The sequence below is a fragment of the Schistocerca serialis genome, chromosome 4 (genome assembly GCF_023864345.2).
Source record: "Schistocerca serialis cubense isolate TAMUIC-IGC-003099 chromosome 4, iqSchSeri2.2, whole genome shotgun sequence".
Taxonomy (NCBI): Eukaryota; Metazoa; Arthropoda; class Insecta; order Orthoptera; family Acrididae; genus Schistocerca; species Schistocerca serialis.
The window spans coordinates 577,348,725-577,420,813 of record NC_064641.1 but is presented as its reverse complement, the minus strand read 5'-3'; positions in this window follow the sequence as shown (position 1 = coordinate 577,420,813).

Sequence of the window (72,089 nt, the reverse complement as noted above, 5' to 3'; positions counted from 1 at the left end):
CCGTTAGCTTGACGTCAAGTGGTCCGCCCTTACTTGTGTGTCCATAGGTTTTGACTGCACAGTATGAATGAGTAATCTGCATAAAACTATACAGTCGAACCCAATTCATTGTTAGCTACAACTTTCAAGAGCGTAGTCGTCTGCCGCGTTTACGCCTGCCAGATGGCTTCCATTCAAAAATTTCCTTTTCCTTTGCCCACCGGAGATCTGGTATTTTCAACAAAATGTCCACTCCATTTTAATTATTATCTTTCAGCTTTATCTATAGCTGTTTCTTTTGCCCTCATTCTAGCTCTGACTTGACTAGCTTTTTTTTTCAAATTTGATGTTCTAGAGCTCTTTCGTTAATAGTCCATTTCCAAAGCTGTTATCCTTCTTTTGAGGTTATCATTTATAATCCATAGCTTTGATAGAACGGATTCAACCATTAGCCTATCCACTCGTCTGTTAGTGCTGATAGAAATGATCTTGTCCTACCTTATAGATTTCATACACCCTACTACTTTCGTGTTTCTTCCTGCCCGTGTTGTACTTCTGTATTACCCAATCCACTTTTGTCAATATATGCCCTTATATATTTCAGGTTTTCTTCCTGTCCCGTAGCTTCTCTATCAGAGATGTTTATTTCCAATCTATTGTCACTGTTCACGCCCAAAGATCCGTTTTTATTTAGACTCATAGACAACATCTATTTGTCATATTCCTGAAATAAACGTTGTATAATGAATTCATGGTCGGTTTCATCTTGTACTACAATGGCTTGTTTATCATAAAAACTTAATGAAAATACCCGTATATCATTACAATGATTCTCATACCTCCACAGTTCTTCTTCCATCTTCGTAGAGCCATTTCATGTGTAAATTGAACAAGATGGATGACATACTGCAACCTTGTCTCAGAGCTTTCGTGAAAGTAATAATTTTCACTCCCTTTTAATCTGTACATAATAATCTCTGTGCATTTCAATAATAACATCTAGAAACCGTGTCATAAGCTTTAGATAAATATACATAGACAATGTGTAACCCCTCTACTGCCATTAATTTCTTCATTAGCTGTTCTAGAAGGAAAGAGATTATCTGTACAGGATCTGTTATGTCTGAATTCAGTATGCCCGGTGTATGCAAGGAGGAGGACGTCCCGAATAAAGAGGCTTGGCGGAACAAAACAGGAATACGGCAAAATGTTGTTATTGATCTTTGTGTTAATTAATCCTGTAATAACAAATAATAAAAAATACTAATAATAGTAGCTAGAACTTCTAGACATAACACATTAGCAGTGTCTCCATAGCAAAAATTAGATCAGTTTCAGAGAAATGAGTTATCCCGGTGGGTATCACCATTGTTTGCACTGTTCGCATCGAGTGTTTGTGGAATTCCGTGGAATACGTTGTTCATCAGACTCTTCGTTGTTTGTAGCGGTTTATTCTTTCGGCAATTTTAATAAAGAACGGTACGATTCATTCCTATGTCGCTTACTCCTGCTATAGTGTTATTACCTGATTATTGTTCTACTCGGTTTATATTTCCGTATTGCAACATTTCTATAAGAGTTCATTACATGCACTAAGGTGTATCATATACCTAATATTCCATTTAAATATTTCTTATTAGATACCCAACAAATTCGCTACACTGTCGATCGCTACTACTAACGCAGTCGATTGCGGCTTTGTTAACTAGATAATTCCCGAGACAGTCCATACATCACACCGGATTTCCCATAAGGTCATGCATGATAATATGTAGGTGAAAAGCTAGCGTAGGAAACACATTTAAATGAATCTTGGAACCAGAGTCTGCTAAGTGATTACGTTTGAGGTATTTAGTTAAGATTGTTTCTAACATGAAAAAATACTGTTCTCTTTCTGTAGTAACGTGAAAGTGTAGCGTTATAATCAGCTTCATTTATACCTCTGTCGTATAACGTGGAATACAGGTTTTGTTTTTTAATTCCTGATGTAGTGAATTTGGTGGCTAATGAATAGCCGTTATGGTGACTTCAGTGTCATATTTTTGGGCACAAATGGAACTGCGTAATACACCTCTGCGGAAATATGGGGCTCTGTGTTGCAACGTTAATATAACAAAAAAACACAAGCGTAAGTAGCATAACATTAATTGCCATATTATGTAGCTAATTTTCGGGACACCTGCGGAATTTGGAGTTCTCGTGTGGGAACAGACCTTTCAAGATACGTTTCCTACAGTAGATGAAACAATTTTTATTGCGAGAAATTCGTGCATGACAAAAAGCTTTAGTTATGTAGGCCTAGTTAAAATTACTACAGTCAAATTTGTAAAGACAAATTAGGTAAAAAATATATAAACGGTCGTAAAAAAGCTCTACAGCTCAAGTGGAGATGTTGATACGCAAAACGAACAAACAAAATTGTAAACAATCTGAGCATGTATCGCAACATAAACTTCCGTGAATGCTGCTATTCACAGTTGTGAACTAAAAATACTGCACAATTAAACCCACACCAGCCTTTCTAACAAAAAAGACCAGAAGTAACACTACAATATAGGTGCAACAAAAAGTACTGTTCCTACAACTACACATCTAATGTGTCATCTTTACTTAGCAGAGTGTAAATGTGCTGAAGGACTCACACTGCGCGGCTTTCCGCCCCGATCGTGCAGCGGGAGGAACGATCCAGGCGTGAGGTAAGCTGCCAACTCTGTGGTTTCCGTGGAAACCACGTAGGGAGGGACAACAATAGCCAGCGCTCGTATGTTAGCAAACGTGCCCTCCTCTTTTAATCTCTGTAAAATAAAAGTCGGTACATATCTCTGCCTCCAGGCCTCCCTCCAATCCCCTAACCCTCCCTCTTTCATCCTCCCCAACCTCCTCCCCCTCCCCTTCGCCAACACACACACACACAAAGACACAAAATAATGAATCGTAAACGATGGAATACGTATACTCCCAGTGGATACAATAACATTACCTCGGGTAAAGTGTTTCATACCTACAAACCGTCTCTAGTCGTTACATGTTTCCGTATTTCACATTCTTCCCTTTTTGCGGTTCAGCTTCCTGTTCCAGGGCTGCACTGTAATTCTTAGTTGCACATGCGTATAAACTGTTTTTTTTTTTCGGCCATTCAGTAACCGAGTAATAGCTGTCTCCACATAAGCACAAATATTTTACGAATGCGACATTTCGTACAATGACTGCTAAGATGTGTAAGAATAATTGAGGATTTTTTGTGATACGGGCTACAGATATACAACGGATTCAAAAATGCATAAAATGTAAGCAAATGAACCGCTAAAGACGTGAATGTAAACCTTGGAAACTGAATTTTCTGCTCGGAAAACGTCGAATGTCGACTGAAAGTAATAAACATGTAGTAATTGACTTTGGTTAGGGAGTATCAAATGCTTTAGTCACGGTATATTCACACCTTAAAAAGTAAGCAAGTAATGTGTGTGACAGTTTGGTTCGAAATGCTTCAACTTTAGTATAATTTTATTGAATCAGTTCACCACTATGCTTGTATGAAGTACGTCATATGAACTACTGCAGTAATAAGGTGAATTAGGTTTAGATATCTCAAAACAATGAAAAATCAAAGCGTACAACACACTTTTTTCATTAGTCAAATACACAAAGAAAATGTCGAATACGTTACCAAGATATCCCGTGGATTTAGGAACACGATAATGGAAAGCATACAAAACAGATCAAATGCGTGTAAATACAGACGTTTAGCTAGTGGTATTCCTAGGAAAACATCTGAGACTACCACCAATTCTCTCTCTCTCTCTCTCTCTCTCACGCACACACACACACACACACACACACACACACACACACACACACACACACATACACATACAAACAATGTGTCTTCTTTACTTGACCTTAATAGATGTGAGATTTCACAGAATTATGATACAACGAGATAAAATCCAGCAAACAAAAGAACATTGAGAAACGAGCTGCAGTGCCAGTGGATTGCACTACTTCACAGATTTCTAGACATTAGTGACTGTTAGTCCCAAAGAGATTAGCCACGAAACTCTTAAGATCACGAGAGACCTTACCACATTGTTACAGCTTCTGCTCCTAAATAATTTAGCGTTGGCCCTGATGAATGGTGACCACTTCAGTTCTTACTGAAGTTGGGATGCAGTTCGGAGCTCCTAAGTTGCCTGTCAAGCAAACACATATTGTCTCTTCTTGTTGTCAGTTACTTCTGGGTGGCAGTGGGACGATTAAAATTGCCGTGCCACTATATACGAAGTGCAATAGCAAACGTCTGAAATATTTTATGTCTGATGTTTCCGAACACAAAACAGTTTAAAATTTAAAAATCCTTATCCTTCAGTTTGCTATATTTAGGAGAGCGATGCGTGCGGTTATCAGTTTCCTGGCCTTTCCTGCCCTCCTGGGCACTCGAAAGTAATCCAACTCCAGAAAACATTTTTCGAGTGAAAAAAAGCGTGGAACAAAGTCCGGCGAAATCTTAAAGCTATTTATCTGCATAGCGGGAATAAAGAGAGCGTCATGTCGAAACACTTTTGGACGTGCATCTTTATCCTTACAAATTCATTGTATTGTATGATTTACAGCGCCCAGATGAACTAGCGCGTGTTGAGTTCTACTAGCACTTTATGAGTGAAGTGGAATCGAGACTGTTGGACCATTATGCATTAGAACTTTGAAGAGACGCTGTGAGAATCATTAAATTATTATGTAGCAAAGTGAGCAGGGGTTGTGTCCATGTGCAGGTGAGGGAGAGCTGGCGCAGCGAGAAGAATGCTACAGCCTTCAGGCATGTAAAGTGTACTGTTTTCCTAGTAACTACAACGAAATTTTTATAAACTTCTGGGTAGTATGGTTGTGTTGCTGCGCTGCGCAAAGAATTCATAATAAATATAAGGTAGGATAGAGAATCTTTTCAGAGCGGATTCAACGCAAAATACACACATCAATAAAAGTTTTGCGTCACCTCGGTTCCGAGAGTTCCGGAACATGTATTTTTTATTGCTCATGAAAACCACACATTGCATGTTGCACCACCATACAGCGAGACCTTCAGAGGTGGTGGTCCAGATTGCTGTACACTGTGGTACCTCTAATACCCAGTAGCACGTTCTCTTGCATTGATGCATGCCTGTATTCGTCGTGGCATACTATCCACAAGTTCATCAAGGCACTATTGGTCCAGATTGTCCCACTCCTCAACGGCGATTCGGCGTAGATCCCTCAGAGTGGTTGGTGGGTCACGTCGTCCATAAACAGCTCTTTTCAATCCGTACCCGGCATAATCGATAGGGTTCATGTCTAGATAACATGCTGGCCTCTCTTGTCGAGCGATGTCGTTATCATTCACAAGATGTTCACGATGGGGCACGAACTGTCGTCCATGAAGACGAATGCCTCGTCAATATGCTGCCGATATGGTTGCACTATCGGTCTGAGGATGGCATCCACGTATCGTACAGCTGTTACGGCGCCTTCCGTGACCACCAGCTGCGTACGTCGGCCCCACATAATTACACCTCAAAACAGGAGGGAATCTTCACCTTGCTGCACTCGCTGGACTGTGTGTCTAAGGCGTTCAGCCTGACCGGGTTGCTTCCAAACACGTCCCCGACGATTGTCTGGTTGAAGGCATTCGCGACACATATGCGACACTCTTCGGTGAAGAGGACGTGATGCCAATCCTGGGCGGTCCATTCGGCATGTTATTGGGCCCATTTGTACCGTGCTGCATGGTGTTTTGGGTGCAAAGATAGACCTTGCCATGGACGTCAGGAGTGAAGTTTCCCATCATGCAGCCTACTGTGCACAGTTTGAGTCGTAACACGACGTCCTGTGGCTGCATGAAAAGCGTTATTCAACATGGTGGCGTTGCTATCAAGGTTTCTCCGAGCCGTAATCCGTAGGTAGCGGTCATCCACTGCTGTAGTAGCCCTAGGGCGGCCTCAGCGAGGCATGTCATCGACAGTTCCTGTCTCTCTGTATCTCCTCCATGCCCGAACTACATCGCTTTGTTTCCCTCCGAGACGCCTGGACACTTCCCTTGCTGAGAGCCCTTTCTGGCACAAAGTAACAATGCGGACGCGATCGAACCGCGGTATTGACCGTCTAGGCATGGTTGAACAATTGACAACACGACCCGTGTACCTCCTTCCTGGTGGAATGACGAACTGATCGGCTGTCGGACGACCTCTCTAATAGGCGCTGCTCATGCATGGTTGTTATCATTTTTGGGCGAGTCTAATGACATCTCTGAACTATCAAAGGGACAGTGTCTATGATACAATATCCACAGTCAACATCTATCTTCAGGAGTTCTGGGAACCGGGGTGATACAAAACTTTTTTTGATGTGCGTATAACTGGAATTCAGTCACAGCCTGGTACTTTACTCAGTTTGAGTAGTCTTAATTGTTTCTCCACACCGGAGGTGTCAACATCTATATTGTTCATTTGCGAGTTTGATCCTAACAGAACTCAGTTGCGTGAATACATTTTCAACTGCGGTATTTACTATTTTTCTCTTTCTGCTAGCCTTCACTTTCAACACCACGGGACTGAACTGAAGATTTCTTAGCTGTCGTGGAAGGGCCATGGACACAAACCTAGGGATAAACACGTAAGTTATATAGATTTATTAAAAATAAATTACCAGCAAATAACACTCTAATAGTTTACAAAAATTTCAAATGACTGTGATGACGAACGGCATAGTTTCCAAACAAACAGTACGTCCGGCCTTGCTACAGCTGCTTTCAAAGAATATACTAACACATGTCGCGAAGAAGTAACATCTAAATCACACTTATATTCAAAAAATTACGAGACGTAGACTGGCAAGTTATCATTCAACATCATTAAAGGGAAAGCTGCTTGACACGTACGTAACTAATGCGGGGGTGAAAGTCAATTAAATTAGGTGAGATTGTAAGCCTGCAATAAATCTCAGTATTCACTAAAAGGGCTACGCCCAGGGGTATCACAAAAATATGTCAATAGAAAGTACACTTTTCCTCAGGTAAGAATTTTAATGCTTGCAACTTACTTAAACTCAGTTTCGGCTCAGTATAATCAGCTGATAAAAAGCCAAAAGTTTACAAGCCAGCTGTAATTTTCCGTAACTTGCTTCAAGCGTCATAACGATTTAAATTCAAAAAGAACTACAGAGAGTTCAACGGCACTGAAACAAATGGCCCAGTGGATTAAAAACGTTTAAAAGGTGTTGAGTCAACAAACACAAGATAAAGTTTACCCAGTTTAGCCTCTATTACTGAAACAACAAATTCTTTAACAGGCTTACTCAAAATTCAGAAAACCAGATCCGTACGCAAACGTTCAGTGCACAAATAATACTCTTGTCCTAATGCTAATGAAAAATTATTTGCATGCAAACGTGACGCTTACCTTGCGTTGAAGAGTTGCATGTTCTTCATCAGCAAACTTTTCTCGGGAATCATCCATAGCGGGCGACTAATATGGGGAGTGGCTGACAACTCCGCCTGGTGTTTCTGATCTCCGACCTGTGGTAAGTTCCTATGGGACCAAACTGCTGAGGTCATGGGCCACTAGGTTTACACACTACTTAATCCAACTTAAACTAACTTACGCTAAGGACAACACACACATCCATGCCCGAGGGACGACTCGAACCTCCGACAGGGGGAGCCGCTCGAGTCGTGGCAAGGAGCCCTAGACCGCGGAGCTACCCCGCGCTGCTGATCTCCGACATGTATACCTCTTTTAATAGGCCGTATCCGGCAACTATTCACTATGGCTACCACAGTTACTCCAATGTAATGTACACAACGTCGGCCAGGGAACGACACCACGCATCCAACTGGCAGAGCGCCATCGCACTACTCCCACAGAATCCTCACTCAGCTCACAACAACCACTGCTACTACTACTACAAGAGACTCAGCGGTGCAGACACTATTGTGACTGCTCGTACGGCGTCGCATAGAGCACTGATTGCAGACGGGACCCAGAGTGCACTTAGCCGGGCCGTGCGTGCTCCTGCATTTCGTAGAGGCGCGACTGTATCAAATGGTTCAAATGGCTCTGAGCACTATGCGACTCAACTTCTGAGGTCATCAGTCGCCTAGAACTTAGAACTAATTGAACCAAACTAACCTAAGGACATCACACACATCCATGCACGAGGCAGGATTCGAACCTGCGACCGTAGCGGTCGCTCGGCTCCAGGCTGTAGCGCCTAGAACCGCACGGCCACTCCGGCCGGCCACGACTGTATCGCCTCCCAATGAGGCGGTCGAGTAGCGCGGCTTGGAGTGCGCCCGAATCGTTCATCCCTAGAAGTTCATAGTATTTTCTGATACATCTTCCGCCAGGATTTGGCTGGAAGTTGTTCTTGGCACCACACATTGCTCTTTTTATGGTTGAAGAAGTCGCTATCATTGTTCTTACAATCGCTCTTATTGTGAAATTGCGGTGGTCTCTATATTAGCAACATTCTCTGGATGGCACTGTCAAACCCAGGTGGGTCTTTGCTGTGTTTTACTACCTTTCTTGGAACACATTTTATGTGGACTTTCTGTTACAAAGCCTTTCAGCTTATGGCATTGCTTTTTTGTCCACTTGAGGACAATTGTGTGTAATGGTCTCACTTCAGTTTCTCTAACAAGACTGTCGGCAGCCAGATAACGCAGTGGCTGGACAAAAATAGGAAAACATCAAAAACACAGCACATTGCCATGCCTAATACGGCGTAGGAAAACCGTTGACATTCAAAACAGCTTCCAACTGGCACAGAATGGATAAATACAGGTCTTGTATGGTTTCCAATGGAATCTTGACAAGGGCCTGTAGATACACTCCTGGAAATTGAAATAAGAACACCGTGAATTCATTGTCCCAGGAAGGGGAAACTTTATTGACACATTCCTGGGGTCAGATACATCACATGATCACACTGACAGAACCACAGGCACATAGACACAGGCAACAGAGCATGCACAATGTCGGCACTAGTACAGTGTATATCCACCTTTCGCAGCAATGCAGGCTGCTATTCTCCCATGGAGACGATCGTAGAGATGCTGGATGTAGTCCTGTGGAACGGCTTGCCATGCCGTTTCCACCTGGCGCCTCAGTTGGACCAGCGTTCGTGCTGGACGTGCAGACCGCGTGAGACGACGCTTCATCCAGTCCCAAACATGCTCAATGGGGGACAGATCCGGAGATCTTGCTGGCCAGGGTAGTTGACTTACACCTTCTAGAGCACGTTGGGTGGCACGGGATACATGCGGATGTGCATTGTCCTGTTGGAACAGCAAGTTCCCTTGCCAGTCTAGGAATGGCAGAGCGATGGGTTCGATGACGGTTTGGATGTACCGTGCACTATTCAGTGTCCCCTCGACGATCACCAGTGGTGTACGGCCAGTGTAGGAGATCGCTCCCCACACCATGATGCCGGGTGTTGGCACTGTGTGCCTCGGTCGTATGCAGTCCTGATTGTGGCGCTCACCTGCACGGCGCCAAACACGCATACGACCATCATTGGCACCAAGGCAGAAGCGACTCTCATCGCTGAAGATGACACGTCTCCATTCGTCCCTCCATTCACGCCTGTCGCGACACCACTGGAGGCGGGCTGCACGATGTTGGGGCGTTAGCGGAAGACGGCCTAACGGTGTGCGGGACCGTTGCCCAGCTTCGTGGAGACGGTTGCGAATGGTCCTCGCCGATACTCCAGGAGCAACAGTGTCCCTAATTTGCTGGGAAGTGGCGGTGCGGTCCCCTACGGCACTGCGTAGGATCCTACGGTCTTGGCGTGCATCCGTGCGTCGCTGCGGTCCGGTCCCAGGTCGACAGGCACGTGCACCTTCCGCCGACCACTGGCGACAACATCGATGTACTGTGGAGACCTCACGCCCCACGTGTTGAGCAATTTGGCGGTACGTCCACCCGGCCTCCCGCATGCCCACTATATGCCCTCGCTCAAAGTCCGTCAACTGCACATACGGTTCACGTCCACGCTGTCGCAGCATGCTACCAGTGTTAAAGACTGCGATGGAGCTCCGTATGCCACGGCAAACTGGCTGACACTGACGGCGGCGGTGCACAAATGCAGCGCAGCTAGCGCCATTCGACGGCCAACACCGCGGTTCCTGGTGTGTCCGCTGTGCCGTGCGTGTGATCATTGCTTGTACAGCCCTCTCGCAGTGTCCGGAGCAGGTATGGTGGGTCTGACACACCGGTGTCAATGTGTTCTTTTTTCCATTTCCAGGAGTGTACTTTCATAGGCATTCCTCTAGTGTTTGGATGTCATGAGCGCCTAAGCGCCTTTGTACTGTTTGAAAAAACAAGCGCGCTGCCTTATCAGAGGTGCTGTATCGCCTGGAGGCTTGCGTGGACCATTTCGGCTTTGCAAGTTGTGCGGGAGACGATCAGCACCGCTAATCGTGAGATGAAGGAACACAGTACTCTGCAGCGGTTTGTTTGTCATGAGTAGCAGTACTGCGTAGTCCGGGTGGTACGGCTGCAGTTATATTCTGAGGCAGTGGAACGTGTTGATTTACTGGTTAATTATTTGAGATGTGGAAAGACATTGAAGCATCGTGGGAAGAACGTTTTACTATGATTATTTCGAGGAGCAATAGAAGAGGATTTAATTTAAGGTAATTGGTTTCAGATTTTGTACTTTATTGTGGCAGCTTGTAGTTAAGCATTCTTCTTTCGGACGCCCGGAGACTTGACTATAGGGAAAGATAAGCAGCCATGCATAATTCTCAATTTGAATTCCTGGGTATGGATAACTGTTGAACATATAATATCATTTTTACGTGATGCATTATTTAAAAGATCACATTTGATCTAGAAGACTACTTACGTTTGTCCACTCGAGATCTTTATTTTTTTGTGCATTAATGTTTGTAAAGCAAAGAGAGATATAAAATTCAATATATAACATTTCTAATCAGAAAACTAAAAACATCTGATGTTATAATTTATCCCAAGTCGTTGTTCGCATCCAAAGTCCATGCCAAAATATGAATTATCATTGTTAATTATTCAGATTTAATGTGAACCAAGTATGTTTTCCACTTTTTTTTTAAAAAAAAAAAGAAAGAAAAAGAGAGAGAGAATGCATTGCACTACGCGCATCTCTACAGTTAATTGTAGCTCAGCAAATGCGACGCGCTTTTCAAGACAAGAGCAGTGTCACGGAGTGTTACGGTGTTCCCATTGTACAGCCAGTAAGCCAAAATTAAATAATAAAAAAAGTCAACACTGGGTTTTTCTAGGGCCAATTGAAGAGTTTAAAAGTTTAACGATTCTGAGTGTTGAACTCAGACAGTTGCCATTACGAATCTTTAAGCAGAGAACCGGATAAATACTAACCAATTACTTCCTCGCAGTCAGACTTTGCAATACGTTCTCGCAGTCAAATTCTTATGTATAATGTTGATGAGTTACAGTGTTGGGTGTTCATTATGTATTTAATCTTCAACCTTACTCTGTTCTTTCTCCAACGTAGTTTGTTTGCTCACAACCAAGCCAAGGCATTGGAATATCAAACAACATTCCGTGAAATTCTGACGTTTTGAGAGAAACATTTAATACAAGAAACACATACGAAAACCAGCCATCAACTTTATTATCCATAATGGCCAGATCAATAATCATCAACCTCGCATTAGCCATGTCGAAAATAAAAGTCATTCGTATTTTTCGCCGAAACAGAATGTAAGATTCAACGATTTTCTTTGGTGATTCTACACTATCACCCGATTGGCTACGACCAACAGAAAAGAAATGCCGTAACAGAAGCAGCAGCAGCACACAACAGAAGAACCGCCGAGACCAAGCGGGGTAGCGCAATGGTTAGCACACGGGAGTCACATTCGGGAGGATGAGGTTCAAACCTGCGTCCGGTGCTGGTTTAGGTTTTCCATCATTCCACTAAATCGCTTAAGGCAAACGCCAGGATGGTTCCTTCGGAAGAGCACGGCCACCTTTCTTCTTCATCCTTCCCTAATCCGAGCTTGTGCTCCGTCACTAATGATCTCGTTGTCGATTGGACGTTAAACACTAATGTCCTCTCTCCAAGAGCCGCCAACACTGTATGTGCACTTTAACGGTTCTTCGTACCACGACTTGGACAGATTTAGTCACGTTCCCGTGAACGTGAATCAGGATGTTCATATCAACATTCTCGACGACCAGCAATTGCCCTATCTTCTACGCCTTCATGATGAGTATGGGATCCTGTGGATAGCTCCCGTCTTCCAATATGGCCACACTCGTATTCACAGGGCAGCATGAACACGTTCCTGGTCTTACGAACTTCATGCACCCATTACACTTCCACTGGCCCCTCTGAATCAGCCTATCGTAATCCCACAGAAAATGTCTTGGAGTATTTGGAACAGGTGGTAAAGCATAGCAATCAACATCCCTGAAATTTGGTAGCTCTACGAGTTGTTATCGTCCATTTGTGGAATCAATTGCATCAGATGTACATAGCACACTCGAAAAAACTCGTAGACGCTCTTCCTCGCCGAACTGTGGCCGTTGCCGAGACTAGAGACGTCGTTCACGATGTTAGGGAGACGGAGTTCAGAGGCGACTGATTTTTTTTTATCCTGTGTGCCTATGAGCGACAGTAATCTGCGTGTAACTTTCAGAGACGACTACATGATGTTTTATTTTGTTTTGTTTTTGGGTGCTAAAACAACTGAGATACGACGGCATGATGGAGGGAGCCTTTGCTGACGTACAACCACTGACAATTGTCGTCTTCTAATTGTGGTTTCCACGGAAACGACAAAGCTTGCAGAATTCCTCGGGCGCAGCCGTCCCCCTGCCATACTACAGCGATGCAGCGTGAGTACTTTAGAACACTCATTTTCTGGTAAGTAGAGCTGACACTCTGGTCGTGTATTTGCAGCAACAGCAGTTTTTTGGTGCGCCTGTATTTCTAGCGTTAGTTTTGTTCCTTCTTGTTAGAAAGGCTGGCGCGTGTTTTAATGATGATGCCAGTTCCGAATGTTGCTTTGGATTCGCCAGTGCTAAAAGTCAAAACTGCTCTGCAGTTCGCAGCGGCTATAATCATGCAAACTGTGATTGACAGTCTTAGATGGATCTTTTTTTCAATTTTCCTTCTAAGACTGTTAATTATGTTTTGCATGGTTACAGCCGCTGCGAACTGCAGAATGTACTGTTTAGTGCAGAGAATACATTTTTTTTACTAACGAATTTGTGTAGCAGGAATGTTTGTCTAAACCTAGTCCTCAGTCACTAACGAATATTATCAGTCTTGGCTTGCTTATCCTCTTCTTTCCTTCTGGATTCGTGACAATGCCAGTGTTCATTTTTTCATTGTACTGTCTTATAAACGCGTCTTCGTTTTTGTATTACGAAAAAAACGGTATGGATCGCGTTTCGCGATCGCGCTCTGCAATGGTCGATTTCACTCGCGTTATGACGTCGTCGTCTTTTTCTGTCCAAAAGTCTACTGAAGACTGAAAATCGCTGTCTGGGTAAGAGTACCAATTACTGCAAGCATACTCACAAGCCTTGCATTGATTGCGTGTCCGTATTTTTAATTTAAGTCGAAAGTACAAACCTTGTTACGCTATTATGTAAGCCTTCTTGTCTTCTAGTGTAGGGACCATTGCAAATATTTGCGTATATACAGTCAGATGAAAAAGAGGGATAAAATAAGCCTGTCCAAAACGCAGACCAGACGGAAAAATATACAAATGGAACAAGTGATAAGTCGTCTAGCTATAATTCCCGCATTGCACAGGATGATGAAAATGTGTAGCAAATATAGCGATTTTAGTTAGTTACACACATTAGCAACGATGCAGCATACAGATGGCAGGTGGAAGTGAAGAACTCAGTAGCAGGGACACAGGAATGAGACTGCGCGCAGCTTCCGTTCCGTCGCACGCCATCGATTAAGGCTAGAAACGTTATGGAGGCTGTTTACGATATTCCTCAAAACTCCTCACACATTTTACTGTAGTGAATACTAACTCATGCTGATGGGGGTTTGATGACCACGTATAACAGCTGTAGCTGTAAAAGCAATAATAAATACAGGGTGTTTATTTTAAATTGAGACAACTAAACTATCTTGAAAACGTTGAATCGTACAAAACAAAACGTTCTAGGTGAAAAGCTAATATTAGTAGACGGATCAACTGTCTGTCCTTCAACTCGCCACCTCATAACTATCCTTCGTGTGTAGGCGGGTTCAACTTGGTATATTCAAGTCGGTACCCCCTATTTTATTGCATATTCGGATTCTACTCGAAAAAATTCGTACGATTTACTCAAACCATTGTTTCCTATTCCTGTGGTGCAATCAACAAATCTCAAGTGTGTGTATATTTGCGATGAAGAACCGACACATTTGATTTTACATTTCATTTAATGTAAATGTAAACTTTTGTGTTCTAACGGTTGATACTGACGTTCAAACGTTACTAGAGTGCTGCCAATGTACAGTACAAATAATATTGCTACACATTGATATTTCTGACAAATAAGCTACTTGTATGTTAACGTAGTTTTTTGTTCCTTACGGGGTTGATTGTGGTGGGTCCGCAAACCATTGAAATGCTAAACTTCGGTGGCAGTTCTCGTACTCAGCCATCAGTGACTGATTTCGGTGTGTGTTTCCATACAACCGTCGTAAGTCTCGCTCTGCCCTCTACGCGGCTACCGGGGGAGTACGAACCGCAGCCATTGTAATAAGGTAAAAGTGCATAAAGTTATGGTGATAGATGCACCTGCCTTGAAAACTCACCGAAATCGTGCACCCCAGTGGTGAGAGAAAAGGAGACGTACCGAAATCAGACACCCCAATGGTGAGAGGCAAGATGGGTTAAGATATCATACAAGTATCGAGCATCCTGATGGGAACAGAAAACTATTACATCCAAGTTGTTGTTCCTGAGTCATGCTAAACGTATTTTATAAATACACTTTGAAATGGCTATCCAAATTGTGCTTTAGATTCAAATTTGCAACACTAAATTAAATTTCGAACGTAAATACCAACCGTTAGAGCACAATGGTTTCGATTGTAAATAGTAGGTAGAAACAAATGCTTCGGCTCTTAACTGCAGAAACAGGCATAGATGGTATTTGTCGATTACTGTGATATCTACCAGGAATGGAAGATAATGATATGAGTAAACGGTAGAATCCGAATATGCTATAAAAATTGTGGAAGTGATTCTATCTGAATATACAAAGTTGACGTCTACATCTACAGCTACATGGATACTCTCCAAACCACATTTAAGTGCCTGGTAGAGGGTTCATCGAACCACCTTCACCATTCTCTATTATTCCAATCTCCTATAGCGCGCGGAAAAAATGAACACCTATATCATTCCGTACGAGTTCTGATTTGCCTTATTGTATCGTGGTGATCGTTCCTCCCTGTGTAGGTCGGTGTCAACAAAATATTTTCGCATTCGGAGGAGAAAGTCGGTGATTGGAATTTCGTGAGAAGATTCCGTCGCAACGAAAAATACCTATCTTTTAATGATTTCCAGCCCAAATCCTGTATCATTTCTGTGACACTCTATCCCATATTTCGTGATAATACGTAACGTGCTGCCTTTCTTTGAACTTTTTCGATGTACTCCGTCAGTCCTACCTGGTAAGGATCCCACACCGCACAGCAGTATTCTAAAAGAGGACGGACAAGCGTAGTGTCGGCAGTCTCCTTAGTACATCTGTTACATTTTCAAAGTGTCCTGCCAATAAAACGCAGTCTTTGGTTAGCCTTCCCCACAACATTTTCTATGTGTTCTTTCCAATTTAAGTTGTTCGTAATTGTAATCCCTAGGTATTTAGTTGAATTTACGGCTTTTAGATTAGACTGATTTATCGTGTAGCCGAAGCTTAACGAGTTCCTTTTAGCACTCATGTGAATGACCTCACATTTTTCGTTATTTAGGGTCAACTGCCACTTTTCGCACCATTCAGACATTTTTTCTAATTCGTTTTGCAGTTTGTTTTGATCTTCTGATGACTCTATTAGCGAGCTTATGTCTCCAGAGGAAAGGTGGGAAGGGTTGGGTGGGGGGGATGGCGCAGGGGGGGGGGGGGGGACTGAAGATTTGGGCAGCCATATCGTGATATTCCACGGGCCCCATGAGTACTCTGCAAGGTCGCATTACCGCCAAGGTTATGTGGGCATTTTGACTGATCTGATCCATATCCATCCCATGGTACAATGTTTGTTACCAGTTGAGATGGTGTGTTCGTAGACGTGTTCCTACAGCTCGCGTTGTCCAGGACTGCTTTTATGAGGACGAGGGTGAATTTTCGCATCTCCCTTGGGCACCGCAGTCACCAGATAGCAATTCGTATTTAGCCTTTGTGGTCTACTGTGGAGAGAAGCGCGCGTGATCGCTGTTCACCTCCATCATAGTTCGCATAGTTTTCAAATGCTATGGCTTAGTTGTGAGTTAACAAAGACAATAATTTTGACTGGAGGTTACGGACGGACTGATCTGTAGCGTAGCCCAATGATCGTTTCGAAACTATGTGAGGTATTTTCGAAACGCCCCTATTTCCAAGCTGATTGTTGCGCAAGAACCTAAGAGTACAGTTGAGGTCTTACGAAATATTCTGTTTTATATGACAACATTCTAAACACTATGTTCCATTATGCCACCACGTAATTTCATGCGCTCCATATCATGACGACTTCTATCGAATACTACTTCTTCACTGGTTCCCCACGTTCCCATTATTCACCATGAAAACAGTTACAAACTGCAGCATGCGACGCAAAAGCCGCCAACACTGTAAGTCTATTTTTACAAAAACACCTGAAAAACTCGCAGAATCACATCTGGCGTGAACCATTTACATTGCAGGATAAAGCCTCATTAGTAAAGCCTCATAGGATAAAGCTTCATTAGTAAAGCCTCATTAGATGCATATTGCATCATTTGAAATGAGACAAAATCGCGATTCGTCGCTTTACACTACGTACCACATCTAATACGCACTTTATGAACAAGCCATTTTGTAAAAGTGCTGCTAAAGATGAAATGCAAGAATGAATGTGGATATACGGACGGAAAATACGCAATGGTCGAAAGAAATGAAAAATTTAAGCAGATGTTCCACTAAAAGCCTCACTCGAGTTTTGCGTTTCTCACCCTTTTTTGCCTTTGGAGCACAGCAAAATAAGTTTCAAAATTTCGCGACACCTCTAAAAGTAATTTTTGTTCCTAGATGCAAAAACGGCAAACACATAAAGTACATACTATACATTTTTTATTATTGTGTTTATAATTACGTATAATAATTGGCGACTTCTTGCAAACTGGACTACTACAGGAAGTGATTGTGCGACAATTTTTTTATGTTCTAGAAATTTTACCTGCTTAGGATTAGAAGACATTAAAAATCTCTTGACACACCTGACATGTACTCGCGACACACCTATTTATCTCATCACGGCGGCTACAAAACGCTGCTCTAATACTTGATAACAGAGTTTTGTCTCTAAAATGCTTCGAACATAGTTATGTGATAAACACTTGGCGACTGAATACTGTTAATTTATTAAATATTTGAAACTAAAAGCTACAATCTCGGTGCTGTGACAGCCAGTCAGTAAATAATTTTAGCAGTTTCATACAAATTGGTTCCTTTTACGTTAATTATACTGTAGAAGTTATGACCTATGTTTCGATGATATCCGCAGGTGTCATATTTTGCACGGAACCGAGAATGTAATGCGCACGTAGGAAGCTTTGGCTCTATGCTAAACATAACGTCATCGGCGGGTCAGGACTTCCAACACATTTAAAAACACTATACTAAAAAGACATATATCACAGAAAGTAAATACAGACATTGTTTAGTTATAGGAATCCTTATGGTTTGGATTTAGGAACGAATCTCGAACGGTCCAGGGTAAAATATGAACACTATAGGTACATTGAGGTGATAAACCTCATGGGACACATCCGGAAATTGTCAGCTCTTAAGGTACGCATTTTAGAGCCCGTGCTTGCTAGACATTTCATTCATGTTTTGGGACAAGGAACCTGACATCAAAGTCAGTTACGCTCTGCTTATACATAATGTACGGAACTCTCAGAGCGTTAGTCGTTGTAGCACTCGTCCGGTTTTTTCCTTATAGGCAGTACAACACGTGCACTGAACTGAAATCACGATGGGAGAAATATTCACACATCAGTGAAGAAGTTTCCGGAATGGGACATTGGCCTTAAATACAAACGGCGTAGTGAGGGTTGAGACACTACGACCTATGGCTCTACGCTCCATAACAAGAGTGACATTTTCTCTGTGCAAAGATGGAACTACACATTGTACCAGCCCGCCGTGTTAAACTTAGACGGCACGCTTTAACAACTGTCTGCTGTGACGGCGCACTGGCAACGTCGAGATGGAAACAACGGAGGACCTCTCAACGTGGCACTACTTTCGTCCTCGCATTTACACAGTTCCCTCGACAGTGGTTTAACTCTAGCAATACCAACGCGTTTACCGTAATGTGCATTAGCAATGGAGGGACGCGGCCGGTACTTTGTACCCACCCCAAAAAAGTTCAAAATACTTCATTAACTGTTGTTGGCTTATACGTACTAACGACATATTCTTTAAAGAGGTACTGATGTGTACGTACTGTCCAGAACTTGAAAATATCTTTCAGATCACTATTGTCAATACAAGACGGCAGAAAACATCATAGGTAGGGCAACCATACCTATGAGTAGTCATCTTGGGCATTACTAACCTCTTCAGCTGTATTTAGTCCTTTATTACTGGATCACTACCGCTTTCGTGGTACTGAAAGCCACATCTTCAGGTGAACATAGCACTAAAACATTAGAGCGGAAAAGCTCGGAACCTTTTTACCCAACATTCGTTGTCCGTCAGTACGAAACACCGCTAAAATGTCATAAAATAAAACAGCCGGATTCCAATATAGTGAACGGGCCCCGCTTCTCCTACTTATAAGGAATCGTGTCCAGGGGACACGGCCGCGTGTTCTGTGTGACATCCACTATATTGAAGTCAGGCTGTTTCATTCTATGACGTGCCACCCTTTAGCGGTGTTTCGTTCTGACGAACAGCGAATGTTGGGTAAAAACGTTCCAAGCTTTTACGCTCTAATGTTTTAGCCATATGTTCAACCGAAGATGCGGTTTTTAATGCAACGAAATCGGTAATGATCCAATAATAAAGGACTAAATGCAGCTGAAGCGGTTATTAGTACCTAAAATGACAATATCAAGACGTTTTCAATAACATGTACTTCCAACCTGTGGGTACTTCCTGACCACCACGAAAAACGTTTAAAAAACGCAAATTTCGTTAACTATTGTCTTTTACTCGCAGCATACTTTTCAAAGAGCTATAAGATCCTGAACCCGAAAATACTGAATGTGCCGTGCATTGTGGAAACTGAAATCTACCACTAAGACTTAAATTTTTGGATTGAGTTTAACTGAAAAATTTATAACATTTTATGGAATCTGGTAGAAGAATTAATTAAAAACACTTCATATTTTTTCACAATTTTGAAATAGTAACTAACCTTTTTTAAAAAAAGGTGGGCCCTTCACCCCCCTCCAACCCCCTACCCCACATCGGTATTGCGAGGCTTAATGGAAAAGAAGTGAGGACATGTCTTAAAAATTTTTTATTCATTTCCTTTAATGGAAGGGAGTATATGTATAAATTTTATGTATAAATTATTTCAAGATAGTGTTTTTCATTTCCGTCAATACGTTCACAGAGAATTCGGTGACACAACAAACTTTTCAAATCATTCAAACATTTTAAACTTTAATATAAAAAAACAGCATATCAGTATGCGTTTGGCATTAGTAAATGGCAGCGACACTGACAGTTCTTCCACAAGACTGGTTATTCTGTATCCATGAGAATGGTATGTCACATAATATTTGTATTGTAAATTTTTAAAAAATATCTCTGTAGCATCGTAGCCATGGAATTAGATCCCAATTGTCATTTACTTTTATGTTTCTTAATGTACCTGAAAAATAGAAGACACTGCCTGGAAACGGTTATTTTTAGATAGCAAAATATTGTCAACACTGAAAATAAGTGTACTTTCTAGAAATTAGGATCGTGGATCATTCTCCACTAACAAGTATGATCACTTCTTATGTGTTATAAGATTCTGTTAAATCCAACTCTTGAATCATCTTTGAGAAAAGTCAGGTGGAAACTGGTGTACTAACTACCTCAAGGCACTCTCTTCCTCTTATTATTATAAAATACTTGTCTCCTAAAGAAGTATTTTTCTTTGTTAAAAAATAAGTCTGGGTTGTAAAATTGATGTGGAGACCGTAGACTGGTAATCGTCAAATTGCGGTCACTGACACCCGCAGATCTCACTCGTATTTTATAACAATATGCATCTAGCAGTTAACAGCCGAATCCAGTAAGCGGACAAACCTTCGTGGTCAACTACGACAGCACAACTAGCGGGCTTGGTTACAAATGTATGTTTTTCAAGCACGCATGCCTAGTAGTGTGTCCATATTTTTTTTTCCAACCGCTTTAGCGTGCATAATTACTCACTGGACCCTTTTGGGTATCGTGAAAAGAATTGTCCCCGTTTATGTCCTTATTATTTTGGAATGGATATTATGAAGAAGAAAGTTTTTGTTATAATCTCATCGCTTGAATTGAAGACGCATTACATATATTCATCTTCCTTTGATCCAGCGGAACATGTGCCATACCACAGATCCAGTGACAATCTTCTGACAGACTAAGATCATCTCAGACGAGCAGGAAAACTTCACTTCTATCACCAGACAGATGAGCAGAAATATCTCACTGACGGCATTCCAATATAGTTAATAGCAAATTACTAAGGGGGAGTTTAGCTATTTGATGCCGCTAGACAGATATACATACTTCTGCCCCTCTTTTCGTCATAGATGTACACTAAGTAGTTTTCACCTGTACCTAACTAGATACTGTATCTGCTGCTGCTGCTAATAATAATAATAATAATAATAAATACGTGCATATTGAATTCATCACACTCAAATCAGGCGAAGCTTTTTACCGCGTGCTTTCTCTATAACAAGTTTGACGATCATATGTTCATAGCCTAGTTGCAGTGTTACGTCAGAAATCATGGAGAGGACGGCAAGACAGCTGCCTCGATCCTGTGCCGCGGATCATCACACATAATTCTTGAGATATCGGACGAACAATCAGTAATATTGTGTACAGCGGTTCACAAAAATATTCGTAATGCAACCTCCAAATTAGGAAACAATTCTCGAACGTGGTTTTCACGTCGCATTCCGTAACTCTGAACAAAGTACTTAAGGAGGAGATTTCTATGTCCTTGCTCTTCACATATGCCTTAAAATGAATAACCTCATCATTCAAAAATTCTTCAAAATCGTCTTTGTAATGTTGTTGGAGTTTTCTAGCACATTTCAATAGTTCAAAGTTCTCCAGGAAAATTATTTGTTGTTGTTGGGGTCTTCAGTCCAAAGAGTGATTTGATGTAGCTCTCCGTGTTACTTTATTCTGTGCAAGCCCCTTCATCTCCGAGTAGCTACTGCAACCTACATCCTTTCGAATCTGCTTACTATATTCATCTCCTAGTCTCCCTCTACGGTTTTTCACCCCAACGCTTCCCTCCAACACTGAACTGGTGATCCGTTGATGCCTCAGAATGTGTCCTACCAAACGATTCCTTCTTCTAGTCAGGTTGTGCCACAAATTCCTCTTCTTCTGAGTTCTATTCAGTACCTCCTCAACAGTTACGTGATCCAACCATCTAACCTTCAGCATTCTTCTGCAGCACCATATTTCAAAAGATGCGATTCTCTTCTTGTCTAAACTGTTTCTCGTCCATGTTTCACTTCCATACATGGCTACACTCCATGCAAATTCTTTTAGAAAAGACTTCCTCACATTTATATCTATACCCGTTGTTACCAAATTTCTCTATCTTCAGAACACTTTACTTGCCATTGCCAGTCTACATTTTATATCATCTCTTCTTTTCCCATCATGAGTTATTTTGTTGCCCAAATAGGCGAACTCATTTACTGCTTTGTCTCAGTTCCTAATATAATTCTCTCACAGTCATCTGATTTAATTCGACTACATTCCGTTATCATCGTTTTGCTTTTGTTGATGTTCATCTTACACTCTCCTTTCAAGACACTATCCATTCCGTTCAATTGCTCTTCCAAACCCTTAGCTGTGTCTGACAGAATTATAATGTCATAGGCAAACCACAAAGTTTTTATTTCTTCTCTCTAGGCTTTAATTCCTACTCCAAATTTTTTTTGTTTTGTTTTTACTGCTTGCTCAGTATACAGATTGAATGACATCTGGGCTAGGCAACAACCCTGTCTCACTCCCTTCTCGACCACTGCTTCCCTTACGTGTCCCTCGACTCTTTTAACTGCCATCTGGTTTCTGTACAAATTGTAAATAGCCTTTCACTCCCTGTATTTTACCCACGACATCTTTAAATTAGAAAGAGAGCATTCCAGACAACACTGTAAAAAGCTTTCTCTAAGTCTACAAATGCTATGAACTTAAGTTTGTCTTTCCTTAACCCATATTCTATGAGAAGTCGTAGGGTCAGTATTCCCTCACGTGTTCCTAAATTTCTCCAGTATCCAAACTGACCTTCACCGAGGTCGGCTTCTGTTACTGAACTGATAGTTTGACCATTTTCACAGCTGTCAGCACCTACTTTCTTTGGAATTGGAATTATTACATGCTTCTTGAAATCTGAGGTCATTTCGCCTGTCTCATATACATTGCTCACGTGCTGGAAAAATTTTGTTATGGCTGGGTCGCTGAAGTCTATAAGTAGTTCTAACGGAATGTTGTCCACTCCCGCGGAAATGTTTCGACTTCGGTCTTTCAGTGCTCTGTCAAATTCTTCCCTCAGTATCATATCTCCCACCTCATTTTCATCTACGTCCTCTTCCATTTCCATAATATTGCCATCAAGTATATCTCCCTTGTGTGGACCCTCTCTATACTTCTTGCACCTTTACTGGACTCGCATTCGGGAGGACGACCGTTCAATCCCGCGTCCGCCCATTCTGATTTAGGTTTTCCGTGATTTCCCTAAATCTCTTCAGGCAAATGCCGGGATGGTTCCTGTGAAAGGGCACGGCCGACTTCCTTCCCCGTCCTTCCTTAATCCGATAAGACCGATGACCTCGCTGTGTGGTCTCCTTCCTCACACAACCAATCCTTGCACCTTTCTGCTTTCCCGTCTTTGCCTAGAACTAGTTTTTCATCTGAGCTCTTGATATTCATACAGGTGGTTCTCTCTTCCCCAATACTTCCTTTAATTTTCCTGTGGGCAGTATCTATCTTACTCCTAATGATACACGCTTGTGCGTCCTCACGTTTGTCCTCTAGCCATTCCTGCTTAGCCATTTTGCCCTTAATGTCGATCTCATTTTTTAGACGTTTGTATTCCCTTTCGTCTGCTTCATTTAGTGCATTTTAATGTTTTCTCCTTTTATCAATTAAATTAAGTATCTCTTGTGTTACCCAAGGATTTCTACAAACCCTCGTCTTTTCACCTACTTCATCCTCTGCTGCCTTCATTATTTCATCTCTCACAGCTACCCATTATTCTTCTATTGTATTTCTTTCCCCTGTTCTTGCCAACCGTTCCCTAATTCTCTCTCTGAAACTCACTAAAATCTCTAATTCCTTCATTTAATCCGGGTCTCATCTCCTTAAATTCCTACTTTTCTGCGGTTTCTTCAGTTTTAATCTACAGTACATAACCAATAAATTGTGGTCAATGTCCACATCTGTCGGTGCCAATGTCTTACAATTTAAAACCTGGTTCCTTAATTTCTATCTTATCATTATATAATCTATCTTAAACCTTCCAGTGTCTCCAGGCCTCTTCCACTTACCCAACATTTTGTCATGCTTCTTAAACCAGGTGTTAGCTATGCTTAAGTTATGCTCTGTGCAAAATTCTACCAGGCGGCTTCCTCTTTCGTTTCTTACCCCCAGTCCATATTCACCCAATACTTCTCCTTCTATTCCTTTTCCTATAATCGCATTCCAGTACCCCATTACTATTTCTTCTTCCTTAACTATCTGAATACTTTCTTGTATCTCACATACATTTCTTCAATCTCTTCATCATCTGGGGAGCTAGTTGGCATATAAACTTTTACTAATGTGGTGGGTGTGGGTGTCATGTTTATCTGGCTACAATTATGCTTTCACCTAGCTGTTTTTAGTAGCTTATTCGCGTTCTGTTCTTTTATTCATCAATAAACCTACTCCTGCATTACCCCTATTTGATTTTGTGTTTATAACCCTTTATTCACCTGACCAGACGTCCTGTTCCTCCTGCCACCGAACGTCACAAATTGCCACTATATCTGAGATTAACCTATTCATCTCCCTTTTTTAAATTTTTTAACCTGTCTGCCCGATTAAGGGACCTGACGTTCCACACTCCGATCCGTAGAACGCCAGTTTTGTTTCCGCTGATAACGACACCCTCCTGAGTAGTCCAAGCCCGGAGATCCGAATGGGGGACTATTTTACCTCCAGAAAATTTTACCCAAGAGGATGCCATCATCATTTAACCCCGCATGAGGCGCGCAGGATTAGCCGAGCGGTCTAAGACGCTACAGTCATGGGTTGTGCGGCTGGTCCCGGCGGAAGTTCGAGTCCTCCTTCGGGCATGGGTGTGTGTGTTTGTCCTTAGGATAATTTAGGTTAAGTAGTGTGTAAGCTTAGGGACTGATGACCTTAGCAGTTAAGTCCCATAAGATTTCACACACATTTAACCCTGCAAGCCCTCGGGAAAAATTACGGCTGTAGTTTCCCCTTGCTTTCAGCCGTTGGCAGTACCAGAACCTTTTGAGATTCGTCATCTGGTACAACTCCAAACCTGATATTATTTACATCTAGTTAACATTGTGTCTTTAACAGTAATCGTGACGCTCCGACTAGCGTGTTTCTGAAGGTCGTTTCACGGAGACGGAACTATTTAATTCTGACTGCAAAATATTCCAACGGCTCGTTGAAGCACAAAAACTTTGTAAATTTGTTATAAAAAACGGAAAAATGAAGCCAGCTGAGGACAATACCCTGCTGCACACTATCCTGCTGAGTTAAGGGAGTGAGCAGCGCACAGAATACACACAGCGAGCGGGCTGGTTGATTTGTTTAATTCTAGCTTGGAGACCAGATGAGTTAGCGAGCATATTGTTTGCATTGTCTTATTACTGACCCCTGCGTAAGTGGATGTCCAAATTTTATTTACTTAGTAGATCTATTAATTAATCAGTTAATTCATCTGATATGTGCCCTGAAATTGGGGGCAAGCAAATCAAACTTTCAGCAGGAAATCCATCTTATGATAAATACCTTGAAACAAAAGTCAGTTGATCCACATGTGTAATATCGGGGTGAATTTTAATACGGTGAGAAAAATATTTAGTTCCCTCCACTTTACTTCCAATATATTTCATCATCCTTTGTTCCAGAACTGGTATAAACTCTTCACATGTTTGAAAAGAAAGATTTGATGTGCTTCCATTTTGCTTTCTTTCCGTAAATGTCTGTATGTTTAGGTAGGAAAGGATCGAGCTCTGCTATTACCTGTAGCCCCATCTCATAATTTCCGAGACGTGTTGAAGAAAACGCACACTAGTAATCCCTGAAGGAGAGGCTTCGTGTGTAAAGTCTTTGACCGCAGCAATAAATCGTTTCAACACGTACCACCAATACATTTTACTACTGTCTGAAGCTTTGACGTTGCTTTTTTATCTGTTCTTCAGCTTTTGAAGTTAACACACATTTCCTAAGTTCTGTTGTATTTTCATGGGCAATTAATAGGGACTGTGTAACCTCCCCCTCACTTATCGACCTTAATGACAGTGAAAAATGAAACCGCGTGTACCTAATGGGAATTTTGGAAAAGCAATCGTCACCGAAGTTAACCTGTCGGTAAAGAGGGAGGAAAGGGTTACATCTAAATGAAAGGAAAAATGCAAGTGAAACTGGTGGAAATTAATTTTGAAATAGGGATAAAGTTAATAAAGAAAGTAAATGTGCGGCCGTTACGTTAACAATCAACTAGCGGTAATCAGATATTTGAGATTTGGGGGAAATTACGGTCGCCAGTCCTATGGACAATCACTATAATAACTGAAAAAGAAAGGTTATTACACATATAATTAGCACTAGAAGCGTGGCAACTGAAGGTTGACACGTGTAGTGTGAAAACTGAAAGTTTGTCAGAAGTAATAAATTTCGCTACACTTAATTTAGCAAAAGAATTAATGAAACCGGAAAATCGAAAGTAAATTTAGTGACTGAAGTTAATAGTGAGCTTTCTTTCTGAAGCACATCGAAATACAGTTAGTCTTGGACTACCTCAACAATCATTTCTAAAGCTACTTGAATCTACGCAATTTAGAAAGAAGAGATTTAACTTTGAACTTGAATTAAACGATTCTGAACAATTAACAATATAAAATTTAGTACGTACCAAGCTGAGCTGCAGTCACAGGTGAGCTAAAATACGGTAACAAAACTCGCACTCTTAATTTGTGCTTGTGTAATCTAACTATTGTATTGTAGCCAGCTATGAATACTTAAATTGAACTTTGAAATTAAAGCAGTGAAATGGAATTATGCTGGCGTTTGAATTTCAACGACACTCGGGTTCATTTCGGAAAAGGAAGGGACCCTGCTTGGCAATGCAATTGGGACAATGAGCAACAAAGGTTCATGCTAAGTTGCTGTAATTTTGCGAGGCAAATGGAACAATTTGAAAAGCTGAGGTCTGCCATACAGTTCTGAAACTTTACGTGCTTTTAGTCTTCCTTGTTGGATGATTGAAGGTTTGAAGCCGTCGATCGAGGAGGTGGCGACAGTCACTCATTGTCGGCCGTCGCTGTTGCAGAAGCTGGATGTTGGCGCGCCTTCTTCTCGACACGGTCACCAGGCGAAACGGGCTCTTGATGTGCGCCAGCTAATGCTTCCCGTCCGCGACACCATGTCAGAAACTATCATCACGAGTCGAGCGCAATTACATGCTGCCAAACCCCGGAAGCGCGGCAACTCGCGGGAGCGTCACACAACACACCTGCTCCACTCGCTACTCCAGCCAGACTCCCACAGCTCTGCCCGCGCTCCACGCGGCAGAGTTAACACTACCAAAGATCCTACACACTTTGAGTCTTCACACGACCTATCGATGTAATCGTTCGATAGCAGTTTTCCCTAGGCAAGACCCAGCGTAAAAATACAAATAATATTTACGAAACAAACCAATTATACATCGACATAAGTGCATAAATATATATATACAAACAGTAAAACAATTACAATATATAAAGAGACAGAAATGTCATATCTTGAGGTAACAAAACAAGGAAAACAAATTATAGTACAATAGATGGAAATAGGAGGATATGCATTTCCGGCGTTACAACTGGCCGTTTTACTAGTCATTAGATCGTTAGTAAACTGTGATGTTCCATGAAACAATATACATGGAACACAAAATACCATATCCCTGCATTGAGAGTACACTAAAAATTGCCTTTGTTGTTTCTCGCTATTCCTCTTGGTCCTGAAAAACAAACCGTTATTTAAGTCACTATAAGCCCGCATGAATTTCTCAAATCATAAATTGATTTCTGTGTCACATAACCTGTTTTAGCGACATGGCTGTGAAGGAATTCATTTACGTGTTATCCAGCTATCGTCAGAATCTGAACCGGATCATCATTCGCTTCATAAGCATCATTTGGGTTAACTTAAGTTACTGTTTCCGCACTATTATAATTATTTCTAGCCACGAAAACGCATGACTCAGATAAGCCACACGCTGCACTATTTTCAATACTGTTCATCACGTTTCTACACTCCACATTATTACACTGTGATGTTTCTATATTTGAACTAGAGCTGGAATATGGCTATGTAACACTTGGCCAGACCGTTCATGAAATTTGAGCTGATAGTTGTCAATGTTATTCATATCCATTCATTGTGCTTAAGTTCGCAATCCCTTTCCCTGTTTTAAAAAACAGCAGGAGCACGAAGAGAGACGGGGGTGTCCCACCGTCTCTTCCTCACCACCACCACCCCACAAAACCCATGAAATTGTTCTCTCTCTCTCTTTCTCTCGTTTTTGAAATGGGTGTAAAGCCACTCACGTTAAAATATGGCAGTTATTAGTTTTAATGAACATGAGATTAAATTTTGCCTGTTGAACACTTACAATAGCTGTTAGAGTGCGAAATTTGGCAGCAGAAACATGTGATACAATGCACATAAGAGTTTTATAGCGCCCGCTTGGTGTCTGCTGGTGGCTTTTTAGACCCCAAGGCTCGCTTAGTCACAAAGAAACGCTTTTAATGTAGATTTAGACTTCTCATCCTCCAGATAGGATCATTATGGCCTTATTATATATTTATTATTATTATAACTGAATAAAATGTTTATGGTTATATTACAGTTTGTTGAACAACAATTTTATTTTCTTGCAACGATCTAATGACTAGAAAAACGGCCAGTACCTATTAATTGTCCATGAAAATACAACAGAACTTAGGAAAGGTGTGTTAACTTCAAAAGCTGAAGAATAAATAAGAAATCAACGTCAAAGCTTCAGACAGAAGTAAAATATATTGGTGGTACGTGCTGAAATGATTTATTGCTGTGGTCAAAGACTTTTACACAAGAAGCCTATCCTTCAGAGGTTACTAGTGTGCGTTTTCGTCAACACATCTCGGAAATTATGAGATGTAGCTACAGGTAATAGCAGAGCTCGATCCTTTGCTACCTAAACATACACACCTTCACGGCAAGAGTTTGAGTTACAATAGTTTTTGAAACCAAACAAAGTTAAAAATATATATGTTTCCTTATTTCAAACATAACTGGTACATAATTCAAACTTACAGGTAAATAAAGCAAGCAATTACGGAGTAATAATTAATTAACTCAAATATTCATATACCACACAGTATGTAATAATACTGCCATTCATTAATAAGATGTGTAATATCACTTACTAGGAATTGTATTAAAAATTAGCTTCTACTCACTCTCCAAGTAATATGATGAACATTATTTACACATCACTCTTACTCTGGAGTGTTCTTCACACACAAATTTGTGACACTCAACACATCGTGTATCCACCTTCCTGTCCTTTGACCTTGGGCAGGAATTACACTCATCATGTGCCAAAAATTCTGAGACAAGTAGCCCTAGTCTGTAATTCTGGTCTAAGGTGACGTAGAATAAGTGCAGTTTCATGTATTACATTCTTTGAAACCTACTTGCGCGCGTCAGGTGGTGCTATGTTATATGTCCACTTCCGGGTACAGGAGCAGGCATAATATTTTTCTGAATACCATAATCATCTTCTTCACATTCACTTATATCAACTTCATCTCCGATCCGCATACCTTCCTCTATCACATTTGCATCAGCGTCACTGTCATTTCCAATAATTGATTCATTATCGTTATTACTTTGCTGCAAATCTGGCAAAGGCTGCTCGAGTTATTTGACCCCACTGCAGGGTCAAAAATACCTGAGGCATACAGTATGTGATTTTTCAATGTCATATTTCAACTTTATTACGGAAATAAAAACTTGCCAACATTGCACTTTCTAAACTCATAGTTTCATGTCAGTGTTGTAAACAATTCGTAGGTACACACACACACATGCATTATTATGACATATTAACGGTTAGAAATTGTGTTTTGATGAAGTTTGTGTTACATTTTATTCGGAGTGGATGATGATATTGATTGGTACATAATTACAACTTACAGGTAAATAAAACAAGCAATTACGGAGTAATAATTTCAACATTGTGCATGCGTCTCTCAATAAATCATTATTATTTTTGTGGAAATATTTTACATATTAGCGTCATTAAGTTGCTACAGTCACATTGCGGTCAAAATTAAACCAGGCATATAATATGTTTTTTCCATTATCAATACCATGCGAGAACTACGCTGAGCTTTGACTCCCTACTTATTAACGGACATGTCAGTACATTTCGTGTTGACCACGGACGCTGGAATATGCAGTAGAGATCACTAGATGTATGCGCAGAGCAAGCCGCGCCGCTGACGTAAGAGCGAAACCAACTAGTGCTCAGTAACCGGCAAGTGCCATAACGCTTTGTGTTGTAACGGCGTTTACGGCAGCGTGAATTTTTATTACAGATTGGCAATTCAATACAGTGTTATGACGTAATTAGCAGCTTCTTAAGGGATATTTAGAGTAAATTTTAAATGAAAACTAATGTTTTGCTGTGCGGACGCTAGTTGTACTAACCACAGCATGTTGTTGTTGTTGCTGTTGTTGTGGTATTCACTCCTGAGACTGGTTTGATGCCACTCTTCGTGCTACTCTATCCTGTGCAAGCTTCTTCATCTCCCAGTACCTACTGCAGTGATCCTTTGATGCCTCGGAATATGCCCTACCAACTTATCACTTCTTCTAGTCAAGTTGTGCCACAAACTCCTCTTCTCCCCAATTCTATTCAATACCTCCTCATTAGTTATGTGATCTACCCGTCTAATCTTACGCATTCTTCTGTAGCACCACGTTTCGAAAGCTTCTATTCTCTTCTTGTCTAAACTATTTATCGTCCATGTATCACTTCCATCGATGGCCCCACTCAATACAAATACTTTCAGAAACGACTTCCTGACACTTAAATCAATACTCGATGTTAACAAATTCCTCTTCTTCAGAAACGCTTTCCTTGTCATTCCCAGTCTACATTTTATATCCTCTCTACTTCGACCATCATCAGTTATTTTGCTCCCCAAATAGCAAAACACCTTTATTACTTTAAGTGTCTCATTTCCTAATCTAATTCCCTCAGCATCACCCGACTTCATTCGACTACATTCCATTGTCCTCGTTTTGCTTTTGTTGATGTTCATCTTATACCCTCCTTTCAAGGCACTGCCCATTCCGTTCAACTGCTCTTCCAAGTCCTTTGCTGTCTCTGACAGAATTACAATATCATCGGCGAACCTCAAAGTTTTTATTTCTTCTCCATGGATTTTAATGCTTACTCCGAACTTTTCTTTTGTTTCCTTTACTGCTTGCTCAATATACAGATTGAATAAAATCGGGGAGAGGCTACAACTCTGTCTCACTCCCTTCCCAACCACTGCTACCCTTTCATGTCCCTCGACTCTTATAACTGCCATCTGCTTTCTGTACAAATTGTAAATAGCCTTTCGCTCCCTGTATTTTACCCCTGCCACCTTCAGAATTTGAAAGAGAGTATTCCAGTCAACATTGTCGAAAGCTTTCTCTAAGTCTACAAATGCTAGAAACGTAGGTTTGCCTTTTCTTAATCTTTCTTCTAAGATAAGTCGTAGGGTCAGCATTGCCTCACGCGTTCCAACATTTCTGCGGAATCCAACCACAGCGTACAGATAAATAAGCTAGGAGCTAAGTTTTATATTCACTAAACCAATGAGATCAAACGAAGATTGATAAAGTCATGTAAACGTGCACATTCGTTCTCAGTTGAAAATGCTAGTGTCTACTCTATACGCTTTGGATCTGAAAAATGAGCTGTTCAGTTTTCCTTATAAACGCAAGATGACGACTGCTGCTGATTATTCTGAATCTACCATCCTCCGGTGCCAATTTATGGCGTAGATATGAGCCTAATAATGAGAGAAATATTCGGGCACAAAAACGAATCTACCGTAAAGACGTAGCAGATATTTTACGGGGAAATGAGTTAGTATTACCAACTAATGAATAAGTTACTACCAAGCAAAACGTTCACTATGAAAACAAACACTGCTGTGAATGCGACAATGCTTGCTTACGCTCACAGTAAGAAGTTACAGAAACAGAAATAAAAGACCTTAGGCAAAGAATGCAGTCTCACAGGATCGTCTCTCTCTATGTAGTGCTGAGTACTGAAATTGAAACCTGATCAAAAAGTGATTTATGGCTCTTTTTCTTGCTGCCAACAGCAAGTGGTACAAGGAATACTAACTGGTCATCTGAAGGTATTGCCGTGATCTTATGCTGCCTATCTTTTTTCAGGAATGTACTGAAATATCCTCTTCCTAGTCAAATTATTAGGAGAACATTCAGGTAGTTTAGCATTCCAGCAAGTTTTATTGATTTAAGCATCAGTGTTTTGTAAACTCAAAGTTATAAACAAAATTTGAAAAAGACAAAGTTCTTAGCTTTATTGAAATGAAAGTAAACAGTGATTATTGTTTTGACCAGGAAGATGAGACTATCAGAGGGTCGTACAACAATGCTCAAGTTACGACTGTCGCAAGTGTTGTTGGAAAATGGATGCAGTCCATTTATTATATCTTTGACAAATCCGTTTCTAATAACTTGTTGACTGTCGTAAAGGGGGTGGCTTTGAAAAGCAGGTGTGGGAAACGCAATTTGTGTGAGCTGAAGCTGATTTTTCATGTGGAAGTGTGAATATTACCTCAGGTGTTGCGAAGGCGGACGCGCGTTGGTAGGTTGGCAGTCCTTTTTGTGTCACTGACACAAATGGATGAAGGAATATTAAGGCTTTCTAAAGACCAGGGTGCCGCGACTCTCTGGCGCCGTCTCGGCTATTATAACAACCCTCCCTCCCCCTCACCTCTCTTTCCCGCATGAATTTTTCCACTGAAATATTTTTCTCGAAATCTACTTAAGAAGTAGCTTAGAAGTCCCCATGTCCGCTCGCCATTGGCTGACCGCGAGTTTCCATTTGTGATTGGCTACAGCGCAGTTTTAGGTGCGTTTCCATACCGGAGACGCTTTAGTTGGAATTCGGTTTCTGAGTCTTCAGCAAGAACAGTCTGACTTTGAGAAGAAATGTTCAAATGTGTATGAAATCTTATGGGACTTAACTGCTAAGGTCATCAGACCCTAAGCTTACGCACTACTTAACCTAAATTATCCTAAGGACAAACACACACATCCATAACCGATGGAAGACTCGAACCTCCGCCAGGATCAGCCGCATCTGACTTTAAGATTCCAGTGGACACCGCTATGACGTCAGATTCCTACGGAATCTGCCTCTCAACGTAGGGTTCTGATGGCAGCAGATCACGGATCCGTGTTCCTGAAGGCGGACTTTAATTGGTGAGCGTTGCTTAGCCCGTGATTGACAGATGAAGAAAATAGGACGAGAATGGAAGTTCGTGGCAGAAATTCTGTGAGGGATCTTACGGAGACAAGTGACTGTTTCTAGTGCTGTGATGATGGTTCTTTTTATTTTGACTTACGACACAGTCATCCTAGTGGATCGTTGCCATGCATTTCTCGCAAAGTTTTCCATACAGTGTCCAGTCCGAACAATCAGTTCCTTGCGTGAATGAGTAGTACTAACACATAGCATGACCGCTGTAAGTGTCTCTGTCTCAACCCCGAAGGCCGCCTAGATCATAGTAGTTTGGAATGATGATTTTTCTTATCTCTCCTCCAAGTGTATGCGATCCACCCAACGACATCTATAATTAAACCTAGTAAACTACGCTTGTGCTTGTCAATGGTTTCTTTCACATATAAATTACTTTCCTGTAGTTGCGTTTGCTCATTAGACTAAGCAAAATTGGGCAACCTGTACTTATTCTGTTTTTCGTAGCTTAGACTTTCTTCATCCATTTTTCTTACATAAATGACAGTTTACGACCGCCATCTATGTGTCTGTCCAAAATTGTTTTCAGCATAATGTTAAAAAAAAAACTTTCATCCACTGTTACAGATTAGGTTTCTTCTGGGTCTCCTAATTGGCTCACTGAACATGACGTTACGTCACAGTTTTAAAAGGTCGTTGTTATGATTGATCATTGTGGCGGAAGAAGAGGAACTTTATGATGACAGACATGAAATGAATTCGCAATTGCGAATGAGGACAACTATCAGTTGTAGAATGGAATGACGTAAATGAAAATTTATGCCGGACCGGGACTCAGACCAGGATTTCCCTCTTAACGCAAGCAGTTGCCTCACATTTTTTTAAGAAACCTTCCCAGCACCCAAATGGAGGTGTTGGGGGCAAATTGGGCAGGGGTCGCGACCCGAGGCCTCGCGACCAGGTCCCTTTCCCACCCTACAGAAACCAAAGAAAGAGTAGGGAACGTGGAGTAGGGGTACAACGAACATCGTTTATTTATTTATTTTTCATTTCGTTCTCTTTTAATTTGTTTATTTAGTTTTGGCATTAAGACCACAAGAATATCAAGAAACAGGCCACAGGCGAGGAGGATTGCGTAACAAGACGTCAGACTAAGAATGGCTCTAAGCACTGTCGGACTTAACATCTGAGGTCATCAGTCACCTAGACTTACAACGACTTAAACCTAACTAACCTAAGGACATCACACACGTCCATGCCTGAAGCAGGATTCGAACCTGCTACCGTAGCAGCCGCGTGGTTTCCGACTGAAGCGCCTAGAACCGCTAGGCTACAGGGCTAGTCAGACTAAGAAGAACATTCCGATTACCAGTGAATACATCGAGAAACAGCTTGTTCCGCAATTGATCGAAGTGTTTCCGGGGTCATGTTCAGAATGTGTTGCGCAATGCGTGCCTTCAATGCAGTTACGTTTGCAGTAGGAACACGGAACACATCTTTCAGATAGCCCCACAATCATAAGTCACACGGGTTAAGATCAAGTGATCGGGACGGCCAGACTGTAAGCAAGTAGTGGCTGATAATTCTAGCATTTCCGAAATGGCGCTTCAGCAGCTGCTTAACTGGATTTTCAATGTGCAGAGGTGCGCCATCTTGCATAAAAATGATCCTATCCACACATCCACGCTGTTGGCGAGCTCGAATGACATGATGGCGCAAAACACACTCACAGCGCCTACCAGTGACGGTACAGGTAACAGGACTGGAAGCACCTGTCTCTTCCAAAAAATATGGCCCTATGATAAATGATGCCGTAAACCCGCACCACACAGTGACCTTTTCAGGACGAAGTGGTACGGGTTGATTTGCGTGTGGATTTTCCGTTGCCCATATTCGACAACTCTGTGAATTGACGTATCCTGTCAGATGGAAGTGGGCTTCGTCTGTCCAGAAACTCTTCCACGGCAAATAATTGCACACTTCTCTGCGAGCAAGAAATTCTAAAGCGAAGGTCTCTCTTGCTGGCAAGTCAACATGAAGCAACTTGCGCACATGTGTAATTTTGAATGGATAGCAAAGAAGAATGTTTCGTAGGATTTTACGCATCGTGCTCACGGGTATGTCTAATGTTCGGGCAATTCTCGGTGCACTACACTTTTGCACACCACCTCTCGCCTCCTCCTGCATTGCTGTGGCCCAGCTTGCACTGACATCGAATCAATGCGTTTCCTTCCTCTCCCAGGTTCCACACCAAAAGAATCCGTCTTTTCGAATTACCGAATCATTTTCATCAGATCCACGGCAATTCATCGGACCAACGCCTTTTTTCGAACCCTTCAATGTCTGGAAATTCAGTGGAGCGAGGTGTGCACAGTCATCATTCTTGCAATGCAGCTTTACAAGCAGAGCGCGGTGCTGCATTAAGACAATCATGGCGAAGGACAATCATGGCGAAGTCGCAGACGCGAAAGGAGGAAAAGCCGTGTACCTAGTATGTTTATACCAACATCAATGGGTCGTGCACATGACAGGTGTTTCCATTTGCATATTCTAACACATACAGCGCCATCTATTGATCAATTTAGCATTATTTTTTTACTTCTGCCATACGTTTTCTTTCTTCGCCGATAATGTTCCGTTGCAATTTGGCCTCATTCTGACCAGCGGTGTTATTTCTGCAGCATTTAGAAACTTTCACTTTAATTATAACACCCCGTACGTTACATCACATGCACCGATTTTCGTTTGGCTTAGAGTGTATCCTGCCAGAATGACAAAAAATGTGTGCACTGCATGTTTTCATATATTGGCACGACTATGGCCCTTATTGTGGCCAGCGTATTCTCACTTCTGCACTTTCCTGGGCGGCCTAGTTCCACCACGTCGCTGACAATCGTGGTGCAGAAGTCTTTGTCCGTATTGATCTCGAGAAATGGCCACATCGAACCCGGTGACCTCGTCCCGATCAAGTGTCTGCTCTGCAACAAGCAACGGATTCCACTCTCCCGCTCCTGTCGCCCGCAAATGCACAGCTAAATTCTTTAATTATGCCTTCGGGTGAATGATCTGCGTTCGACTGGATATGGGCAACAGTGCACTCCCTGCAGCGGAAGCACAGGATGACGTGACCTGCGCCGTAGACACTTCGCTGCCCCATTGCAGGCACCTCATGGTCGAGAGCAGACACCACCGCTATTTTTGCAACAGTACCTGATTCCACGCTGTTATTTCTCTCCTAACATGCATTTTTCACTTCGTCCAGACCGTCGGCGACCTACACCCAAATCTTTTCAGTTTCTGCCGCGAATTCACGTCTAACTTCCACAACCTGACAATCAAACTTTTAATTAAAGATATACAGGTCGGTTTCTATCCTCGCAGATTGTCTCGGTGCCAGTTGTTCTGCAGTCGTTGCACATTCCCCTGCTTTATTCCTGCTGCTTTCTAATACCGATAGTAGGTGTTCTAGTGCGTTCTGACTTTGTACACCTTCCACATAAATATCTTGCGCTCCTCCACTGACACTCGAACTTTCCTCGATTCACTTGTCAGCTTCCTTGTCTACCAAGTTTCCGACCAGAGAGGTGAAGATGACTCATTTTCTGAAGAAAATACTGGTTGGTGAAAACCTGATATTAGTCATATCAGCTACAAGGAATGAAAAATGGCGCCATCTTATGATGCAGCGTGATATGTAACAAAACAGCAGAAAGGCGTGGCAATTGCTGAATAATCTTGGAAACGAGCCAACAGTACATGGAAGGGGCCTCCCCGAAGATCACAACATGAGGAAGATACACACAGTGACTTCACCAGCGATCAGGCGTACCCCGGGGCAACGTCGGGAGCAATGCCAATGACAGATCCTTCCACCGCCAGAACAATCTCAATACTTAACACAGTTGATATTATGTCCAGAAGTTTTCGAATTGTCTCCTCTAATGTCGTGTGGCTGCTGGTTAAGAGACAGGAGTCCGCATCATCGGTCTCCCACAACTTTTATGCCCTGGAATGTCACAATGAAAAAAGCAAACGTCGCTGAAAATCTTCAAACAGCGCTGACACGAAAAAGTGGTAGGTACTATCCTTCCCTTAATTTTGTTGTTGCCATATCACATTCTAATGAGAAAAGAAAGTACAGTGAGTTACGAAACCTTTGCAGATGGCTTCGAAACAGATTTATTGGCCGGGAGGCATCATCCAGTGAAGTATGGTCGCCAAGTCCAAGTCTTATTTCAGTCGATGTCACATTGGGCGACTTGCGTGCCAGTGATGAGGATGAAATTATGATGACAACACAACACCCAGTCCACGAATGAAGAAAATCTCCAACAAAGCCGGGAATCGACCCCAGGCCCGCTGCATGGAAGGCAAGCATGTTATTGAATAAAACGTTCTCGGTTTTCCAGCCGCGTCAATGCGAATAAAATGCTGGAGCTTTCGATGGCCATCTCCGCCATCGTCGTCAGGAGTTTACTGACTGCCGGGATCTGATTGGCTGCTGATGATGTCATCATGCCTACATAAGCGGGAGACCGTAACAGCCCCGGCAGTCAGTGAACTTCTGACGACGATGGCGGAGATGGCCATCGAAAGCTCGAGCATTTTATTCGAATTGACGCGGCTGGAAAACCGAGAACGTTTTATTCATGTATGCCGTCGCGAAAGACTCCGAGGCCACAAGCACGTTATTGTTTATTCTGAAATAAGGCTTTTCAAGTTTTGGTTCTAGGCTGTGTCACCAGTATATAACGAAACAAGGTTTACGGTAACGGCTTGAGATAAGCGAAATTTGCGATGCCATCTGATTTTCAGTAATGTTTATTCTTATTTTCGGCTACAGAGTGTGACATTCATATTTCTCATATAATTACTCAATACACTAGTGCGGTTACGAAATTTTGTATGTTTAAAAATTAGTCCATTACGTGATAACCTTGTGCTATGAAGTTATTTATCCTAGACATTTCGCTTTATAGTGACCCAGATTCAAAATAGAGTATTTACTATCCAAGAAACAATATGATTTTTGTTTTCTCCTTGTATCATTCATAATAAATGCCACTTGTAAATAAAATATTTTTGAAATTTAGCTTATGTAATGTAAAAGAAAACTTTATTACTCATTAAACAAATCATTATTTTTATATTCCAATGTTATAATTAACTTCTTTAGACAAACCTTATCTTAATGGCAAGCTATATATGAAAAAGCTTTTTTATGTAGAATATTTTAAAAATTATAGAATTTACTTTCGTAACTATATAAATATATTCTCTTTCTATGATACTTCTGAGAGTTTTGAATTCATAAAAAATGATTTCTTTTACATTTGTCTCTGTTAATAGAACTGGAAATGAAACGATTCATTAATCTGAGTAATAGGAGCTTCTAGATGTTTCTGGAAGGAATACTTTCTTATACAAACCACGAAAATTCGTATCAAATAACTTCAGTTCCTCACCACAGTACAGACACTTCTTGTGAGCTCTTAGACTGCACATACAGTCTTTGTTCGATTACTATGAGAAAGTAGGCATGAAAATGTTTATCACTTGTGTTAAAACTGTTACACTGAATTGTAATATGCGATGTCTGTGAACAATATTGTGACGAGTGAACATAAAAATAAAAAGTTTTCTAAACTAAAACTGAACATAATACTTCCTGTTGATATACTCAAAAAACTGGAAGACATAAGCTTTAGTCAAAATTTTTAAAGGGACGCCAACGCATACACACTCATGCCATATACGACATAACTAGTAGTATAATTTCTTCTCTTAGATATACTGCAGATGTAGTGTTATATACTAAAAATGCACGAATCAAATATTAGTAGCATATCGAAGGGGACGTTATAAGTACTATCTGAGGAAACAGAGGGCAACTTCACGAGACGCAAATCACTGGGGAGTAAGTGCAGATTTAAATAAACCAATTACTACTTTTGGTATAATTAACAAACTAACGCCTGCAGGCAGGCTAATGAGAAGGCTGCGAAACTTCATGTCTCATGCTACCTCCAGGTGTGAGTGTGGGTGTGGGAGTCGGGGCGGCGGAAAGGGAGATGTTTTGCATAAAGGATGTCTGTCCTCCAGGGAAACAGCAGACGCAACAGGTCTTTACGAGCTTGGTATTCATGAGGTGGCACTTCGCAGGAAGAGCCTCGCTGACAAACTGCGAAAGTGTGCGACTCTTCGCCTACCTTTGAAGGTGAGTAGAGAGCGGCGGTGTTAGAAAACTTTTCGGCCGAAACCTGTAACATCCCTCTTCAGCTAGCAAGGAAACCAAAAATTTGGTATTAAATATTTTATGTTTGGAATTGTGTGCGCTGAAAGATAGCTCGTTCGCTGTTGCCTGAGAACGCCAGGAAAAGCAGACTCTTTCGTATGAGTTTCTGCAAAATACGGTGTTCAAGGATGAATCAACACGATGAGTGAGGACAGTATAGTTACTAGTCTAACAGTAGCTTGTTATTAAACAATGTCGCTACTTCCTATGTGCAAAAAATGGTTCAAATGGCTCTGAGCACTATGGGACTTAATTTCTGTGGTCATCAGTCCCATAGAACTTAGAACTACTTAAACCTAACTAACCTAAGGACATCACACACATCCATGCCCGAGGCAGGATTCGAACCTCCGACCGTAGCGGTCACGCGGTTCCAAACTGAAGCGCTTAGAACCGCACGGCCACACCGGCCGGCTCCTATGTGCATTACCGTATTGCGTGTTTTATTCGCTTACAGAATGAAATTCGATTAATAGATTGAATAAGAGTCGAGAGGCATGAAAGGGAAGCAGCGGTGGGAAAGGGAGTGAGACAGGGTTGTCGCCTCTCCCCGATTTTATTCAATCTGTATATTGAGCAAGCAGTAAAGGAAACAAAAGAAAAAATTCAGAGTAAGTATTAAAATCCATGGAGAAGAAATAAAAACTTTGAGGTTCGCCGATGACATTGTAATTCTGTCAGAGACAGCAAAGGACTTGGAAGAGCAGTTGAACGGAATGGACAGTGTCTTGAAAGGAGGATATAAGATGAAAAGCAAAAGCAAAACGAGGATAATGGAATGTAGTCGAATTAAGTCGGGTGATGCTGAGGGAATTAGATTAGGAAATGAGACACTTAAAGTAGTAAAGGAGTTTTGCTATATGGGGAGCAAACTAACTGATGATGGTCGAAGTAGAGAGGATATAAACTGTATACTGGCAATGGCAAGGAAAGCATTTGTGAAGAAGAGAAATTTGTTAACATCGAGTATAGATTTAAGCATCAGGAAGTCGTTTCTGAAAGTATTTGTATGGAGTGTAGCCATGTATGGAAGTGAAACATGGACGAAAAATAGTTTGGACAAGAAGAGAATAGAAGCTTTCAAAATGTGATGCTACAGAAGAATGCTTAAGATTAGATGTGTAGATCACATAACTAATGAGGAGGTACTGAATAGAATTGAGAAGAACAGGAGTTCGTGGCACGACTTGACAAGAAGAAGGGATCGCTTGGTAGGACATGTCCTGAGGCATCAAGGGATCACAAATAAAGCATTGGAGGGCAGCGTGGAGGGTAAAAATCGTAGAGGGAGACCAAGAGATGAATACACTAAGCAGATTCAGGAGGATGTAGGTTGCAGTAAGTACTGGGAGATGAAGAAGCTTGCACAGGATAGAGTAGCATGGATAACTGCATCAAACCAGTCTCAGGACTGAAGACCACAACAACAACAGCAACAGTGATGCATTTATTTCGTTTACACACTTTTGAGCCGGTATGCGTTTTCTCAGGTGCGACTGATCGACTGTCATCATATCTCCACGTTTTCACAGGACAACATGCGTTGCAACGTCCCCTAGGTAGCATGGCCGTGGCGCTGCGAAGACATTATGACCGTTTGTCACTGGCGTAAGGCGGCTGTCTTGTAGCCTCAGCCGTCGGTGAGGCACAAACCAACGCTCCAGTGACTTCAACAGCTACTTTTGGTTCAGTGTACTTTCAGCGAAGCCGTAGTGACATCACATGTCTAGAAGTTGAGTGGTGATTACTTTGACCAGAGTTCCCACAACTCAGTCAGATGTGGTGATACAGTTCTGCCGACTACAGTAGCCTGTACAGGGTAGTTTTTTCCACCGTGTACAAACTCTAGGGACTGATCGATCAGAGAATACGGAACAAAGAAGGTCTAATGAACTTATGTCCGGAAATGCATGGTTTACATACTATAGACCATTTACTCAGTCGTGGATTATTACAGGGGCTGCGGTCTAATACCCTCTGTACCGTGCAGACACAGTTACGTATGCATTGTTTCCTCCCAGAGGGTGGTACTGTTAATCATACGTCATGCCCTAGTGCCCTCTACTGCCATTGTTATTGGTAATGTTGTGTCCGATTCACTTCTCTTGCTGACAACTTATAGTGGGTGTGATACAGCAATGTACACAATGATTCCCTATTCGAATCGAGAGCTTACCGACATACTGTTTATTTACGGAGGCAGGCAGGAAGGTTGTATCAGGAGACCCGGCCCCGTCGACAACAACCTCAGCAGTCAATGTCAGCAACGGTGTGTCGCCGTTTGTCTGAGACAGGGTCGTTTCAGCAAGCAGGAAATCATGAATAACTTACCCGAAATGTTCGGATGCTAGACTTGGAAGAAAATGTGATCAACACTGTGGAAGAAGACCATCGTGTCAGTACCAGGCAGTTGGCCCGCCAGATCAAGCTAAGCTAGACGACCGTGTGAACATTCTCCATGACAATTGTTATCACTTACAGCATGTGCAGCGCTTACTAGAGACAAACTTCCCACATCGGTAGTAGTTTTCTCACTGCTTTCTTCACCAGTCGACCACAATTTCGGGATTCACGTCATCCATCTTATTCATAGACGGCACCATCTTTACGTGGTATCTTCAACTTTCATAATAGTCATCCGTGGTGTAATATACAGAACCCCGATGGTATGGCGACTGCGAATTATCAGCATCGATGCAGCCGGAATGTGTGGGCCGGGATAATTGGCAACCGTATTTTGGGGCTAGTCCTCCGTCCTCGCCTAAAAGGCCGGAACTATCGGCGTTTCTTGCGGGTGGCTTGGACTCCCCTGCTGCAAGAAGTGCCATTGATGTTTCGAACGGTTATGTGGCTGCTACATGATGGTGCTCCACCCCATTTCGCCTTTAAACGTCCGGACGCATCTCAATCGTGTCTTCCCTGGTCGATGGATCAAACGCGGCGGTCCAGTTGCATGGCGTGCTCGTTCACCGGAGCTCAACCCGTCGGTTTCTGCTTATGGGGCCATGTCAAAAGTGTCATATATGCAGAGCCCATTCTTGATGTGGAGACACTGGTGCAGCGTATTCATGCTACCTTTGACACTGTTCGGATGCTGGCTGACCGATGTGAACGTGTGAGACAGAACATTCTACGGAGAGTGCACGCATGCGTTGAGGCACATGGAAATCATTTTCAAATCATACTGTAACTGTGGCTGCATGGTACAGCGTGTATTAGACTGCAGTCTCTGTAACAATGTATGATTGAATGAATTGTCTCTAGCGTTGAAACCAAGCATTTCCGGACTATTAGACCTTTTTTGTCCGTATCCTCTAATCAATCAGTCCCTAGAGTTTGTACACGGTGGAAAAAATCACCCTCTTGTCAGTGCCAATATTTGATGCCTTATGAGATACCACTGTAGCCTACTGGATCGAACCAAATTCCAGCCGGCGCAGGATGTACCCGGCCGTGTGTACAGCGATTTGACGCCATTTACAATCTGCAGCATGTTTGCCGTTGATGGTCACAGGTTTTGCGAACTACGCTCATAAAAGTGAGCATCGCATGTTTTCGAAACGTTGGCGTGTAATATTAGACACTCATGCTCACAAATTAAGGATAAATGCGGAATTTGGTGCCACACAATGTGGCACTGCACAAAACTGGCGCTAATAGCTTAGGCACATAGGGAACACACACGACACAGATCTGTAAGTCCTTGGTATTGGTGATAAGTTGAGAAAACCGTCCCGAAACACATGTGTTACAAAACGCCACTGTTTCCCGACATCAGTATGGGATATGATCACCACGTAAACGTACAAAGGTCGCACAACCGGTTGGCATACTTTGGGTCAGGTGGTCGAGCAGCTGCTGGCGTATAGCCTCCCATTCTTGCACCAGTGCCTGTCGGAGCTCCTGAAGTGTCCTAGGGGTTTGAAGACGTGCAGCAATACGTCGACCGAGAGCATTCCAAACGTGCTCAATGGGGTTTAGGTCTGGAGAACAGGCAGGCCACTTCATTAGCTGATATCTTTTGTTTCAAGCTGCTCCTCCATGATGGCAGCTCGGTGGGGCTGTGCGTTATAATCCATCAGGAGGAGGGTGGGAGCCACAGCACCCCTGAAAAGGCGGACATACTGATGCAAAATGAGATCTCGCTACCCCTGACCTGTTAAAGTTCCTCTGTCAAAGACATGCAGGGATGTACATGCACCAATCATAATCCCACTCCACACTATCAAACCACGACCTCCATACAGGTCCCTTTCAAGGACATTAAGGGGTTGGTATCTGGTTCCTGGTTCGCGCCAGATGAAAACCCGGCGAGAATCACTGTTCAGACCATACCTGGACTCGTCCGTGAACATAACCTGGGACAGTGTTCCAATGACTATGTACTGTGTTCTTGACACCAGGCTTCACGGGCTCTCCTGTGTCCAGGAGTCAGTGGAATGTACCTTGCAGGTCTTAGGGTGAATAAACCATGTCTGTTCAGCTGTCTGTAGACAGTGTGTCTGGAGACAACTTTTCCAGTGGCTGCAGTAAGGTCCCGAGCAAGGCTACGTGCAGTACTCCGTGGCCATCTGAGGGCACTGATGGTGAGATATCGGTCTTCTTGTGGTGTTGTACATTGTGGACGTCCCGTACTGTAGCGCCTGGACACGTTTCCTGTCTGCTGGAACCGTTGCCATAATCTTGAGATCACACTTTGTGGCACACGTAGGGCCCGTGCTACGAACTGCTGTGTTAGACCAGCCTCCAGTCACCCTAGTATCCTACGCCTCATAACGTCATCAATATGTGTTCTTTGAGCCATTTTCAACTTACAGTCACGTCTGCACACTTACTCGCTGCACCGTACTCTGACATTCACCAAAAAACCTCTGCGTATGTGAACTGCTGCCAGCGCCACCGTACGACGCTAGCAGGTCAAATACTCCGCATGGTCATACCCCGAGGTGATTTAAACCCGCAAACCTCCCACCAGAGCTTTGTTTCACCATGTATCAGCGTTATCCCTAATTTATGAACATGAGTATATTTAAAAGTTAATGCTTTAGCCGAGTCAGGTCTACTAGATACAGTGGTTCAAAGTTATTTAAAAATGTTTACCATGTTTTTGATTAAAAGCACGCATATGAGTTTTCTTGCAAGTAGTTAGGGAGAATTACTGCTATGCAGTCTAGCTTTACGCTATCTGTTGTGCTTTATACAACGATTTTGTGCGATAAGCTATCAGTTACATTTATTACTTTCGTTGTAGATGCCTTTAATTTTTTGCCATTAACTTTGGATGTAATGTATTTTGCTTCAAAAATCGATTTTTCTGAAATATGATTTTCTTGAACTTCACCGTTTAATCTATGTTGTGTGTGAATTCTGTTGTGGTAGCAGCTTTAGAAATGCCTTTAAATCTGCACTGACAGCCACTCCCACCTTTTCCGACATTTGGGAACTGCTTGTTTCAGCATTTTTCTTTTGACATCTTTGACTGACATCCATATCTATGGCTGACAGCTATATCTTTGCCTGAAGACTTTCTCGCATGAGGTTTATTTACTTTTTCACAATACTAACACATATTAGTAGGCGGAAGGTTGAATTCGCAAACCTTTACGTGGAAATCAAGATTTATGCATAATGGGTTGTGGAGAAACTGTGCTTAGGAAACGGAGGTTTCATTGAAATCGGCTTACCAACAAAAAAGAGGAAGGAGCTCGAAAAGAAGAACATAAGCTCTCACCTTCAGCATCGAAACTTGCGCGAATGACGTTTATATGGTGTCCACTGGATGCAGACTTACTGATTTAGAGCTTCTCTGCCAGGATATAGAGTTTCCATGTTCATGTGTTAGCTGTAAAACTACGGAATGCTTGATTGTTGTTGAAGAAAGAAGAGTGGGAATAGCTTGTAATTTAAATTAATTTGTAATTCGTGTGGCTATGAATTTTCATTTCCCTTCTCCAAAAAAACTGACACTGGACCGTATGAAAGCAATTTTAGGTTAGCATATGCTCTGAGATGCCTTGGACAGGGCAAGGTAGGAGGTAACTTATTGTGTGGTTTTCTGAACATGCCTCCACCTTGTGCAAGGCTTGAAGAAATAAATGAATAAATGTCTGACGCTATATGCGATACTGCCAAAGATTCTATGAAGAAAGCAGTGGAGGAACTGGTGGAAATAAACCAAAAAGAAATAAATCCTGGGGTAGATAATCATGGCAGGGAACCTCCTACAAATCTTACTTAGCTGAGTGTGTCTGTAGATTTGACCTGGATGAAAAGGGGTCACACATCTCTGTATGGAGTTGCATCTGTTATTGGTATTGACTCGAGTTTTAGATGTACACATTATGTCTAAATACTGCCACCAGTGTGCAACAAGGAAAATGTCCAATAGTGAAGACAGTGAGAAACTGTAGTAAGAAATGCATGCAGCAGCATACTCTAAAAATAATAGTGGCTCAAGTGGGGGAAAGGAGGTTGCTGCAGTTGTGAGGATGTTCTCCATATCTGAAGACCAGTAGGGTGTTAGATATATTAAATACCTTGGTGATGGGAACTCCTCTTCGTTCAAAGCTGTAACATAAAAATCCGTACAATGCAATAATAGAAAAGTTGGAATGTGTTGGGCACCCCCAAAAGAGGCTTGGTGGTAGGCTTGGTGGCTTGCTGAAAGAGAATAAAGGTGAAGTACTTGAGGATGGAAAGCCACTAGGAGGAAAACGCAGACTTGGTCTGAAAAAAAATTGATTCTCTTCAGTTATTTTATGGAAGAGCTATCAGGAAACACACGCATAATTTAGAGGCAATGAGGCGTGCTGCAAGGAACTTTTTTTCCATAAATTATCCACTGACCAAATACCAATGCACAATCTGTGTCCGAAAGACGACTGGTGTAAGTTCAACAATAGAAATGTGACGTATTCACATAAACACTTATTACCAGAACCTGTTACGAATGCAGTTAATCCCACATTCAGGTTTTTAGCAAACCCTTATTTACTCAGGAAGTGTCTTCACAGAAAGACACAAAATGCAAATGAAAGCCTCAATAATTTATTTTGGATTAGATGCTCAAAAAGGACAATCTGTGGACTTGAAGTGCTCAAAATAGATTTCTATGATGCAGTTTTATGTTACAATAACGGAAATAATGGCAGAATTGAAGTGCTGAAGATTTGTTGGTATAGATCCTGGTGTGTTTACAACAAAAGCATTTTACACCATCGACGAGAGCAGGGTCAAGAAAGCTAACAGATCACTGGCTTACCTGCAAATACAGGCCAGGAAGATTCGAAGAGGAGAGAAGAGAAACCCGGAGGTTAAGGAGTATCAGTATGGAGGATTTTAAAATTGAGGTGAGGTTATTACCTGTAGAAGTATGAGAAGAAAGTATTTGAACCTCATTTTCTCTATTTTACATGTGTTATGTTATTAGAAGCCTTTTCTCAAAAAGTATATGCGCTAAAGCTATGAAATTTTCGGGAACTGTTCGCAACTTGTTGCTGTCCACCTGGAACGAAAAAATACGAGATCGTGCAATTATATTCTGATTTTTAGATGATTGTATCTACAAAAAAGTTAATTTTCGATGTGCCAAATTAAAAACTACAATTTGTACCATAAATTAATAGCTGTAGTTCAGTGATCTTATAACCTTCTCAGGGCACTAAAATAAAATTTTCAGATTAATTGCATAATTAGAATTTGAGTTATGCCTTAATGTAAACAAGACAGTAAAAAAATTAAAAATTAAAATTTCTGGCAAAATATTAATCCTGCGTATTTTATTATATTTTTCTGTTGAATCAGAGCTCTTTTGTTTTACACACACAAAATTTTAGTTGTGTACATTAATAAACGTGGCTGTGACGATTTTTAAATTAATGTTTACATTTACCTTTGCGTCCCCCCTTAAACTAGAAGGGTTTGAACATCCTAATGTTTTTTGCTGTCTTTCTGATCGTCAGTTACTTGCTGTATAGAGTAGTTACATTAAATGAAAACTTTTTTTGCTTGGATAATTACGCTGTCTTAACCCATCAAATTAGTGTCAGGATGTTTTTGATCCATGTTCGCTTACATTAATATGTTGTATCTTTTGGCCCTTTTACAGTGTAAGGTTTTCCTTGGTTCAGTTCTATCATCAAACAGTTGTGACTACCAGTGGAGGCAAATACCGAACTGGCTTCCAAACTGCTATGATGAATTTTTCAAACCAATATTATGCAAGAAATCACTTTGACGTCTATTCTGTTATGCCTACTGATCTCAAGTTTTCGAGACACTTTGGTTCAGTTGGTTCAAAGCGTTTAAATTATTAAAGATTTAAATATTTTGCTATTACTCCAATAAATTTGAAATAAAGGTTGGTCAAACTGGTTTTGAATTAAAGTTTTTTGGTGACCTGGTACCTTCTAGCCAGCCAAACACTAACTAGCACTTTCAAATTTATAAAATAGTCCATAATTAATGCTTCTGAGACTACTTTCAGCTGAATGAAGCAATTATTTAAAAAAATACATTTCATGTCGCTGACGACCAATAGCAATACGAATAAGATTTCGTTCTTACGTCAGTGCGTCTCACAATCATAAATAAGCCAACGAAAGATCTGCCGGATGTCTCCTAATATGGGTACCCTGTTTTTAAGATTTCGGACGTTTATTATATTTTAATTTTATGGCCAATGCCCATTCTGTCACACACGGTAGTTTTTTATTTTAAGGGAGGAAATCTACTGCGCCATCTGTCTGTGAGTCATCTATAGGAGGTTCTGTAGGTTACCGTGTTTTATGCTGGTGTTTGTTAGAATACCTCATATACCACATAAACGGATGTTTTCCTGCAGCACAGAGTCCATCAAGGTAGGGGCCACCTTCTTGTCTTTAATCCGGCGTTCTGCACGTATAGCGACACTAGCGGGTGTGATAACGTACCAACAGAACGTGCAAACTAATTTTGAGAAATATTGGTTTTAGGATGTTGCATACTGTTCTTCGTTCAGAGCTACATTTTTAGGTAATTTTGTGTTACGTATCTCTTTGATCCTTCCGCACATTACCATTAACAGTTGAAGATATGATTACTTAAACGCCATTCCACTGAATTTGAGGTAAAGAGCGTTTCAAAAGGATTGATCTGATTTCACGGGACTATATCCTCTCCATGAATGAAGGTGGAAACTTTAGTAAATTTTAACTTATGCATACGGCTTCAACTATTTTATTTTCAAAAGAAACGTACGACTTTGCAAGGGTATATATTTTACAATTATGCATATACAATGTTAAAGTATTTTTTACAAATATGTTTAGTGTCAAAGGTTTCATTAACTTTCACAAATGTTCAGCGCGCCCTTCACCACACATGCAAGAAACTTCCAGATAACAGTAATGAACACATGTCGTTACTACATTCATTTCTGTTATCATGCCGTTCATCCAAAACTGTGTTTTTCGAACCATTCCGATTAAAAACATGACATACCGCTAGATCCAGCGCCCTTAGAGCGAATGGTGCAGTAAGAAATTGGTACGCCCATTACGGCAGATCTATGGCTGACGCATCTCATCTGTTACATAAAAAAAGCAGAACGTATGTATGTGTATATGTCCAGGAGCCCTCCCAAAGCGCGGACTCCATTCCAACCACAAAATTTCACACAGAAACAGTAGTCCTCACGAGTACCAGCACTGTGAGGTTTATAAAATCCTAGCTCTAATATGAACGGAGGTCTGGGCAAAAACGTGTTCTTTTCAGCCCCTAGAGTACAGACAGCCTTGCGCATTGTGTTGGAATAATATCGGCCTGCATTATCGACCTGCCTTGGAGTAATATCGAGGTGCTTTATTGAACTTAAATGCAGGGGCTACGTGTGCCGATGAGCATAGCTGGCGACAGGCTGAGATCGATAGAGGAAGAAATAGAACTCGGGTGTAGAGGAGATGGACAAAGAGAGGGAAGAAGGGAAAATGGATAAAAGAGGCGGAAGGTAAAGACGAATGGTGGACAGGTGCAAAAGGAGAGGGGGAAGTGGAGATGAGAAGAGAGGGGGAAGTGGAGATGGGAAGAGAGGGGTGGGGGAGAAATGGTCAGAGGGGAGGATGAGGCGGACGGAGAGCGGAAGAGGTCGACACAAAGAGGGAGTGGGGGAGGTGTGTTCAGTACATGTGTCAGATGCATGTATGGGTGCTCTTACATGCAGGTGATAGCGTGGTGTTGCTTTGTTCTATCGGAAAATGGAATTTTCGGCAATTTTTCGCAATATTGGAGAAATCCAATCTCCTACAGTACCTGTAACCGACTTGCAGTAATAAAAGAGAGGGCTGTAAATATTTTTCTCAGGAAAAGACACGAAATTTATAAAGCCTTTGAGAGTCTCTTTCGTGCTCGACTGTAGTAGGTGCCTGCTTCCATATTCTTACATTGCGGTGCCTCACTTTTCCACGTAAATGTAGAGTATCACTGAACACCAAAAGTGAGAGGAAGTTGTTGCGTTCCAAGTAAGACGTGTGCAAAAAGTACCGTGAGAGATGCCACTACACAGGCACAACCACCGCAGCAGCCCCCAGATTGAGCCCATAAACACGGACCGCTTCCTGCTTCCATGCCATTTGATCCAATGTGTCATGCATGTTCGCCGATGGAGTGGACAACAGAATTACATAATTTCCGGATAGTGATCGTTCAATACTGTTGTGCTTTCTCGTGTTATCATTAGTGAACCGTGGATTTACTTTCAAACAATATACGTAAGAATTTATTTTATTTACTACCAATTCATCAAGAACATTAACACATTTAATCACACTATGTGAGCGTGGAAGTAGTTGCCAGGGAGTAACTGATGAAATCAAAATGAAATTGATTTTAACAAATGGAAATTTTATTCTTAAAGCTTTTTTTTAAGAAACAGATTTAAAATTATAACCAGAAAGTACCCTCTAAATATCAAGTTACAATTTATTTAGAGGCTGAAAGAAACAAATATTTGAGTGTATGAGCTTTCGGGCTGAGAACCTTGCCGCTCCCTTTTGACACGGCCGTAGTCACGACCGCTCACAACAGCCTCTCAAAGACTACACAGGTGCACATCTGCAACACACCAGATTACCTTAAAGTAAAAGTTTTTACAATTCACACAAGCACACAAACTATGCACCCTGTAGGAGGGATGGAAATGGTACAAAACACTAAAATTAAAAGATTAACTTGCCACCGAAGGTGTAACTTGATTTTAACTTCTAAGAAAATTCTTACGGTGGAAGGGTGGCAACTTTATATACTAAAATTACCATTTAAATAAAAACCCATGAAATTCAATCTTACATAAAATTATACAAGGTTGGCCAAACATGCTCTACAGTACACATATACCGCCTCTCAAGATGATAGGCAAGCTAAAACATATTTCAGGAATTAGGCCATTACTCTTCAAGCAATAAATTCGTTAATACACCGGATCCGACAAACATGACAGAGGCAGCTATTAACGTATGGCAGATTGATAGGGAGATTACCGAACAACCCGAACTGCAGGTTGCTCTAACCCGCCCCTACTCTACAAGGGAAAAACGGACCACCCAATTCATAAATAACCACCTTTCCGCAGGTGGGCAAACGGAGAAGAATGGTGGGATGACCCGAAAACAAAGCAGCTGGTGACCTCACCTAGAAAACAAGTAGAATTTAACAAGTAAATGAAAAAACATATCACCAATCACTTAACTTCTAATAAACTGCTATTTCTGGCGAAGACCTGACGCAGCACTCTCAAAACGCTCTCCCGAACCGTCCGCTGTCAGCCGCTTCAACGGACGCAGGAAAGCGCACCAATCTTCCGTCTCACAGCGTCGCAGCTCGCACCGGCCAGACCGATGTCGTGGTTTGCCTCCTGTTGCTCTCGTGTCGGCCGCGAAGTCACTACCCCTCGCTATACGGCGCGGCCCACTGGACTCACGTGGCGACCTCATATGCGCCGACGCTCAAGGCGGACAAGTCATCTTGTGTTTCAGTGAGCGACCAACCAACCGATCGATCCAACCGCCAATGACCGTTGCCTGAGCAACTCGAGCAGACTGGCGGCCTAACGCGCAGGCTCAGATGCAGGAACTAAGCCCCGGACCGGGCAATCACTCGTTGAGTTCTCTCTCTGCGCCACAAATTCGGACGAGAGACAGACTAGAATGCTGGGGACGAGATACTGACCCCAGACTGACTCCAGACTCGCCCAGACTGGGCAACTGGTGAGCTCATAGCGCCCCTTAAATGCACGTGAACAGGCAACCTTTCCCCTTTCCCACCAGAGGGAGACACCAAAGCTGCGATTGCCACAGCGGCGCCACCGCCAGAAACGGAGGGAGACTGCTTCACACAACGTGTTACAGCGTGTTCTTCAAAACAGCAATTTTTACCACAGCTCAATTAGTGTCATGTTTTCTGTGATTTAAAGCTATCGTTCAGTTGTGTGTTAACAGTATAGAGTTAACGTCTGTCAACTTTTCAATCGTTCCCTGCTGTTTTGTGTTCATTACAGGACTTTGCATAATTTCCTGATTGCGTCGGTTTAAGATTATACACTCCTGGAAATGGAAAAAAGAACACATTGACACCGGTGTGTCAGACCCACCATACTTGCTCCGGACACTGCGAGAGGGCTGTACAAGCAATGATCACACGCACGGCACAGCGGACACACCAGGAACCGCGGTGTTGGCCGTCGAATGGCGCTAGCTGCGCAGCATTTGTGCACCGCCGCCGTCAGTGTCAGCCAGTTTGCCGTGGCATACGGAGCTCCATCGCAGTCTTTAACACTGGTAGCATGCCGCGACAGCGTGGACGTGAACCGTATGTGCAGTTGACGGACTTTGAGCGAGGGCGTATAGTGGGCATGCGGGAGGCCGGGTGGACGTACCGCCGAATTGCTCAACACGTGGGGCGTGAGGTCTCCACAGTACATCGATGTTGTCGCCAGTGGTCGGCGGAAGGTGCACGTGCCCATCGACCTGGGACCGGACCGCAGCGACGCACGGATGCACGCCAAGACCGTAGGATCCTACGCAGTGCCGTAGGGGACCGCACCGCCACTTCCCAGCAAATTAGGGACACTGTTGCTCCTGGGGTATCGGCGAGGACCATTCGCAACCGTCTCCATGAAGCTGGGCTACGGTCCCGCACACCGTTAGGCCGTCTTCCGCTCACGCCCCAACATCGTGCAGCCCGCCTCCAGTGGTGTCGCGACAGGCGTGAATGGAGGGACGAATGGAGACGTGTCGTCTTCAGCGATGAGAGTCGCTTCTGCCTTGGTGCCAATGATGGTCGTATGCGTGTTTGGCGCCGTGCAGGTGAGCGCCACAATCAGGACTGCATACGACCGAGGCACACAGGGCCAACACCCGGCATCATGGTGTGGGGAGCGATCTCCTACACTGGCCGTACACCACTGGTGATCGTCGAGGGGACACTGAATAGTGCAAGGTACATCCAAACCGTCATCGAACCCATCGTTCTACCATTCCTAGACCGGCAAGGGAACTTGCTGTTCCAACAGGACAATGCACGTCCGCATGTATCCCGTGCCACCCAACGTGCTCTAGAAGGTATAAGTCAACTACCCTGGCCAGCAAGATCTCCGGATCTGTCCCCCATTGAGCATGTTTGGGACTGGATGAAGCATCGTCTCACGCGGTCTGCACGTCCAGCACGAACGCTGGTCCAACTGAGGCGCCAAGTGGAAATGGCATGGCAAGCCGTTCCACAGGACTACATCCAGCATCTCTACGATCGTCTCCATGGGAGAATAGCAGCCTGCATTGCTGCGAAAGGTGGATATACACTGTACTAGTGCCGACATTGTGCATGCTCTGTTGCCTGTGTCTATGTGCCTGTGGTTCTGTCAGTGTGATCATGTGATGTATCTGACCCCAGGAATGTGTCAATAAAGTTTCCCCTTCCTGGGACAATGAATTCACGGTGTTCTTATTTCAATTTCCAGGAGTGTAGTTAGAAAATACTGTGCTCCTTAAGCTTTATTCATTTCGGGTCTTCTGATACCTAAACTTTAAATTTACTTTCAGCAGACATTTGTCGTGCTATTCTACGTCTGCCTGATGCATAGATAATCGGGCGGTTCTAGGCGCTTCAGTCCGGTACAACGCTGCTGCTATGGTCGCAGGTTCAAATCCTGCCTCGGGCATGGATGTGTGTGGTGTCCTTAGGTTTAAGTAGTTCTAAGTCTTGGGGACTAATGACTTCAGATGTTAAGTCCCAAAGTGCTCAGAGCCATTTTTGACGCATAGAAGTTCGTTGCACAACCCCTTGAAAAATAAATTTTTGCTAATTATTATTTTATTACGGTTTAACTGTGTTGCAGTGCTTTTTAGTTTACTGTAAGAGATGAATCATGTGTGACGAACATGGATTTTTTCATAGGTTAATTGGTGTGGGAGAAACATGTCAGGATTGTGGATTTATGTTTCGCTGGGGAGAACGCAGCTGGGAAGCCAAAGAGACCGCCATATGGGATTCTTCCTCGAAGTTGCAGACTACGTAGTCAGGACACGAAAAATCGTGGAACAATTAAGACAGATTTGTGTTTTCTAGGCAAAATTAGAAACTAGATAGGCTGAAGGAGAAAAGAGAATGGCAGTTGGGAGAAGATGAGAAGTAATAGACAAAAGCAGATCATATTTCAAATTTTTTTTAGCAATCAGTCTGACTTGTAGGAGAGGAGCCTTAACCAGTTTTTGAGCTAAGTAGAGTGCCGCGGGCTCGCAGGAGTGACGTGGAGCAAAGGTTCGAATAAAAGCCAGAGAAGAAGATTCAAAATGGTTCAAATGGCTCTAAGCACTATGGGACTCAACATCTGAGGTCATCAGTCCCCTAGACTTAGAACTAGTTAAACCTAACTTAACCTAAGGACATCACACACATCCATACACGAGGCAGGATTCGAACGTGCGACCGTAGCAGCAGCGCGGTTCTCGACTGAAGCGCCTATAACCGCTCGGCCACAGCGGCCGGCCCAGAGAAGAAGAAAGCGTCTTGCTGCTATGTAGCAGTTACGGGAGAGGTATTAGGCCAATTGCTACAGGAAAAAATGTAGAACATCAGTTCACAAGCATCGTGAAACTTAGTGCCGAGTTTAGCCAGGTGACAGAGAACATGGGGGCCCTGTACAGGGATTTCGATGGCAAAGATACGGTGCTTGTAGTAGGAAGAGAAGAAAAAAGTCTGGTTAGCAATTTTGAATATCGCATTAAACGTCACCTGGAGGAAATAGGGGCAGTAATGGCACACATTCGTGTGTGGTTTGTGGTGGTTTTGCAGCGATATGACCAGCCTTGTTTAATATGGTTCTTAGCAGTGTGAACAAAGAACAGAGCGAAGTGCTTTTAATTGAAGTAAAATCTCAAATCTTCCCCGTGAGTGTTGCTGCAGTTGGGAGGCAGGGATACACAAATTATGACCTGCACCTGAGTAGGATGAGGATGGAAACTTTAGCTAAGCATCTTGCAAAAAGTATAAGGAAGCCTCAACCACACGACAAAATCCCTGCGATTACAGGAATGATAGTGTCACATTTTTAGGTTGGATTCAAGCTACAGACAGACGTATTCAAACATATTGAAGCAAAAGTGGACCGACATATATGTAAGTTTCCAGAAAAGCACAATTAATTGGTTTTATAAGAATATTGTGGGAAAAGTACAATTAATTAGTTTTATAAGAACATTGTGTGTGTCAGTAAAATGAGATAGAAGAGCTTCTTGTATGTCCAGAAGAGGTGGAAAATTCTACTGTGATCGATGTTTGTGCTACCGTGAACACAAGGTAATCATAGAGATGGCGAAATTAAATATCAGTGCTAATAGATTAACATAATTTTCATGTAGAGTTACCATGGAAAACGAAAGAGTTGCGACATTTGTAAGACTTGGACACACTGATATTGGAACAAATAGCTTCTGTGTTAATCAGAATCTATAATCTGAAAGCATGTGTTTCTGAGTTGTTGCTGCAGAATATTTCTCCGATAAATGTGACAGTCCACAGATCACTCTAGAAGACTTCAAGCTATTTAAGAGAAATCTACATGCATTACTGATCTACTTGTCAGGCAAAAAGAAACAGCTAGTAATTTGTGCAGATGTAAATGTCGATTCGTTAAGAGACGTTCAGAGGAAAAAGACGTGGATAGGGTGCTTCAATCTAGTTTCAGCACACAATTTTCTGGGACGTGTGCAGCAAAAGAGTAGGACTGAGAGCTGGTAGTCAAGGGAAGGCAGGATTCGGTTACGATTGTGGACGGGACCGTTATTAATGAAGGAATAAACAACTATGTAAATAATAGTGTTTTAGCGAGTTACGATTTAGCAAATCACAATTAAATACAGGTAAAGCAGATAATGTTTTAAAAGCAAGCCACTGTGATCTGGGCAGAAGGCCTTAGACGACAGGAATGGCAATAAATTAAGAATTGCATAAAAATCGCTGCAATTAACAATATTACAATATTAAAGGCAAATCGCCACAAACACAGCAGAAGGAAGGCCGGCCGGTGTGGCCGAGCGGTTGTAGGCGCTGCAGTTAGGTTTAAGTAGTTCTAAATTCTAGGGGAATGATTACCTCATAAGTTAAGTCCCACAGTGCTTAGAACCATTTGAACCATTTTTTGAACAGCAGAAGGCATCAGACGCCAGAAATGGCAGTAAATAACGTTTTAAGGCTTACTGCTAAAATAAAAATACCAAATTAGAATTTTAAGGCAAATGACCTCAATCACGGCTGAAGGCCTTACACACCAGGAACGGCAAGAATATTAAAAAAATTAGAAACCTGCTGTAAAACAGCAAATACAATAGCAAAGGTTAATTAAAAACAAGCAACTGATCACCAAACGGGTGAAATAAGATGATGTTAAACTTTGTAACACAACCCTTAAGATCCATTGAGCACTACACTGCTAGATTTATTCCAGAAGGTGAGCAGAACTATTAACTAGACATATATAACCTTTAATGTAGGCATTACATGGCATTGAAATAAATAATACAATAATAAAACACAAGGACCACTACATAAATGTAGTGTAAATTAACTAATGCAAAAAAAAACGATGCACTGGATCTTAATGGTGTATGGATGGATCTTAAAATACTAGCTACGTTACTGCCCAGGGTCCAGCCAACGCATCTATCATATTAACCAAAAGGAAATCACTCTCATGTTTAATAAACTTACACACAAGAATTTGTCGTGAAATAATGTTCACTTCTCATTTTTCACAGACTGAATTTATTGCAGAAAAAGTAAATGTTCGTTCACATTATTCACAACAGTTTGTTATCAAAATAACATTTATCTGTGCAAGAATCTACGTAAGTCAACCACCATCAAATGTAGGTACACGTAAATTTAGAAAATTCATGGAAAATATTTAGTGCTTCAGGACACTTCTGTTTTAAGATTCTGTAATTGCGAACGATGTTTTAATTGCCGGTTACCATGCAGAACAGTTCATAGATGTTTAGACTAAGTCACCTAACCCTAAATTATTCTGAGGCCTGAGACTGAAAAATTTTTTGGGGAACAATTTACAAGTTCCAACCAATCAGTTCACCCACACACACTGAAAATATTTCAGAGTTCCTCGCGATCATTGCACGTGAAACTTTTACAGGTCCACGACCTAGGACTTAGAAAATATTTCAGTTCCACCCAGACATCCGATCTGTATATACATGAACTCTGCACCACTGCCTGCCGAAATCTTAGCTGTCCCACGTGAAAATGGCTGCCGTTATTTATATCTTCACACGGACGTGACTCAAACTCATGCACGTCTGACTTCCAAAAACATATATAAACTATATCGTTCAAATGGCTCTGTGCACTACGGGACTTAACTTCTGAGGTCATGAGTCTCCTAGAACTTAGAACTATTTAAACCTAACTAACCTACGGACATCACACACATAGGGTGATGCTGCGGGAATTAGATTAGGAAATGAGACACTTAAAGTAGTAAAGGAGTTTTGCTACTTGGGGAGCAAAATAACTGATGATGGTCGAAGTAGAGAGGATATAAAATGTAGACCGGCAATGGCCAGGAAAGAGTTTCTGAAGAAGAGAAATTTGTTAACATCGAGTATAGATTTAAGTATCAGGAAGTCGTTTCTGAAAGTATTTGTATGGAGTGTAGCCATGTACGGAAGTGAAACATGGACGATAAATAGTTTGGACAAGAAGAGAATAGAAGCTTTCGAAACGTGGTGCTACAGAATAATGCTGAAGATTATATGGGTAGATCACATAACTAATGAGGAGGTATTGAATATAATTGGGGAGAAGAGGAGTTTGTGGCACAACTTGACTAGAAGAAGGGATCGGTTGGTAGGACATGTTCTGAGGCATCAAGGGATTACTAATTTAGTATTGGAGGGCAGCGTAGAGGGTAAAAACCGTAGGAGGAGACCAAGAGATGAATACACTAAACAGATCCAGAAGGATGAAGGCTGAAGTACGTACTGGGAGATGAAGCAGCTTGCACAGGATAGAGTAGCATGGAGAGCTGCATCAAACCAGTCTCAGGACTGAAGACCACAACAACAACAACAACTGACAGAGCCGCTACGGTCGTCCAGCTGGGCATGGCCCTCTCACCCGCTCTCTCGGCTGCCGTAACATTCGCTGACTGAGCTGCTAGCGTTACTACAGATGTCGAGCGCCCACTGACGTTTGCTGTAAAAGTTTTCATAGGCATTCGAGGTGTACTGTCTCAAAAAATACCATTTCAGTTCTGTACAATAACTACTCATACTAACAATTCATGAAGCATATGAATAGGAGTCGGAAAATACTGTAAAATACTCCGAATTTTTGGATGTGCATTGATGAAAACTTGAGCTGGAAGCAGCATTTTACTGAGCTTCTTAAACAACTTCGTTCGATGACTTTTACTCCGCATATAATTGCTTCTCTTGGAAATAAACGAATCAACCTTCTTACATATTTTGCATGTTTCCACTCAATAATGTCATACGGAATAATTTTTTGGTGTAACTCGTTATTTAGAAGGAAAATATTGATAGCACGAAAGCAAGCTGTAAGTATGGTACGTGGTGTTCACCCACGGCCGTCACGTAGTCACCTCTTCAAGGAGTTACGAACTTTAACTGCGGTGTCACAATACAAACAATCAAAATTAAATTCCTCATAAATAACACATGCCAACGATAGAAAAAGTTTTTTCTGAAAATACCTTATTCTTATGTTACTTAGGGTGGAAATCCAAATATGATACTTAAAAAACTGTATCACCCACAATTTCTTCACATTTTACGGTTAAATTTTTTAAATTAAGCTATTTTCTAAAGAATTTAACAGCTTTTATATAGTTAAAATACACTCCTGGAAATTAAAATAAGAACACCGTGAATTCATTGTCCCAGGAAGGGAAAACTTTATTGACACATTCCTGGGGTCAGATACATCACATGATCACACTGACAGACCCACAGGCACATAGACACAGGCAACAGAGCATGCACAATGTCGGCACTAGTACAGTGTATATCCACCTTTCGCAGCAATGCAGGCTGCTATTCTCCCATGGAGACGATCGTAGAGATGCTGGATGTAGTCCTGTGGAACGGCTTGCCATGCCATTTCCACCTGGCGCCTCAGTTGGACCAGCGTTCGTGCTGGACGTGCAGACCGCGTGAGACGACGCTTCATCCAGTCCCAAACATGCTCAATGGGGGACAGATCCGGAGATCTTGCTGGCCAGGGTAGTTGACTTACACCTTCTAGAGCACGTTGGGTGGCACGGGATACATGCGTACGTGCATTGTCCTGTTTGAACAGCAAGTTCCCTTGCCGGTCTAGGAAGGGTAGAACGATGGGTTCGATGACGGTTTGGATGTACTGTGCACTATTCAGTGTCCCCTCGACGATCACCAGTGGTGTACGGCCAGTGTAGGAGATCGCTCCCCACACCATGATGCCGGGTGTTGGCCCTGTGTGCCTCGGTCGTATGCAGTCCTGATTGTGGCGCTCACCTGCACGGCGCCAAACACGCATACGACCATCATTGGCACCAAGGCAGAAGCGACTCTCATCGCTGAAGACGACACGTCTCCATTCGTCCCTCCATTCACGCCTGTCGCGACACCACTGGAGGCGGGCTGCACGATGTTGGGGCGTGAGCGGAAGACGGCCTAACGGTGTGCGGGACCGTAGCCCAGCTTCATGGAGACGGTTGCGAATGGTCCTCGCCGATACCCCAGGAGCAACAGTGTCCCTAATTTGCTGGGAAGTGGCGGTGCGGTCCCCTACGGCACTGCGTAGGATCCTACGGTCTTCGCGTGCATCCGTGCGTCGCTGCGGTCCGGTCCCAGGACGACGGGCACGTGCACCTTCCGCCGACCACTGGCGACAACATCGACGTACTGTGGAGACCTCACGCCCCACGTGTTGAGCAATTCGGCGGTACGTCCACCCGGCCTCCCGCATGCCCACTATACGCCCTCGCTCAAAGTCCGTCAACTGCACATACGGTTCACGTCCACGCTGTCGCGGCATGCTACCAGTGTTAAAGACTGCGATGGAGCTCCGTATGCCACGGCAAACTGGCTGACACTGACGGCGGCGGTGCACAAATGCTGCGCAGCTAGCGCCATTCGACGGCCAACACCGCGGTTCCTGGTGTATTCGCTGTGCCGTGCGTGTGATCATTGCTTGTACAGCCCTTTCGCAGTGTCCGGAGCAAGTATGGTGGGTCTGACACACCGGTGTCAATGTGTTCTTTTTTCCATTTCCAGGAGTGTAATTTAAGTAGGAGGTGTAATGAATGTAGATGACGTTGGTAGCAGTGCTGAAAAACATTTGCTGTCAAAAAAAGGTCGATTCTATTTTTGTGTTAACAGATGGTGTTTTGTTTACTGTAAACCTAACCTCACTTCCCCAGTTCCTGTGCATTTGCTCAGTACAATGTGCAATAATGGTTGTAAAAACTCTGATGACAGTTTTTGTTATATTTGTGGTGGATTTGTGATTAAGAAACACCAGAGAAACATTACAGACTTTGTTAAAAAGGTTTATCTATCATACTTTTTCACTAAATTTGGTGATTAAGATAAATCTAGGACGCCACATAAGGTATGTTGTATTTGTGTTAAAGATCTGAGAAAATGGTCCAATAAGGAGAAAAAAGCCTTTAGATTTGCTGTTCCTATGACATGGAGGGAGCCAAGAAATCATTCCAATGATTGCTACCTTTGCAGTGTTGATATTACTGGTCATAATTCGAAAAACAAGAAGGTAATAAGCTACCCTAACCTTCCGTCCGCCATCCGACTAGTAGAGCATGGTGTATATTTGCCGGTTCCTGAACCACCATGTAATTTAAATTCTATTCCAACAGAAGTATTTTCTGATGTACAATGTGATTTAAATGAACCAGATGATGATGAATTCCGTTGTAATACAGAAAGTCTGGAGCCCAAATTCTTTACTCAGACAGAGCTTAACGATTTGGTTATGAACCTGGGCTTAACGAAAGAAAAAGCTGAATTGCTTGGCTCTAGATTAACAGAAAAGAAGTTATTAGAACCAGCATATACATGTATAGAAAGAGAGAGCAGCAATTTTCCAAATTTTGTCAACACGAAGGTGATTTAGTGTACTGCTCAGACATTCCCGGTCTGATGAATGAGTTTGGTATTGAATACAAAAAGGAAGACTGGAGGCTGTTTATTGATTCATCCAAAACTAGTTTAAAGGCTGTTTTATCACACAATGTTAACATGTATGCATCTATACCTGTTGGACATTCTGTACATGTGAAAGAAAGCTACGAAAACCTAGAAATAGAGCAAAATAAAATAGGCTATTCTACTCATGGTTGCATGATATGTGGCGATCTAAAAGTAACATGCATGATCCTTGGTCAGCAAGGTGGCCTTATCAGATTTCTATGTTTCTTGTATGAATGGGACAGTAGGGCTAGAGATCAACAGCGGTGCAGAAAGGAATGGTATGTGAGGAAGGCTTTAAAACCTGGCGAGAAGAACATTCTACGCAAAAACCTTGTAGGCCCAAAATACGTACTCCTACCACCTTTACATATAAATATAGGCCTAGTGAAACAGTTTTTGAAGGCTTTGCCTAAAGACGAAGCATGTTTCAAATATTTATGTCACAAGTTTCCACACCTTTCAGAAGCTGAGCCGGCCAGAGTGGACGTGCGGTTCTAGGCGCTACAGTCTGGAACCGCGAGATGGCTACGGTCGCAGGTTCGAATCATGCCTCGGGCATGGATGTGTGTGATGTCCTTAGGTTAGTTATGTTTAAGTAGTTCTAAGTTCTAGGGGACTGATTACCTTAGAAGTTAAGTCCCATAGTGCTCAGAGCCATTTGAAGCATTTTTTCAGAAGCTGAACTACAAGAAGGCGTCTTTGTCGGACCTGACATTAGAAATTGGTGATTGATATTAACTTTGAATCCACAACGACCTTAAATGAGAGAGAAGCATGGGTATCATTGAAGCAGGTCCTTACACTGTTCTTAGAATATGAAAAAGACCCAGAATATGTTCCTATTATAGCGACAATGTTAAAGAAGTTTAAAACTTCAGGATGTTTAATGATCCTGGAAGTTCAATTTTGAACAGTCACCTTGATTACTTCCCGGACAATATGGGAGATGTTGGTAAGTAGCAAGGTGAGTGTTTTCACCAGGACATTAAAGCGATGAACAAACGCTACCAAGTTTGCTGGAACACCATCATTATGGGCGACTACTGTTGGTCACTTGGTCGAAAGTTCAGCAAGCGACTCATCGTACAAAAAGCTACACAAGAAGCTTTAAAGAAAACAGAGAAAGAAAATACGAACCAATTCCATCTCACAAGTGAAACCTCTATAAACACATATCATTGTTTCTAGTAGCTTACTGCAAAATACAAACCACCCTTATGTCGTAACAAAGCGTTTCATTAAGTCTCCTGTTTACCGCATAGCATAGGATTTTTATATTATATAATAAAAAGCATATTGCTCGATAACTATGGGTGATACAAACAAACTAAGGCTAGATTTGGATTCAACTCATAAAAATATATAAAGATCAGCTATCAAAGTAAAAACAGTTTTTCAAAAATAATCTTTCGTTGGCCTGTGAAAATCGATCACAATTTGAGAAGAACACTGATGGCCATACCTACAACACTAGAGGGAAAAAATGACCTTTATTAGCCATTATTAAAACTGTCATTGACTCAAAATGTTCAATACGCAGCAACCAAAATTTTTGAACGTTTCTCCAATACCACAAAATCTCTAACGGGTAGCAAAGCTAGTTTTAACACTTTGAGCACCAGTAGGTTCTACCTGAACCACCATTTTACTAACTAGTTTTGAAGTACCAGTGCACTCAGCATGAAACTACCGATACTATCTCATGGCAACGACACCTAATGGTATACTGGTGTACTGTGGTCCCTTACAGTCATCAAAGCAACAGTCCGCTCGGAGACTGCTACGTGATTGAGGGAGATTGTGACATGCGGTTTTTTTTCCTATATAGTGATCATATTGAGGAGATGTTTAAAGCAAAGTAATTACATCTAGAGTTATTGTATCTAAATTTGACTATGTACTACGTTTTTGTGAGTGGTTTCGAAATGACACCACTTTGCCAGTGTCTAATTAGGATACAAAATTTAATAAACTTTAGGCCCAGTTTTGTCTGTTGTTTAGGACTATAATTTGTTTTAGGCATTATGAGTTCATGGAAGTTTCTAGATGTGGGATTGTGTCTCGGAAAAATGCTAATTTGTTTTCAGATAAATCGCATGTAATGATTGATGCTTAAAAATTGTATGTTCTGGTGCTTCCAAAGTGAAACCACCTCTTTAACCCTTTCAGACCTGAATATTTTCCGGAGGAAGGAAAGTTTTTCTTTGTGCTCCAATGATCTTAGGTGACTGTTTAATGATTTTAGGTACATAATTTGTATAAATATATGTAATCGTTTTCAGCTCATACTTTGAAGGTTTGGCTTCTTTTTATGGACTAAAATAAATACTTTCGAAATATTCACTGTTGTACTAAATAAACTGACAAGTCAGTGATTACCATGCAAAATAAAATTAATAGTCTGCAGTTATGCAGTGGAGCATAACAAACGAACAAATTTCCGTGAATGCTTGCGGTCGCAAGCTGCTGCTTCTTTACAATGTTGCACAACAGATGGGAGCACTTGGGCATGACGAAAAGATTAAACATTCTCATGTGTGCAAGTGAGGTTTCCATTGACGAGAACTATTTCTGTTGCAGCTGATACAGACTAATTATTAATGCAGAGAATTGTAGCCAGAGTCTGAAAAGGTTAAAATAATTTATTTTTAATTTTTGCCAATTTCTCCTGTTATTCGTTGCTAACTGTGATAACAAAGGATAATTTTGTGACAAATTTTAAAATCATATTCTGAAATTAAAGCACCTCCTTAAAACAATGGAATGTCTACTTTTTGCCAATTTCTTCTTGTACTCGTGTGCTGTGATGATAAAGGGTAATTTTGTGAAAGAATTTAAAATCATGTTTGGTTTCATGTAACTCAGAGGGTTAAATCTAACCTGTAAGCGTTTCTCGTGGACAACTCCTTGTATTCCATTTACGAATATCAACTTAAAAACTGGTACTCAGTAAAAAAAGAAATTTTAAATCTTCTTTCATCAACAGAACTAATATAATGTATTCTTATTGCTAACACTAATCATGTACACATGTCCTGTAAACTGGCTCGTTCCCAATATTTTCGACAAAAGAATTTTTCAAGTGAGCTGTGGGACAAGTACCTAACTAGCTGACAATAGGGAACGCTATCAGCTGCGGATCACTTTGCTCCAGCTTCGCATGGGAGGAAATGGATGTTCTTCTGCCGACAGGCTTAAAACACTAGGCGCCATGGGCACTCATGCAGTTTCCGCACTGGCAGTTACTCAGTACTGTTGAGCGCCTGCAGTCAACGCATTACAGTACTTTGAAGACCACCTTCCGACTTAGTAGTCGCTGTTTACAGAACTCTTGAAACTACCCATAGTGACTGCAATATTAGTCAGTTATAGCAACAAATCTTAGACTGTCAAGAAGAAGCAAAGTTATTTAGATGTCATTATGTCAGGTTCCGGACGTCAGGTACCACGCATCACGTTGTACAAAAGTTAACTGCTATTTTGTAAACATACTTTTAATACATGTTACTTGCTATTTCTTATTGTGTTTGCACATCTCTGTTACTGTTTTGCCCTATCGAACAAGAGTTTATTTGCAAGCGTGCAAATAGGCCACCGTTAAGGAAACATAGAATTGAAACAAAATTTTTCTGCTACCGTGGCTGTTGGAGCTGAATTAACAGTAGCATTCAGATGCTTCATTCACAGCAAAAATTGTGTGACGTCTCCACGCCCAGCTCGAGGTCACAAACTCTAACCGTTGTTGTGTATTACTATCACGAAGCGCTTGTCGTAATTTATTCCAACATGGGCTAAAAAACAAACGTTACCGCATAAACAAGTCGAACACATGAGGAGCGGGTAACTATCGAATGGTAAGACGAGCTGTATCCTGAGGACTCTGCTGCTGGTAGCAAGAACACACTGGGCGACTGGGCGATTTTCCCTCACATCAACAGCAACTTCATAATGCGTAGGCTTCCGCGGCCAGTGTCACTTACCATAAAGATCCAAAACAAGGCCACTGTTGGTTTCTTCAGTACAGTTTTGTATATTATGGCGCGGTTCCATACCCTTCAAACTTTTATGTTAACCACCAACCATCATAGCATGCACTGAGCTGTACGAGGTGCTTATCACACTCTCGACGAAAATGGCGTCGAACATTTGTAACTGAGCTGCATCCGTTGGAACGTAGAACGTAAAACGACTCTTATTACTGTGTTGTTGCCACCTCTAACGGTGAACAAGGGAAATAAAGATATTCCCGATATACAGTGGCGGAAAAAACGGAACACATTCGAGGCCTGTGCTCGGTGGCACTAGAGTATAATATGTGCATTCTGATGGGTTGTGGTGTTATTAATTCATTCTTCGCGGTCAGCGGCGACCACACGGCGCTCAAGAGGCCTGTCTGCACACCCTCTGTTTTGAATCTGCCGGCAATAACTGTGCTGAGTTTAGAGGCGAACAGTGTCTGCATCATTCGTTCTATGGTACGATCATGCCCCTTGGACGAGTACGTACTCAAACTTCAGCCATTTGAACGGATTCGCATTGTGTGCTTGTGGGAAGATGGATGGACGTATCGACGGATTTCTGCAAGTGCTGGGCACAATGCATGGGTGGTGTGTCGCTGGTTTTAACAGTGGCGTGAGAAATACTCCCACACCTCTAGATCAGGTTCTGGATGTCCGCGCAGTACAGACATGGGAACAACTGTGATCGACCGGACGTCTTTCAGGGACAAAATCCCGGCACTTGTTACACTAACTGTCTCATCCTGTATCAGGGACCATTGGAAAGAGTCTGCTTGCAGCAGGAATCAGATTACGTACACCTCTGGCCAAGCCACAACTGATACCTTGTCATGGTTACTCTGGTGTCGTAAAAGAGTTGACTGCAGAGTGGAATGGTACTCCGTTCTTTTCAGTGATGAGATTGGGTTCTGTATCTATGTGAGTGATTGACGTACCTGTGTATGACGTAGACCTGGCGAGCTGCCTATTACAGAGTGAATTCGCCCACGAAACGCAGGTTCCACCCCAAACTTCAAGGTGTGGTGGGCCAGTAGTTACAACGACACAATGCGCTGCATTACTGGTTCCATCAAATCAACACCATGCCACTGGTTACCTGTACTGAGTCACATCCCTCCACCTCACTTAAGGTGGAAAGAAGTTGTAAGAGGTTCGAGCAGATGTAATTTTATGCAAGAGGTCCGAGCAGATGTAATACAGATGTAATTTTATGTAAGAGGTCCGAGCAGATGTAATTTCGATGTATTGCTCATGCGCTGCCTACGATATGCAAGGTATAAGAGAATCGCTGACCAGAGAGCAGTGTTGACTCAGTACGAACTGTGTAGCTGTAGCAGTAAGTTGTTGCTAGTCTGCGCTAGTCTCCACTAGTCTAGTCTGCTCTGCTCTGGTCTGGTGTATCGTGTTGGCTGGCCGGTCGCGGTGCAGCGATGTCGGAGTCTGAGTATTATTGTATAAGGTAAAAAGCAGCCTCGCGCATGTCTAGTAATGTTATGTGAACTCCCATGTAAATCTTTTAAAAATGTCCTAATAATAATCTTTGTATATAAAGTAATTTCCAACAAGCATTCATTTCAATTTAAAGAATTTACTAATTTCTCCAATCCATGATCATTCCGATTGTTGCAAAAAAAAAAAATCATTTGCTTCCTTTTATAAATGACAAATCTATCGGCCAGCATTGCATAGAGCTGTGCCGGAAAAAGTTATTGTAAGAGCAGATAGTTGGCGACTTTATTGAGGTAAGAATTTTTGCTTTTTATTCAGAATGATCTTACAGGTCCATGACGCAGCACTGCTGTCGTCCAAAATTTACCAGGTTACTGAATTTATTTTTTATTACGAGGTTTAGGAATTTTTCTGTTTCGAGCTTACATTAAATGAGAAAAGAATTTTGTGGGTACATTAAATGGGAAACAAATTTTGTGTGGAGGTTAAATGTGAATGAATTTCTGTAGGGAGGTTATAAATGGGAACCAATTTCGTTCTGAGGTTATACAAAAATTAGAATCATATTCATTATTATTATATATACAATTTTTTTATTATTTTTTGTGGGGAGGTTACAAAGTTCTACTGAGGGAGGCCAAGAAAATCTCTGCATCACCCTCTCTACCACTGCACCAGGAATTCTGTCATCCGCCACAGCAACGATTGCGATCAAGAAAACCAGCAAGAGTTACTGCAGGAAAACTCATCGCGATTGGTTTTGAGCTAAATGAAAACTGGAAGCATGAATGGTCAACAAAGACATTGGAAACAAGAGCTCATCTCCTTGATCCCACAAAGAAGGCAAAAGGTTTTGACCTACCGAGGAACCTTTGGTGCCGCCTCAACAGGTTAAGGACTGGACATGGTTGTTGTAGGTACTTCAGGTACAAATGGGGCTGTATCAGTTCACCAACGTGTGAATGTAATGAAGAAGAGCTGACAACTGAACATTTAGTCCAACGCTGTCCACTTCATTCATACCCTGGAATTCCTGATGACTTGTTCACTCTCACACCCAGCTTAATTAACTGGTTGAAAAACACGGACTTTAAGGTTTAATCTTGTCTAATATCATATGTATCTTGTATAAAATCGTTTGCCTTATATCGACTGTATATTGTATAAAATCACCATATGATTAAATAAATAAATAAATAAATAAGTTACAACCTGAGGTCACATTTGATGTTTCTGCAGAGTAAAGTAACCAGTGCTCACTAAATTACACAGGCTACTGCTATTTCTTCTACAGGGAAGTGATGTGCTTCCTCAGCAGGACAGTGCAACCATGACTAATGAAACTGATAGTTCGGTAATATTCACACTTGTCAACACTTACTTTCTTTGTAACTGGAATTACTACATTTATTCAAGTCTCAACTACTTTAGGTGTCATGTTTCCTAATCTAATTTCCTCAGCATCTCGTCGTTTAATTCGACTACATTGCATTATCCTTATTTTGCTTTTGTTGATGTTCATCTTAATCGCACCTTTCAAGGCGCTGTCCATTCCGTTTAGCTGCTCTTTAAAGTCCTTAGCTGCCTCTGACAGAATTACAATGTCATGGGCAAACCTCAAGGTTTTTATCTCTTCTCCCTTAACATTAATTTCATTTCAAGCATTTCTTTGGTTTCCTTTACTGCTTGCCCAGTGTACAGGGCGAAAAGCGTCGGGGACCGGCTACAACACTATATCACTCCTTTCTCAATCACTGTTTCCTTTTCATGCTCCTCGACTCTTATCAGTGCTGTCTGGTTTCTGTACAAGTAGTAAATAGGCTTCTGCTACTTGTATTTTACCCCTGCTTCCTTCAGAATTTCAAAGAAAATATTCCAGTCAGTATTGTTAAAAGATTTCTCTAAGTCTACGAATTCCATAAAGATAGGTTTACCTTTCCTTAACTTATCTTCTAAGATAAGTCGTAGAATCAGTATTGTCTCGCGCGTCCCTCCAATTCTCCGAAATCCAAACTGATCTTTTGCAAAGTAGGCTTCTCCCAGTTTTTACATTCTTCTGTAAAGAAATCGTGTTAATATTTTGCAACCATGACTAATGAAACTGATAGTTCGGTAATATTCACACTTGTCAACACTTACTTTCTTTGTAACTGGAATTACTACATTTATTCAAGTATGAGAGTACGCCTGTCTCATACAACTTGCAAACAAGGTGAAAGAGTTTCGTCATTGCTCGCTCTCCCAAGGTTATCAATAGGTCTGACGGAATGTCGTCTAATTGCGGAGCCTTGTTTCGACTTAGATCTTTCAGTACTCTGTCAAATTCTTCTCGCAGCATCGTATCTCCCGTCTCATCTTCATCTATGCCCTTTCCCATTTCTGTAACATTGCTGTCAAGTACATCTCCCTTGTATAGATCCTCTGTATAATCTTTCCACCTTACAGCGTTCTCATCTTTGCTTAGTACTTGTTTTCCATTTGAGCTCTCAAAATTCACACGGCTGCTTCTCTTTCCTCCAAAGGGCTCATTAACTTTCCTGTAGGTAGTAGCTGTCTTTCCCCTAGTGATATATGCCTCTATATCCTAACAGATCGGTACACATAGATGACGAAATTTCATTAGCCCACTTATTGGAGGTCATAACACATCTACAAGGTATGGGCTTGTATCTACTGTTGCTGAAATCTACTCCACTCAGGAACATATATAACATGATTTACATTTTAACGAGCTTTCATGTAACAAAAACATTCAGCGACACTGCATCAAAGCCTTACGCAAGGCTCGTCTAATCCGGAGATAATGATGGCGCTGTGACAATGACGTCATACCTCATGCGTAACATACATGCAAGGAAGCACTATTCAGCTGTGAGTTGTTCATTGTATTTCAACACGTGCTCGAACTGTACTATTTTTGCATTAAATAGTGCCATTGGTTATCGAATTGCTTTGTCTGTATTGCGGAGTGGTTAAAGAGAAGTCGCTTTTGTTATTTGGCAGTGCAAAAGACGGTTATAATTTTCTTTCTTGACAGATGAGATGTAAATTGAAGTTCATGAAATTCAGGAAAGTGTCATGATAACAATTACCTATGAAGCCATTACTCCAGATGGAGCCGTTGGACACAGAAAACTTTGAAACTTTTCTTCAATGCATTTGAGTTTAGGACTCTTGCACCGAAATACTTCAACAGAAATTTTGTACGTGAATTGCAATACAAAGTGCAGTGATGTGTTTTCAGAGAGAAGTAACTGAGGAGCACAATTCTGGCGATGATGTTGATTCTCTATAGGGTTAAGTACTTCACTGAAGGAAACTGTCCCCCAATAGCAAGACAAGTTTGGCAAAATATTCCTAGAAGAGCATCTCCATTAACTGACAGCGAGTTTGTCAGACTGTGTAGAGACTACTCTTTCGCCCCAACAATAATCCCGTTCTCATATCCTCGTTTTCAGATGAAATCAATGAATACGGGTATTTCTTTGACACATTTTCGGATAATGGACTGAAAAAAATAATGTCGTCGGAATAGCAGCCGCTTCCAAGTTTTTTTATGTGACTCGAATTGTGCAATTAGTATTTGAGTTCTCCTTTTTCTCACTCGGCTTTACGAAGGGGAAGTGAACCCAGTTTTATATCATCAACAAAAGTAATAGGTCCTTGCAGTAACTCCTGTTGACCAGTCTCATTTGGTGTAATAGAAAATGTATCACTGTCTTCTACACTGGAAGTGTGCTCCTCCTCCTGTATCTTCTACGACGGTACGGCATGGCTGTGTGCTTCGTGCGGCTGCCTCGAGTCGAATGAACATGCTGCTGCCTCGCAACATGATTATCAAGCACCATGACGTCAGAACTTCCGGCCCCCACTCGCGCGCACAGAGCCAGCGCGCCTTATCAGTGTTGCGCAATCTTGATTTTCCAGCAACACGGGCCTAGTAATACTAGGGCCCGTGTTGCCCGGCAGCCTCGCTCAGCGGCTAAGTCCGCTTCAAGGTCACACGCCTTACACAGCAGCATAAGGCAAATTCACACAGCCATGAAATAATTTCATGTACAGAACCGAGCAGTACTGAAGGCAACTTTGTGCACAACGAAGTAAGGAGGGCAATAGTGTTGTCAACAACAGGTATCTGAGCGAAAGGAAACGAGACACACAGCGCATACCGTCGACATCTGCACCATTGTGCACTGTTTTCATTGCAATACAAAATACAAATCTAACGGTGGCAACACACCAAACGAAGCACAACAAGCCGCAGGAAATTGTGGGTCCACTGTACCAAGATAACCGGAAGGTATCCCTGATCGGCCTCTGAAAGTTCGTCAGTAGAGTTCTGGTTCACCCTGAATTTGCGGTGTCTGTTGTTTCGGACAAATCAGAGTGTATGCATAATTAAGTCGAGGAAGGGCAATAAGCTCTTCGGTGTGAATGCACACCAGGCTCCAAGTCTTACGGGAATCAGCAAAATGCCACGAGTAATGAGGATGATGGGTAAGGGGGCACTACATTAGTAGTGTGTGGATAAGTTGAGAATTTGGATCAGATGGCGTGTGTGCTTGCGTAGCCCATGGAGTTGCAATGACAACTGTGTCTGCCTAGTAAGCAGGAGACGCGGATTCTAATCCCAGTCCGGCACAAATTTTCAACTTTCTACATTGATTTAAATCGGAGCTCACTCGCCGCCAATCCTTGTAATTTCTTTGTGTCTTAACTCACTGTGACTGCTGGATCAAAATGGTGTCTCTTCCTTCGGACATGTTCGAAACAGCAGTCGCCACATATATGTGAGTCACGACTGTTTCAACCTGAACCATTAGGCTCTAACTTCTCTCTTAAATCTGAGTGACAAAGGAATATATAGATGCAACGAAAATGCTAAGACCCAGTACTGCGAGGTGCCGGGCTGGAGAAGAGTTTGTACCTCTTTAATTAAGACGAATTTTGCATGAGAACGAGACATGCACTCGACCCCCTCCTTACCTACCACCTAATTAATTGTGCACACCACGGTAACGAAGGGAAATGATGGTGGACCCTGCTAGTGGTGCACACTCACAATAATTTAATAAAAATCGTAATCTACCCAGAGAGAAGAAAAAGAGAACTTTGTCACAATAAACAAAAGGATATGGGATTCTGCATATATCTACGAAATGATATGCGGCTTAAATATTACAATGATATTTATTATACATCAGAACTTAAAGGCACATGATTATCGACACAAACAGTATGTTAAAGGATAGGGTATCCTGACCAATTATGTGAATAAGAGTTGACTCGAGAACAAGGGTTCCTACTCTCTGTTATGCAATAGCTTGACGATAATGACTGGAGGTCCTAATCAGTCAAATATTACTATCTCGACTATATTACAGTATCGCGATTAGTAAT